Source organism: Passer domesticus, chromosome 10, assembly GCF_036417665.1.
Source record: "Passer domesticus isolate bPasDom1 chromosome 10, bPasDom1.hap1, whole genome shotgun sequence".
NCBI classification, from domain to species: domain Eukaryota; kingdom Metazoa; phylum Chordata; class Aves; order Passeriformes; family Passeridae; genus Passer; species Passer domesticus.
The window spans coordinates 34,577,493-34,632,327 of record NC_087483.1 but is presented as its reverse complement, the minus strand read 5'-3'; the positions used below and the strand labels follow the sequence as shown (position 1 = coordinate 34,632,327).

The window sequence follows — 54,835 nt, the reverse complement described above, 5'->3', positions numbered from 1 at the left end:
CTGAGATCAGGGTTCAGCCCCGTCCTTTCGAGTGTCTCTGATTATTTTCACCCGCACTTAAATACTTGAAGCTGGAAGGGAAATTAATTTTGTAAATGAAAACCTTTCCCTGAGAATTGTATGGATAGTCAGATTAAAGTAACTATGTCTATTTCTTAGCACAATGGAGCTAAATGTTTTAAAAGACAAGATTGTGAGGAAGACGTAAGTCCTTTTCCTCTCCTCTGAATTATGAGTTGCACCCCACAGAGTTATTTTAAGCTCCCACACGTGTCTAAAGCCTTGTAAAATGATTTCTAATAGTTGTTTCTGTTCCAGCTTTAGTATAATTTTCCATATATTAACTGTGCTAAATACAAATAAATTCACAAATAAATTACACTGCTTTGCTGCTCATCCCTACTTAAGCTTCTGTTAATTTCCCTTCTGTTCTGGTATTTGTCACTTGCTCTGTTCTTCCCGTGTATGTGAATCCTTGCTATTCCCCCAGAGCTCTGCAAACCCCCCCTAAAGTGGCTTTTTAATCTCCTGTTTTCCAAAGGCAGCAGCCACACCGTAGCTTTTCTAAACCTTTTCTGAATAATTAAGTTCTTGCATCGTTTGGACTCTGTTGCAACGTCCCAATTTGTTGCAGCTCACTTCTCTAATGAGGTGACCAGTACAGGGAACTATATTCCAAATAGTTCACCAGCCCCTTCTGCAAAGCCAGAATAATTTTATGTGTCGGGATCTGTTATTCCCATAGATCAACAAGGACAGATGAAGAAGAAGAAATATATTCTAACTTTCTGCAGGACAAAATTGGCACTGATCTTAATAAGGAGGGTTGAGCATTTGAACAAGTAGGAAGAAAAGATTACAGAGATATCAGCAGTTAGATTAGGAGTCAAATTCTAGCAATTCTGTTTGGGAAAAATTTAATTACTCCTCTGTGATGTGGTGAGATGGACTGATCACCTAGTTAATCCCTCGTCAGATTGCTTTAAGGTAAACACAATGTGACTTTAATGTATAATTCTAGCAGGATCTATATTCCTGGAGACCTGCAGTTATTGCCTGACTGATGCAATGCGTCTCGTGCCCCAAGACGCAGCACTTGTGATCCTTGAGGCAGCTGGTACCATTGCTGAACCTACACTGGTAATTTGGAATATAGGCACCAAAAGGTACTTGGGAACACTTAGGTTACAGTTTTGGAACAGGCTGCTACTACGCTGCTGGGAGCCTGCTTTCCATGTGCAATGGGATGCACTGCAGCAGTACAAGGAGCAGGGAATTACCAAATCAGCTAATGAGACAGTGTCTGAGCTACTGCCAGCCCTGCAGGGAGGTGCCTTTGTTTAAATGGGGTAACAAGTACCAAGCCCCTCTTGGAGTCAGGCATTTCACCTCTTTCAAAAAGTCAGTGAGGCTGGTGCTGCTGAGGGCTGGCAACACTCAGGTGCCTCTGGTGTGCCCAGAGAGGGATAAGGCACCCACAGGCATCCCTGGTGAAACACAAAGGCTGTCAGACCTCGGCATGACACTGGCTGAGCAGGAGCTCTGGTGATTGCTGCTGTTGGCCAAAGCAATTGTTAAGCCCCCAAAAGCTTGTATGGATCTAACTTGAAACTTCTTTTTCAGACCTTGTAAGAACACAGGAACCTGACTGATCTGGGAAGCACTTGGCAGTTCAGACACAGTTCCCAAATTTGGACAGGCAAAGAACCCAGACACTTTGCATGGAAGCTCCAAAATTCCAGGAGCACAAGAATTTCCATTCCTTAACTTCTGCTTCAAGGGACAGTCACCCACGCACCTTAGGTTGCTAATAACCTTCAGGAGATACTGTGCTCCATCAGATCCACTTTCCACAGTCATCCCAGAGTGTCTGCTGGATTGGTCATCTCACAACTATTGCATACACACATACAAGGCAGTGCTGAGGACACCAGCCTGGGAAGTTGGATGTTTCTTCCAGCATTTCACTATTTGCCAGATTTGGAACATGTTTTTAAAACTCTTTCCTGTCTTCCAGGAGAGTAGTCTCAGACTTCCAGATGCTGGGTGTTCTGAGCTGGATTTTCTCCACTCATTCTCTGGGATCTATTCTGCTGTAAAATGCCCTCTCCCAAGAGACAGAAAGAAAACAACCTGATGACTGAAGGGGCTCAGGGATGAGCGTTCAAAGCATGCCTGTCCCTGGGGCTGAGCCACCTTTCAGGACACGGGCAGTCTGTCCCTCTGGAGGCAAACACAGGACACTCCTCCTGCAGGCTGCAACTGGCCATCTGTATTTCTCTGGGAGCTTGTCAGCAGGGTGACAAGGAGGAGATCTGGGTTCAGCTTGATTTGCTGCCTGAGAAATACCAACCTGTGTTCCCTGGAGAGCTACAAAAATCTTCCAGGGTGCAAGATACCCGGGGAAGATGGGAAGAGCAGAGAGCACTGTATGCCCTTATGCTGAACCTGTTCTTCTTTGCATAAAAAGAATTAAAGATTCATTGGGCTATAAGAGGAAGGTCAAAGGTGAGTATTATTTTTAGTTTAGAGGTGAGAGCACCTACCTGATCTGGAGTTTCAGTCTTCCTCCAGAAGCTGATTGTGAATTCCAGCCAGGAGGACACAACTCCTGTTCCTGAAAGACCAATCCCAGCTGCTGAACTAAACACTCCTCTGCACTTGCTCTCTTTTCTCTCAGGTTTACTTTTCTTTTTTCACCTTCTCCGCTGCACATCCTTAGCACAAACTGAGCTCATGAACTCAAGCATGTGGTTTGTTCCAAGTCCAACAAGAGCGGATCCATCTGTAACCCTGGCAGGATACAGCAGGATTCAGACCCACTGAGGAGGAGAAGGTTCCAGGCACAGGTGCAAGGTGCCTGTTGTACATTTGAAGTTCTTGGAGACTGAAGGTAGGTACCTCCTGAGTTAGGTGCTTCTAGGATTGGACTGGAGCTGATAGAGCCTTTTGATTTCCATGCTGGATTCAAATATTTATATTCTGCTTTAATTCATTCTTTTAGCAACTTTTTGGATTTGGCCATTAACTTGAAAATGTAGTGGCCATACTAGCTCAGATACCCTATTTAGCAAAAATGTCGAGATCAAAGTAAGTCTGTGCTCATAGCTTCCTGGTATTTTCTCTTAATCTCCATCAATCCATGGCTTAAGGACTTCCTGAGCCATGGTAAAATACTTTCAAGAAGCTGAAATCAAGATTACTTTGAGTAAAGGCACAGTACCCTCAGATCAGTACCTCATCCATCCCAGTGTGTAGCATTGTTTTGCTGTCTTTTGTCCTAATTAATGGAAGTTATGGATAATATTACATTTTGATCCTCTGAAGTGCTTCATTCATTGCCTTTATCACATCATGAGACATTTCTCATTTCCAAAATTAGCTATGTGGAACTTGGTGTATTCAACAGCTAATAAAACATAATACATATAGTCCTTATATTAAAATGTTCACATTTCTTGCTAAAAGCACATTCAGATCTGTTAATGTTCAGAATGCATATAATATTATTTTCATTCACAAAATATAAAATGTAATGACACTGATTATTTTTGCTTAATGGAGAGAGAAGTTTAGAAATGGTTAGGTTTATTGCATTAGCAGCCATCATTCCCCACAAATATTGTGTGCTTCTTTACGACCTATGCCAGGTTTTCCAACAGGACTTAAGAGCACAAAGTTCCATTTACTCCTTTACTCCATTTGATGGACCCCGTGGGTACATGAGGTCCTGCACAGCAGCAAAAGCATTTTATTACATAGAACAAGGAGGGGAGCTGGCTCTTTTCTGACTGTCTGTAAGGCAGAGTTGCAGTAGCCCACAGGCACTTGAGCTGCTGTAGCAATGCATAAATTTCTGTCCATACAGCCAGAATCATCCCCCTGTAGCAGCACAGAGATCCTGCTCAAGGAGAAGCTTGCACACCATCCAAACAGACACTGCAGCTGCCTGGGCTTTGTTGGGTGTATTGATCCCTGTGAACTGCTGCTATTTGCATTTTGCCACATCCACTCGCTGTACAGGGAAGCTGGCTCTCCCTCTGTTGGACAAATACCTTTGAGTGTTTACAGGAGAGCAGCTTACAAACCCCAGAGCTGCCTTCAGGGCACAGCTTGGAGAAATGCCAAAAGGTGTGGAGAGGATCACTGAGAGCCAAATGCCTTCCTATTCCCAAAATAGGTACTGTTCACCAAACTCAAAATAAATTAGCCTGTATTTTCTGGAAAAAATAATCAATCTGAGGAACTGAACCTTGCTTCCCACTTCTGCCCCACTGGGACTTTTGCCCTTGCCTTCTCTCACAGCAGGGTCACACCCTGAAGTTAATACATCAAAGATTAGATGAATTCTGTGAGAACAGAGCAGCCTCAGACAATGACTAAAGCTGGTGCTGAAGATGCCTGGTCCCAGCATCCATGGCTGCTCCTGTGCCCAGGAAACTGTTAGGAGCTCTATTGGGAGCAGCAGCTGACACCTGGCCCCAGCAGCCAAAGTGGTAGAAGAAACACCAAAGGAGCTCCAAGCTCTTTGGGAGCTCCCTGCTCCTAGAGCAGGTCTTCAGGTGGATGTAGAGTAGGTTTAGAGAGAAACAAAACTGTCCTGAAGAAAGGGCAGGATATGAGCATCACCACCTGTCAAACATCAGCTTTGAATGATGTCTTGCTTAGAAACAGCAAATTAAAATGAAGCTTGCCCTTAACCAGCTGCATTTGGGTCACAGCAAGAGCAAGTTCAACTCTCCTGTCCTAACTCTCTGCTTCTCAGCATGTGTTTACAAACTGCTTGAGGAGAAACAGGTTGGCCCTAGATTTGTCTTGTTCAATTTGTCTCCTTAGATAACTAATGCTTTTCCAGTGTGACTGCTGCAATAACTCTGCACTGTCTGTACAAATAAACATCTGCTTTTCTAATTGAGCTAGGGTTTTCCACACAAAATACAAATAATTAAATAATAGTTAAGCATATTTTTTTAACTTGAATTGGGAGGTCTACTAGAAGAAAAAGATCCTCCCCTTGCCCTTTGAGTACAAGGTGTGCACTTGGCTAAGATGCTCAACAAAGTGTGTGTGCATAAAACCAAACCCCTGGCAGGTTCTCCAGCTGAAAATCACCCATCTCTGTTCCAAGCTCTCTGAAATTCCCAGCAGAACTCAGCTCTCAAGCCTTCATGACTTCCTTCAGAAGAGTTAAGAGGGAGGCTGGAAAGTAAGAGTACTAAATTCAGTCCATTTCAGCAGACCCTTTGTCTCAAATCAGCAAAATTTCCATACCCAACCATGAGGCTGAATATTTCCATTCCATGAAAGGAAAAATTGCTGCAGGGAATTGATGTGCATGGACAGCTGGTTTCACCAGGATGAAAGACACACATTAAAAATGCTTTTGAAATGCATTTGGGCTTCCCTCAGGGAGTTTGCTAAACCTGCAGTCAGGTACCAGAAAGAATTTGTCCCCTTAAGGTGAAGACAAGATTAAAATTAGTAAGAAATAATAGCCAAAGCCACAGGTGGGACAGATGGCATTGAATGGACATCTGTTGGAATAACATTGAGTTACCATGATAGACTTTTACCCTGCATCCCCCAAAATTAAATGTGCTCCTCTGCTGATCAAGTAGCGCAAAGAGGAAGATGTGTGGATTGAAAACCCAAGGGTAAGGATGGCAGGAATTGGCTTTACACCTCCATCAGCTGTAGGAAGCACACCGTGAGTGGGGTGTAAAAGCTGGGGAGGGCATATGGAGGAGGTGGGGCAGATGGTTTGGCTCTGAGATGCTCTGCTCTGGTTTATGGTGCCCAGGAGAGGAGTCTCTGCTGCTCTGAGGACCTGTGAGGTCTGTGCAGAGAGAAGGTGCTTTGTTACTCTCAGGCAAACAGATGAAGAGGTTTGACTGCCACCTCTGGATAAGGGCAATTTGGGGTGTTGCAGAGGGGAGACAGAGAGCTGGAGACAAAGGTCAAGGAGAAGCAATCCAGTGGCATGGATCAGCCAGAAAACCTCCTGTACCTCTGAGACACCCAGGGAATTAATAACCAGACTAACTGTGACAACTGTTTTTGCAAAAACCCCACCAAGCTGAAAGAGTAACTTGGAGACAAAACCATAAATTTCTATAAAAATGAAGCTTTAAATAAACACCAAACCAAAGCAGGCAAGATGACTTTCTGAGCTTAAAAATGTTTGATTAAAATGTGGTGAAATTGTCTCAAAAATATGTAGCCATCTATGATGTCTTCAATATAAACCCAATTAAAAGCATGACAATGGTTTTTATTTAGAAACGTCCTGACCTTTCTCGTATGACTCTTGTCCTGCCTTCTCGTTACTTGTCATTCTCAGTCACTGTATCTTGCTTAAATGAAAAGTGTAAGCTCTTCAGGGCATGGGGCTGCATCTCTGGGCTTTCTCATCCACTGTGTACAACAATGCATGCAGCAGAGACATCCTTAAAACTGTTAAACAGAACACAAATAAAACATTTCATCTCCAATTTTGCAACGTTACTGAATTTCTTCACAAGAAAACAAAAAAACCCTCCAGTGTGGATATCAGTAAGAAGCTATTTGCTCACATTAGGAATACTTAGGGTAAGTAATGATCACAGAAAAGCAGTGCTCTCCTTGGTAATTATGTTTATTGAATTGCAGAGCAGCTCCTGGGGAAGGGCAGTGGAATCCCATTGCTTGGGATTTTGAGAGGGAAGTTGGGCAAAGCCAGAGACTGCACTGCAGGGCTCGGTGCCCCGCTGGCAGGAAGACGAATGAGAAGCCCTAAGAGTCTTCTCTATTTGTTCTTCTATGATCCTTATAAGAGAGATTGATGCTGACAGCATCCAGGTGGTGTGTCCGTGACTCAGCTGTCACGTCACTGCTTACGGCTGAGAGCCAGTGAGTCAAGGAATGAAAAACAGGTGGAAGGAGGAGGAGAGCCCTCCCGAAGTGCTCACCTCCAGCCATCCCTTCCTGAGCAAGCAGGGCCAAGTGCAGACCACAGGGACACAGGAGAAGGAGAGGCAATGACAGAAGGAGCGGCTGGTCACCTCCCTCCCAGGGCAGCAGGGTTGCAAGCCCTTCTCCACATCTCATGTGGTGTGGAATAAAAGCCTGGTGTGAGCTAATGGACTTCTGCAAGCCAGAAGTGTCCACCCTGTGTGGTAGGTCTGAAGCCCACTGACTCTTGTAACTGTGCTCTGTAGACAAAGCTGTAGATGGAGTAAATATTAAATCCATCTGTTTTGGCTCCTGCTAGACAAAAAAGTTTACATCACAGATGTCTGGCCACATATTGTCATCGACATGAAATTACTGTTATGGATCTGATTCAAGAAACAAGCCACCTTGAAAGAAGACTTCTAGGTTCAGGTAGCTTCTGAGACACTACTGTCTCTCTAGGTAGGTTCACAAAAGCAATCTGCCACATCTGAGATGTAAACCTGAATTTTTTTTTTATTTTTTTTTTTCACTGCCTTGATTGCAAGGTCAGCTTCTTGTAATTCCCAGCAGCAGAAGGTCAATGGCATCTGCAGGAGGTGGGTACTCCACACTTTCTCTGCCTTTGGGTATGATCAATGTTTAACACATGGAAATCTCTCCAGGGATAGAAACATCTAAACCTCCTCAAGAAACCTGTTGCAAGTCTTCATAATCTCTAACATACACAAAAAAATTTCATAAGGATCTGACCTTAATTTCTCTGCTGCAGTTTAATCCTCCAATTCCTTGTCTTATCCACCATGGACAGAGAAGGCAGGTGATTCCTTCCCTTTCTGTATTTCACACACTTGACACAGTTTCCACCTTGCTTCCCTGGTCAGTCCACACTCCAGATGCTCAGTGTGTTCCACATTTCTTCATCACTTCTTGTTCCTAGAGTTCTGTCCATTCCCATTTCTCCCCCTGGACTTTCTCTGATGGTTCACATCTTTTCTGATCTGAATGACATTCTGGTCTACTCATGCAATGCATGATTTGCCACTATTTGGACTTCTCAGCCTCTCCTCCAGCCTGCCAGCTGTCACCATGTGCTTGTAAGTTTAATAAGTGTTCCCTACCCCATCATCAGTGCCTTTACTAGTGGTCTAAGTAGTACCAGACCCAGATGCATGTGCTGGCTGTCACTTATCCCTGTATCACACAAGTGTTGCATGGTTTGGTAGCTGCCAGGATGGTTGTGATGCATGGGCACCCTTTTGTGATAGGCAAAATCAGAAATGAAAGATGGATCCTGTCCCAAGAAACTAACAATCTAATTATTTTATTTTTTCTTACCCCAAAAGGATATGTTAACTCCTTCCTTATCACAATTTGCATCTAGGGAAATGAGACTGTTCATTCTGCACACCTGTTTTATCACAAAATGAGATGACCACTTCTTTCTAGAAGTCCCAAAAAGGTAGTTATTACCAGCATTATCAAAAGCCACATCTAACGCATGGTTTTAACTGCATTAAGCCTTGCTTAAGCCTAAAAGACTTTGTCTGTCTGCATGCCTCTGCTCACTCACTGCCTGCTCCACCTCAGATGCGAGTCAGGCAGCTCCTGGGTTTTCAAACCTGACTGCTCCCAGTCTGAGTGACACATCTTACGGTGACACAACTGCTGCAGGGTCTGCAGGAATTGTCTGAAAGCCAAGAGCTCTGTCCAAAGGAGGGAAAAATGGCAAGGACATAGTTATGGGAAATGAATGAGTAAAATGCATCAACTCCAAGGCTGCAAGGCAAAGTAACTGAGAACGTGGCATTTTGCACCGCTCCTGTTGTGCAGAGTAAACCAACTTTTAGAAGTGCTAAATCACGGCACTGGTTGCAGCAAGCAATGAAACTTCATCTTATTTGATGGAATTTTGATCTGCACAGGCCATTACCAAGGTAAAGTATTCCAGCCAGAAAATCTGACTGTGTGTTTGCAAAGCACCTGTGACAGCAAAAAGGGAACTCTGCTGCTGCTTGTGGAGCTGAGGAGTTAGTAACAACTCCTGTTGTTTGTACGTGCAAAACATTTGGAATTAAGCACAGAGCTATGCTCTATTTAAGTGTACTTTTAATTACTTTTGATTAGGATAAAGAGGAAAATTTTCTTTTACAAATTCTCAGGATATTCAGAACATCTGGAAATTAAAGCAATTCTTTGCATGCCAGGTTATTAGTGTCAACTTCAACAGAGAAGAGAAGAGAAGAGAAGAGAAGAGAAGAGAAGAGAAGAGAAGAGAAGAGAAGAGAAGAGAAGAGAAGAGAAGAGAAGAGAAGAGAATGGGCTTATCCTCTTTATCATGGGATCACAGCAAGGATATCATCTTTTATCATGGAAGAGCCTCCCTACAGCCAGGGATGTAGCCCAGGCTGGTTTTGCAGCCCTGAGGCTCCATACAGCATCTCTTCACCACCACACTGCCCAAGCAAATCCATGCTGATGAAATTGGGAAGCAGGCATGGATGCTAGTGATTTACTGGGAGTGCAGGAGGCTGCTTGTTTTAATATATGGCACATATGGCATGAATGTGTTAATGGAATTTATACTGTAAAAATATTATGTCCACACAAAGTATGGAATTACTTGGGTAGGATTTATGCAACAGGCATAAAATCCAGTGGAAACAGTCTAACCTTTCTGAGGCTTATTAAGTTTCCTTTTTATTTATGGAAATGTCTTAATATATGCAAGGTGAATGCCAGAAAAAAAAATACTATAGATTTAGTCAAAACCCAGCTCTTGTTATTTATAAACTTTCACAGCTCTATTCTGCTCTTGTTTACATCAGGAGTAAAATTATTTTAAGTCACTGGCCCCAATCCCAAATCATCTGCATGACCCTGTTGAATGGGCACCAGCTCTGTGGTGACATAGCTGACCCCAAAGTGAAGCTAAAAATGTAATTAAGGACATTAAAAAATTTGCAATTTTCCTGCTTACCCTTGCTGTATATGTCACATTAAATATACATCAAAGTAACACTCTTCCATCCTTGCCTGCCTGCAAGGAGGAAGATGCAGGGCTCCCTGAGGCCTCCCTGAGCCCCCCAGGACAAGGATGGTTTTTATTCCTTGGTGGTGAGGAGGATATTTATCCAGGTTACTAGAAAAGAGATGACACTTGAGTAACCACACTGAGTCTCCTTCAGTGGGTAAGGCCCATTGCACAGCTTCAACCAAACTGGGACACAATGCCTTTCAAAAATTATGTTCCTACAAGTGTGTGAAAATCAGAGAGGCACAAATCAGTGCTCTGGTGAGAGCAGACAATGTCCCCAAGGGCTGCACCACCTCTGGCAGGACAGGCCAACCAAGGAGGCCACTTTCAGCCCCCAGGAGTGTCACACATGTGTTTGCAGTGGCTGGAGGGAGAAAAATGTGCAAATCCATTGGAAAACAGGCTTCAGTTCTTGATCAGTCTACACATCTTACTCGGTGCATCGAAATCCCGCACAAATTTCATCCTGTACTTTTCCACAGCTGTAGCACTGAAGCATCTTAATTTCTTACACACACTAATGAATGCAACCTCAAAACACCCCCTAAGGTCAGCTGGGGTTACAAACTGGAGGTGACAATAAATGAGCTCCAGCAAACCTTGCTCTGGTGGTTTCCAACACCACCTCAGCCTGCTTCAACTTCTCCCCAAAGTCACTGCTGCATGGCTGGCAGAGAAGAGCTGGGGCTGGCTGAACTGCCCCAAAGCAGTTCCCAGCCTGCATCCCAAAGCCAGGCAAAACAGCACCAACCAAGGCTGGCATCTTGGAGAAGAAACTTGTACATCAGCCCAAATCCCAGCATGTAATGCTAATGCAGGAGGAAATCAAATGGCACCAGGCAGAGAGTCTCTGGCCTTTGGAGACCTTGCCCCTGGAGATGAGTTTGAAGTGAAGCACTGTGTCTTTTCTTCTGATTTTTAAAAGCCAAGGATTTTTAAATCTTCCTGATGAGGAACTGTCCTAGTTCCATGGGTCAGGGAGAGTTCAGGATGAGGGCAGATTGCAGGCAGGGGAATTGGAGTTCCTGAGCCCAGATTTTGCCACTCTGGGTGATGATGAGCTAAATGCAGTGCATCCTGCTGGAGAACCAGCCCTGGAGAAGGCTGGGGCAGGCTTTGTCAGTGCTTCTACCTCACACTGAGGTCTCTGTCTACACCAAATCTAGTCCCCAGCTCTCATTTAACACCTTAAGCACTGCACTCTTCACTGCTCCCTACAACAGCAACCAGCAAGGTCCATCCCTCACCCTGGGAGCATGAAAGGCTCCAGGAGACACTCCCCAGGCTGTGCCCAGCATCCCAGTGGGATGGGCAGGAACAGGGAAAGCCTGGCCAGTGAAGGTGTCTCCCGTCACCCTCAGCACTCAGAGGCTCTGCTGGGTGCTGGCAGAAGCCCTTGGGAAGGGAAACACTGGGCCCTGTCTCTCTGTGATGTTCAAGTGACTGAGATTTTTCAGGTTTATCACTTCACCCAGTCTGGGGTTGTAAATCAGGGTGACACCACCTGGACAGCATCCCTGCTGTCAAACCTGGAGCTTCCCCTCCAAAGCATGGAGTTTCTTCTAGGCAAAACATCCATAATGTGGATCAATTACCTGCATTTCTCTAAAATTATCACCAAGAATAAGTATATTCTCTGAGCTGAAAAATTGCATTGATACCTATAAGCAAATATGAAATTACCAAGTTTGTACCAACTCCAGGCTGAAATTTTCAATGAAAAACTTTCATTGAGAGAGCTAATGTTTAGTAAAGTTATAATCCGGTGAAAACCTTAATCTTATCATGTTTAGACATCTTAACCAGACATCACAGTCTGTATTACTTAGAACAGGGTAAGGTTAATTACTACATCACTCTGTATCACAGAAAAATCTGAAAACAATGTTCACATTTCATTTATTCTTCACTCCACAGAAACTTCCTTTCAAATCAAATCAAATCAATGTTAGCTGAAAATAGTGCTTTGCCACAAAAAAAGCACATTCAGATTTGTTCTGCTTCCACCATTTCAGTTATACTTTTCACAATAATTTTGAGTGACGCCCTGCAAATCCTACCTTGTCCTACAAAACTGCATCAGCTTCTCCCATCTCTCTGAAGTCGTCTGTTCTCCCTTTGCCATTATCCCATCAAACTGTGCAACATGGTCATCTCTGCCTCTTCTATAATGCACACTGACCCAGAATAAACAGAGGGAAAATATTAGCAAATGTGATTCTTTTAACTGGGATCTTACATGTGCTCTCTAAATGGTGTCTGATGCAGTGCATATGCAGATCTGACTTTGAAAGTGTCATTTAGGGGAAATCCCTGGAGGATTCTCATCCTCTGAGTCTGCCAGCACTGACAGAATCTCACTACAAACACATTTAAACAAATGGGAGGGCAGGATGGCTTTTAAAATTCCCTTTCAGAATTTCTGCAAAAGCTGTGTTTGCCTGCTCAACATATACAGAAATGGAAGAGGAGAGGGTGGAAAATGTAATAAGTGATTTGTCTGCCTTACTAAGCAGTTTTAATTGTTTGTGGATTGCAGCTGGCACGGTGGCACAGCCCCACATGGGGATGGAAGGGGCTTTTTGCTGCAGATGCAGCATTGCTGAGCCTGCAGAGCCACCACGAAATCCCACCTCAATTCCTCTCCCCATTAACAGCAAAATATGTAGAACAAAGGTGCTGAAAGGATATAGTGGGCTTTTCTTGTTGATCTGACAGAGCAGTTGTGTAAAACACAGTGCAAAATTGAAGTTCAGCTGTCACAAGGATGTGAGGTCAGGCCCTCACGTCAAATCCATCTTGTCCCTGCTGCTCTGCTCCCGTTCCTGTTTGAAGTCTTGCTCACTTGCCGACACCCTGATGGAGTGTGGAGACCTCTTGGCTGGTTTAATACCATCCTTGGTACTCATCACACAGAGTTTGAGACTTAGGCAGTGTTTGACAGGACACCAAGCCAAAGCAGGCACCTGCCTCAGTTAAGGCAGGGACCATGACACTTCACTGGACACTTTAGTTCCACGAGGTCAGGCTCAGCCCCACAGTCAGGCAGACACAAGACAGAGCTGAGACAAAACTGACAGGAGGAAAGGTCCAAAAGTTTTATGGCCCAAATGTATGGTATTTTTGCCTCCTGGCACATTGGTTGTCAGGGAGGGGACTGAGGGGCATGGAGCACACAAAACACTGCTGCAGGTGGGAGGGAGCTGGGCACAGGTAAACACAACCCACCAGCAGTGCTTGCAAGATGCCACGGAGAGACAGAATCCTGCTGTGGAGCCAGCACTGGAGAAGCTCTCCTGGACTTGAACAGGGTTTTAAGCAAGCAAAACCCCTGTATGGCTGCTCAGGAGAGCGTGACGTGTCCGAAGGCTGGCAGCAGCACCGGCCGCGCGTCACCGCCCGCACACGGAGCCGCTCCAGGCTCCCTTTGAGCGACAGCTCTGCACTGAGAGCTGAGCTGCACAGCCCGTCCTCAACACAGATACACAAACAGAAACAAAGCACTTCAAATTTGTCATTGCCTTTTCTTCATCTCTGCCTTGCGCTTTGCTTTAGCACAGCCATATCCTCCAGGGTCTCCTGTACCACGGCCATTCCCACCCCACGTCCCCACTGCAGGGATCCTGGCCCCAAATCCTCCTCTCCTTCTCCCCAGTGCCCATAAGAGTTGTCAGCCTTAAATCAATGCTGACTTAAATGTTTTAATTACCCTTAGGGAGTTCCTGCTCCTAGTTTTATTAATTCACTGACAATTTGGGACTCTTTGCATATTAGCATCAGCACTGCCTTACGCAGTGGCCATCGGAGGTTGAACTTGTCACAGATGCATCCCAGTGGCATACCAGTAATCCTTTTCCAAGTTAATTGGCCCGGGCATGCTGCACACACCATTGCATAAAGCTCTGGTTTTACCTCTGTGGCAGGGTCAGCCAGAAGCTGGCTTTGCTCCCGGGCTGACATCCCCCTCGGCAGCGTGGAGCCCCCCCGAGCCCATGTCAGACACCCCGTCACACTGCCACCAACCCAGCCAGCACAGCAGGCAGCCTGCAGGGCTGGGTATCAGCATCAGTGCACACAACTAAAAATAGTGCAGAAACAGTGAAACCAGGGCATCCACCTGGATACCAAGGAAGAGACCTTCCTCCTTCCAGGGATCACATGCAACCAGCGTCTCTGCAGAGTGAGAGAGAAAAGGAGCACAATTCAGAGCACCCACAACACTGCTGTGCTCTGGGGGGACATCTTTCTCAGTCATTTGTAGAGAGACTCAGACACCAGGTGCTTAGCATCACACAGCATGAATATTCTTTTTCTGCTGTTTTTTTTTTTCCCTGTGTCCGCTGCTTTGTTATCCAGTAAATAATTTTACTATGTAGCTCATACTAAAGAAAAAAAAGTTTTATACAAAAATAGAGCCAGAACACATCTTTGCACTTCTCAGGCTATACTATATGATAAATTTGGTTGGCTGAGCCTTCACCTCCAGCTACAGAGTTTTGCTGCTGGGTCTCCTGGGGTTTGACCAGAGGAATTGCATCCCATCGGGGGTGGGCTGACAGGGTTGTCACTCCCCAGTGAGACTCCCCTGGTATTAGAAGTACTTTGACATCACACCTCCACTTCCTCAGCATCCCCAAACCCATACAGTGCCAGGCGAGCTGATTTAAGCCTTTAAGTGTCTGAGTGAAATGGTTTCCTCTTCCCTCCCCGGATGAGGCAGCTTTGCTCCCCATATAAAGGCACAAAGTATATTTGAAACACACTAAAGCACATCTATAGGTGAACAGCATATTACCCTATAAACTGGGAATTAAAGATTCTTAAATTCTAACCCAATAGCAAAAAGACAGCAAATCCATGAAGAGATGCATCCTCTTTTCTGTTTCTGAATACATTATGGTAATCAGCCCAGCTGTGCTTCCAGTGGTACCAGCATGTACAGTGCTCAGGCAAACACACAGAGCTGGGCTCCCCAAAGCTCCAGGTGTCTGCAGAAGGACTGACTGACTCCCCTGCCACTTGGCCAAGCAGCAGCATGGCCTGATGAGTCTGCCACAGCCATGAAGGGAAGGAAAGAGCTGCACTACAACCCTGGATAGGGCTGCATTGCATCCCGTCCATTCCAAACCCATGAGCCCTCGAGTGAATCCCCTGGTCCCCGTGGTGCTGAGAGCCAGCACAGGGAGCCAGGAGCTGTTTCAGTCACTCTGTGCTTGTGATGCTCAGCCATGAGGATCCTGAGTGGCACAGGTTAATGGGCTGCCCACATTTCCCAATCCTCATGAGCAAACACTGCCAGGAATGATTACTAGCCCCTGACAAAGGTCATGCTCCATCCAGGCTCTACGCTCACTGCATCGGGATGTGTTTTCTTTACACTTGCATGCAGCTGCTGAAGCTCCATTATTTTCACATATTTTATTTCTGACACAGCTTTTTTTGTTGGTAATACCCAGTGCTTTGTGGAGGAGAGGAGAGGAGAGGAGAGGAGAGGAGAGGAGAGGAGAGGAGAGGAGAGGAGAGGAGAGGAGAGGAGAGGAGAGGAGAGGAGAGGAGAGGAGAGGAGAGGAGAGGAGAGGAGAGGAGAGGAGAGGAGAGGAGAGGAGAGGAGAGGAGAGGAGAGGAGAGGAGAGGAGAGGAGAGGAGAGGAGAGGAGAGGAGAGGAGAGGAGAGGAGAGGAGAGGAGAGGAGAGGAGAGGAGAGGAGAGGAGAGGAGAGGAGAGGAGAGGAGAGGAGAGGAGAGGAGAGGAGAGGAGAGGAGAGGAGAGGAGAGGAGAGGAGAGGAGAGGAGAGGAGAGGAGAGGAGAGGAGCACTGGGAATGGGAATTAGTGTACTGAGTAGTTTCAGTTCTCAACAGGCAAGGCTTAATACAATCAGGAAGAAAAACAATCCTTTAAGAATGGAAAGCAAAGTTGAAGGAATGAGTGCTTTTAAGTTACAGACTGTAAACCCCTATGATAATTTATCCAGGAATCTCCATTTTGTCCCTTATCACCTTCTTCCCAAGTTTCTTCCCTGTCCTTTCATGCTATTTTTCCCTCTCCTGGCTGCAGGATGTGATGTTTTCCCTCTCTGCCTGCTCTCCAGCAGTAGCAGAGCTGTTTGTGTGGAGTGCTGGTGACATATTGTGGCTGGGCTGGTTAATCACACATATTCCCAAGAGCTATCAAAGCTGGTTGGATTGGAGCTCTGAGCTAACACAAAATACTCATACTGCCCCCCAAAATCTACACAAGCCAGGGGGGTTGTGCTTATCCACGTGCTCTGGGCTTAGCCCTTCTGCCTGCTGTGGTTTAGGGTTGAAGTCTGAAGGGTTTTAAACCACTGATGTATAATTACATACATGCATGGAGTATTATTTAACACACAATCTTGACTTCAAAAATATTGTGATTTGAGCTTGAACTTGATGCTATTTGCATATAAATATAGACCCTGGCTTTGTGTTTAAACTGTGTATCACTGAACAGAGTGGTGGAGCCAGGCACTTAGGCACTACAAGTAAGATAATTGTTTAACTGACATCATTACACTGATTTAAGGCAAGAGGAATTCCTGCATGCTAAAGCATATGCAAAAATTGCAAGCTACTTATGTATTAATTGTTATAAATTGTTCAAGTCTGCATTTATAAATTTTAAAACCCAGAGCCTAAATATACCTCATGTCAGCAGGTGGAGGGCAGTGACAGCACCTGCAAGTGCTTCCAGCAGATCATATTCAGGCTAGAGAATAGCTGCACAGGGGTAGCCAGAAAATATTCAAGTCCTTCCTTGTGCCCTCATGCCAAATGACGTTTCAGAACTGAGACACTGAGTAATTTAAATACTGTCAGTTTATGCAGCATCTCAGTTATCCTTTAATAGTATAGTTACTCTTTTCTCAGAAGAGAGTGGTGTCTAATCACGTCAGGATTTTCTTAAGTAATTCTGCCTCAGGGTAAAGAATATTTTTTTGTACAGCAGCAGTGGATCTATATGGCTTTAAGAGGCAGATTCTTCTAACACTCAGGGCCTGGCTTAGAGGAGGCTCCTGAACTGATTCTGTCAAGAAGTGTTTGCATTTTCTTCAGGGCAAGTTAGAAAAGGGAAAAAACCTAAATGCGTTTTGACATTTGTATTTGGAGTGTTATCTGTCAAATATGCCAGGACCAGATGACAAATTTCCTCAAGATTGTCGTGGCTCTCCCACCTATCAACAGCAATCTGGAGCTCACACAGGATGCAGGCAGAAAGGCACCCTGATAGAGTGCAATGACAGGTTTCACATTGGGATGGAGGAGGAACAGGGAGCAGCCAACGGCATCTTAAAAACTGCACATGGGTCTTCTCAGTAAGTGAGGTCTGACAGGGCAGTTTGCAAAAACCAGAGAGGAAACAGAAACCAGAAGGCTGCCCAGGGCCAGGGCTGCACTACCTGGAGCTGATCAGTGGCTGATCACCACACGAGTCCTCATCCCTTCTCATCCCTTTTGTTTCCTGATGCTCTGAGCAAAATTGCTCTGTAGGAAGTCTTGACCTTTCACTTCCTATTTCTATGTTATTTTGGAGCAACTCTTCCAGTCCCCTCTGCTCTGAAAGCAGCTAGGGGCATAGGGACTATGCAGAGAAAGTCAAGCAATGCCACCAGGGCTGAGGGATGCTGAGGAGCAGAGGGGCCCCAGGATGGGCATCCCCACCTCCTTCACAGCCACAGTCCTGGGAATGGCTGCAGCATCAGCCTGGGTACCTGCTCCAGCAGGACAAACAGCACTTATGCAGGACATCCAAGAGCAGCCTTGCATGTGCCTGTTCAAAATCAGTGGCAGCAGAGGACAGAGGCTGCTTAGATTTTACACTGCTTTCCCCTATTTAGTCCTGCAGGTTATATTTGGCAGTGGACTGCATTTTTCCAGGGTTGGAGATGTTGCAATGCAACATTGCAGGAGGCACCACGACCCCCTGTGCCATGTGGCAGAAGCCTTTTGCATCCTCCTGCTCTCAAGGTTTCTGGGGAAGATGCTCTACAAAGCACCAATTCTTAAAAGTAGTTGGTGCTGAGCACCAGCCTTTCCTTTCCTCCCATTTTCATTCCAACCTGGCCCCAGTTGCTCCTGTCCCCACAGCTTCTAACAGCACACAAACACTAAGTTTGTGTAATTCCTCCTCTCCAATGGGCAAATGTATTAATCACAGACACTGTGAACAGGGATCATTGGCCATCACAAGATTGATGGAGTCCACAGAGGCCGGGTGGGACAGCGGGTGGCACGCAGAATGACTCTTAATATAGCTGCCATCTATCTCACAGCATCTGTAGATTATCATATGCTACATACCTGGACAATTTACTAAATTTAAGGGAGTTTTAATACCCATGTTTTAATACCCATGTTTTACCCATATCATTCCACTATCCTATCAAAACCTAATGTCTTTTGAATCCTACATCACTGCTGACATGAACAGCTCCTATTTCTCCATTCAAAAGAGGAAAAAAAAACCTATCAATAATAGCAAATATAAAAGGCAGATTTATTTTTTAGCATGATCAGGATTTCAGAGCCAGGATACAGAAATGGATGCAGGGGTTCTGGCATGGCCCCATCACCTGTGCTGCTGGGGAAGCATCATTGCAGAGAAGAATAGAAACACTTCCTTATTTTATTTATTTTGGAATCAGAGGGGTTTACAGGCACATTAACCCACAGGAACAAAATGTACATGGCAGTAAGGGCAGTTTGGAGGCTCAGCAGGAGCTCTGGAGAGGAGCAGGGACTCTCACTGAAGAAATAAGCCAGGCTGCCCTGGGCAGGAGCAGCTCCAGCTCTGGAACTCAGCCCTGGAGCTAAACTCACACAAAGTCACTCAAATAAACTAAACTGCTCCACCAAGACTCTCAGCTCAGCCAGAAGCCCCCAGCCAGCCCTGCACCTCCTAGGACTGCCCCAACATCAGCCCAGCACTGGCCTCCCAGCTCACCCAAAGAGACCTGGGAGATGTGTGCTGGCCTCCAGGAGACGTGTCAGTGGTGAGGAGTGCACAACAGCCTAAAAGAAAAACCAGGGCCAGGGCTGCACGTTTTAGGACTCCTCACTGTCACTGAACCCAAATATCATCTTCTCCCAGCTGCAGCAACAGCTCCATGCCCAAGATCCCAGGAGCACAACTGATCCTATAATTTCAGGAACTGCTTTCCACAGAGCATCAGCCAGGCTGAAAACGATGCTGACCACCATGAATGCTCCACATGTCCTTCTGTCCACCTGCAAATAAACACAATAAACACAATCCCTTTAAATATGAAATATTGCAAATAAGACAACTCCAGAAAACCTCAGCAAGATCATCCCAGGACACGCCATAGCTACCTCTAGTGCCTTACTAATGGGTCAGGAAAATATTTAAATCATGTGTAATATTTCTCACTGGCTATTTGCAAAGCACCCAGATCAATGGGAAACCTGGGGTCTGCAGCCCATCAGGGAGATACCAAAAAGCCAAAAAGCACAGAGCTTTTTCCTGATAATGAAGAGAAGGAAGAGACACCATAGAGGATGTCACCACTGAGCTGAGCTGGGGACTCACAGGGATACTTCAGCATCTGCTTGAAAATACATTAAAGCCCTTCCTCTTGATGGACACATTTGCAGTATAAATAGTTGTGTCCTCTTTATTTCACTCTGAGGTTTAATTAATATATAAATCAAACACTTATAAAACTCACAAATGCTTGGGAAGATGTAAAATTTAATTAGTTTGCCCACACAACTCCATATGTCAACTGTTAGCTCAATTACTCTTTGCCATGAAATACTGACTGCACTTTCCCATATTACTAATTTCCCTCTATCTCAAGTCATGCTTAATCAACACCCTGAACTCAACGCGCACACACTTGTGCTAAATTAAATATTCAGCACAAGGAGCAAGAGCCCCTCTAATGAAACCACAGCTGGATCTTGCTCGGAAATGAGATCCTCACACAATATTAGGGCAGAGGATATCTGGGGTAATCCCTGGGGTGTGGGGCAGGTTATCACCTGCTCTGGGATGTGCCACCAGACCAGCTTGAAGGACGTGCACTACCCTGCTCGTGGTTTTCCATGGAGTACTGGAGGAAACACATCCCTGTCTGTGTTTCCTTGGGATGGAGCAGATGCTGGTGGGGCAGGGGCTGGAGGAGGTGAGGGAGGCTGGGAATGAGCACCCGGCAGGGATGGATAAGGAGGGGCAGGCATTGGGTGTGATGGGCTCAGGTGTGTGGTGTCAGAGTGCAGGTGTGCAGCAGCTAAAGATGGGGCCAAGAGACCACTGTACCCATTAAATATGCATTAAAAGCACGCTCAGGTCAGCCCCCAGTCTGGCAGTGACAGTCAGTACAAATGAGCACTGACGCTGCATTTATTCCTATTTCAATATCCTCAAGAGACAACAAAATGTCAAAATTACCATCTGGAAAGAGTCCAACAAATTCTCCGTCCTCCTGAAGCCCCTCCCTCTCCCCCATGCCCATGCCCACCCCCAGGATGAGGGCTCTGACAGCCCCTTGGCCGGGCTCTGTGCCACGCTGTGCCACCCACTGTGCCCGCAGCTCTCTCCTGGCCAGCCATGCCACAGGGTGACAGGAAAGTGACCTTTGCTGGCTCATCCACAGTGCCCAGCACGCCCAGCTGCTCCCAGCACAGAGCCAAGCAGTGGCCTCCCATGTGCCATCCCAGAGAGGACGGATCCTGCCTGCCTGTGGGGAGCAGGGGGACACGGCCATAACAGTGTCACCCTGGCCAGTGGGACTGTTCAGTGAGGAGGAGGATGCTGGTGGCTGGAAATGCTGTGGCAGAGGGCTCAGCAGCCAAGTGGAAATTAAAAAAGCTGCAGGGGGATGCACTAAACCATTTTGCTGCTTTGAGGAGAACTCCCTTGGAATAAAGATGCTTATAACTCTACAAAATTACTGTAAATTAAGCTCTTATTTTTCCCATTTGTGCTACTTGCTGGTATATAATTTTCTTGTTTGTGCTGTGAATACAGACTATTCATTTTCCCTAGAACTATTTTCTTGCTGATTTTGCTTCCAGGAGCTGGTGTGGGAGCAGAGCCTGGACATGAGCAATGAGCACAAGCTGCCAGCACTGCCTGCCCCTGGGGCTTCTGCTCAGAACCACTTGCACCAGGCTTTGACAATCCTGGAAATGTTCCTTCCACTGTCTTTCCTGAGGAAAGGGTCCACCTGTCACTGGCCCCTGGTTTGCTCCCAGGGTTTGTGTTTTGTTCCCCTCCCTTTAAGGCAGGAGTTATAAGCCTTGCTACCAGACCTCAGATGATGCTGGGAAGCTCTGTCTGGGATCAAGATTTACCATCCATAGCTCAAATCTCCCCTCAGCCCAGCAAGTAAGAGCCCCATTTCCCTGTGTCCATCTCAAAAAAACCTGTAATTTTGATGGTAAAACCACTTTGAGGGTGGCGTTGGGGATTTTTTAATGAGCTATCCTATATAAGCAGTGCTGAAACCCATTATACTGGAACCCGTATTATACAAAATAATTTTAATCCTCAAACTTTTTTCTTTAGGCAATCAGCTTGTTTCTTTAATTCAAATTAGATCTTCATATTCAAGTCTCATTCTAGTTAATCATATTTTTCAATTAAATTCAATTGTCTGTGATCTCCCTAACTTCCAGTGCTTCCCTGCATCTCTAATACAGGCAAATTTTGCATTTGTTCCTTTTACTTTCCTTTTTTTTTTTCCCAAGCTGGTACCATTTTGCTTAAAAAAACCCAATTTCCAGCAATGGGATCAGAGCAGAGCCATGGTTTGGTCTGATCATGTTTGCATTGCCCATACACAGGTGATGGCTACTAAAACAACACTGCTGGGAGGGAAAACATGATTTTTACAGGCCACCTGCCTCTGCTTGATGTCAGGATGCTCGTGCTCCCCATGGCCAGGAAGGAAACTCAGAGTCACAGGGTGGCAAGCCTGGGACAGGCTCCTGCATCAGCAAGTGGAGGTGGAAAACCTTGTGGTTACAGGTCCAGGAGCATCCCTCTGCTTTTTTAAGTATCCCTTCAAAACACAGCCTTTAGGCATTTACCCCTTCCAAAGGGAGAAAAGGAAGTGTTCCATGGAAAGTATGGTGTTAAACACAGGTTGCAAGTACCTGGGAGAGCTCAGAGCAAGCCAGGCTGCTGATTTCGTGTCTGATATTCAGTGCAGTGCAGCTCAGCACCCCACACACACGAGCACAGCTCACCGCCCTGATACTGGACCCAAACCCACCCCTCCTGCAAGCCACGCACCAGCTCTGAAGTCCCATGAGGATTCTGCAGTCAGACAGTACCTCCTGGACAGGATGGGGAGACCTGGGCACAACCAGGGCCATTCAACAGACAGCTGACAAAAGGAAGGAGAAATTTTAGGACAGTTTCATGCACATCTGTGAAGCACCCAGGGAGCAGAAGAACCACCCTGGGGGTGAAGCTGACACCCATCAAGGAAACTGTTGGCAGTGGGCAGACTTCAGACAACACTTAGTGAAGAGGTCATAGAAGAGAAAATCACAGAATGGTTTGGTTTGGATGGGACTTTAAAGATCATGTTGTTCCAACCCCCCTGCCATGGGCAGGGATACTTTCCATTAAACCAGCTGGCTCAGAGCCCCACACAGCCTGCCTTGAAGTGATGGAGCATCTACAGTTCTCCAGGCAATCTGTTCCAGTGCCTCAACACCCTCACAGAAAAGAATTTCTTCCTAATATCTAATCCAAACCTACCCCATTTCAGGATAAAGACAGGAAAGCAGCAGCAGCCCAAGGATAACCTCTGCACATGGAGGTGATGTGTATTATCAGCTACATCTTTACCTGGCCAACTCTCTGACACAAGAGAGCAAAAGGCACTCCTGTCCTGCCCAGCAGCATGAGACCTGGCATTTGCAGGGAAAATGCTCCTGTGGGATTTACTCAGTTATTGCTTTAGGGGTGTTTTGCTGCTTTTATGCTATAGCAAAGTCTGTCTGTTTCACCATGATGCTTTCAGTGCTTCTGGAAAGGTTACAGGAACCAGAGGACCAGAGATCAGGTGAGAAATTCAGTTTCCACTGCCTTTTTTAAATACTAATAAAATACTAATAAATGCTGGTTATGGTAAAAAAAGACAGAAATAGCCCCCAAGTGTATTTTGAAGACAGAAAGACAGCAGGCAAAGAAAAAAGGTCCCCAGTTTTATTATTTTGTATAATCAGACTATAATTGGAGAGCAGACGCTGTCTGTAATACACTGCCATTGGGGACTCTGGTTTTCTAATAAGAAATCCATGAGGGAATTAGATGCTGTTTCAGTGGTGTTCTGGCTGATTTAAGGGAAGCACCTGGAGCCAGAATTCATGCCTTCAGTTGCTGTACTTCACCAAAAGCAAAAAATGTAGGTGCCACTTGTAAATCCCTGCAAAAATTGGGTCTGCAGTGGCAACAGTGAGAGCCCCTTAATTATAGCAGTGCTTTTGGGAGCCGTGATAATTAGGAGTTTCCGGTGTTCTGGAAATCAAAGTGGTTTCTATTCTCTTCTTTAATTAATCCAGGCTTTTATCTGTGAAAGTGGAGATGAATTAAGGTTCTGCTCCAGGCAAAGGGCAATGATGCTTGTGCAGTCCCTGGCAGGGTGAAGCCACTGGACCCCCAGGACCTGGGTGACAACTGCAGCATCCCTGGCCTCTGGTTCTTGATATTTTGGGGGATGAAGGGGAAAGACCAGAGGGTGACATGCCTCGAGCAGGACTCACACAGCACACACATATCAGGAGAGAGCCGCTGCACGGGGGTGTGCAGCTGTGTATCCATGGCAGGGGACACACAGCCTGCCTGCAGGAATTCAGCAGATAACAGGCACCCAGCATTTATCACCTCCCCGCATGGGAAAGGGGGAGTCAAGCTGCACAAAAATCGCAAGATTGGTACAAAATCATGATGTTGGTTTTTTTTTTCTGTTCAGAGGAAATTATTTTTATAGGCCCCTTTTATTCCACCATGGGAAGTGTTGATTTTAGGAGTTTTTTCCAGGGAAATAACACTGAAAATCCATGTGACTCTTAGAAGATGACAACAGCAGTATGGGATTTGTGGTAAAACCATGAATGCCTCCATGAATGTGAACTGTACATGCATGGATGGCAGAGAGAGGCTTCCAGCTGTAAATAAAGCCTCCAGCTGATGGGATGACCTCAGTGCTCAAAACATGAGCATCTGTCACCCACCAGAGCAGAAGGTAGCATAATCCAATTAACCCATACAGCTAATTAATCAAATCCAGCCCCAAAATGTTATCAAGGAGCTGCCTGGAAATCATTCTATATGTCAAAGTCTATTTTTAGATCAAATAAATCCACGGTCATCCTGGACAAACTGTGCTCCAGTTTGGGGCGTCTCCACACTTCATCATTTCCCTGCAGAGAATTCTGCTGCAAGTACCCAAACCACGGGCTCAGCCCCAGAGCAGCTTTGTGTTGGATTGAACAGTTTTCCCAGAGAGAAACTGAATTTCCACATCCACCTTCCTTGACTTTTGGTCCGTTTTCTCTTTTTCCTACTAGGTGGCGCCTGCATGACAGGCAGAGACGAGCCCCAGCGGGGAGCATCTCTAACAGGTTTCCTGCGTGAAGGGCCGATAAATGACACTTTTCCCCGAAAAGCCAGGCAGTTGAGAAAGCGAGAACCTGCCGGGGGCTGATTAGTAGCAGGAAGCTGTTTTCTGGTAGCACCACGCTAACTGTGCTTCCCCAGGGGCGCTGCCAGACCCCGGGAGGGAGGGGGACAGTGGGGCCACGCAGAAGCTGCATCCAGCGCAGCCCAGGTGTGCACAAGCCCTGTATGGGCTCTTCCAGCCCAGACATCCTGCTGAGCAGCACGGCAAGCACGGCTGTGGCAAGGAGCCACAGCTCACCTCAAAAGCCTAGTCCAAAAAAACAGGCATTGCATTGGCATTTCTGCATCACCAGCTGGAGACATGCAACTGATGGCGTGGCTGGTGTGGTACAGACCAGACTCAGCACCTCACAGCCACCATAGCTCCCACACAGCTCTCAGGTGGGAGAAGGGCTGTGGGGGTCCAGCCCATCCCTGCCTACTCTGGGAGGGACATAGCAGTGCTTTGCCATGCCTGAAAACTGCCGCCAGGCTGCTTCCCTCTGCCTGCTCCCTCCTGGCACTTCCATGAGGATCCAGCCAGAGCTGTCAGGTGTCAGCATCACTCCCAGTCCTTCTGGGCAACCCCAGAGAGGTCGAGTGACAGCGTGAGCCACCACTTCTTCACCCAACAAAGACTCTGTGTGCCCAGCCCTGACTCCACAGAGCCATCACAGCTCCCCACATCCCACCTTCACAGTCCCCAGATCATTCCCCTGCACGAGCTCTCTGTTTCACAACCCTGCCAAACGAACTCGCTGGCAATAATTAACCATGTTATCTCCACACTCCACCTCTGTTGTACATGTACATTACACATGTTCCAGCCTCTCAGCTCCTTTCTGAGCTTGGCATTTTCGGCAGCCCCGGGCCATGTGCCAGTCCAGAGCAGACAGAACCCTGTTGTGCTGATAACCCAATTTCCCAGCCCAAACGGTACCAGCGGGCCCAAGACAGCAGATTCCAGCCCAAACCACAGCTTTGGGACAGCCAGAGGAGGAGCTACGTGCACTGACTGCCCCACCAAATAGGTTTGGTTTTCCAGTGGTAAGTTTGCCATTACTGCCTCTGGATTTCAGGGGGCTGGCTATGACGCTGTGAGAGGCAGGTGAGGCGGTGTCCCCAAACTCTGCTTTTGCAGCCGCTGCTGCCCAGCACTTCTGCATCCCCAGTGGCCCCCGGGTGCACAGCAGCCCTTGGGCTGGCACACGATGAACCCAAGGGACAAGGGGCACAGGGAGGCTCAGGGACCACTGCCTTGTGTCTTAGTGCAGTAAAGCCCAGGCATGCCCTGGGTCACCCCCTTATTAATTGGGTGTGGAGCAGGAGCTGAGCTGGCCTGGTGCACCCCTCCACGCTCACCCTGGATGGCTCCAGCCTCCCCAAAACAGTGAGGGAGGTGGGGACTCGCCGTGGCTGCCTGGCTGGGCAGCCAGGAGCTGTCGAGGTTCATCTGCTCACCGGTGCCATGCTGTGCCAGCACACGGGCACTGGAGGAGCCTGGCAGCCCCAGCCCTGAGCAGATCCAAGGCAACTCCCTGTCCCCACGGAGGGGAAGGACAGAGAGGACGGGGTGCAGGTGGCATCATGGCTAAGGGGACAGCAGGACACAGCCAGCTGGGCACAGGGACACAGATGGTGCTGCCAGAGAGCTGCAGCTCTGACCAGCGAGTGATGGGCCAGGAAAAGAGGATTGCTGGGAGAGCAGTCCAGACGACAGAGAAAAGCCCTTGCTCAGGACCAGCAAGGAAAAAGGGGGAAAAAAACCCAGAAATACACCCAGAAACACTGGCCAAGTTCAGCACAATCCTGGCACATTGGGTCTCTCTGGGTAGAAGAGAAATTAAGCCAACTTGCAAGCCCACATCAGATCTTTCATCAGAAACATGGATCCCAAGGGAATCTTCTGAACAACCAATAAAGCCAGTCAAGGTCTGGGAGCTGAGGAGGCCTTAGCTGCCTGCTGAGATGGCTGCAGAGAAAATGGAGCTGCAGGACTCAAACTGTCTACAAACAGGTGACTTGGATAGGACTAGCCACAGGTTTGAGGGAGAGGAAAACAGGTATAAAACTGGCATTCATTCTTCTCTGTGACAGAAGGTGAAAAAGGTGGAAAAGCAGAGGGTGTTTCAGTGAAAAGTTTGCTAATTTACAAAAAAGGAAGTGCAATCTAAAAAAAGGAGAAGCAGGTTTCAGCGTTTCCAGAGGGTTGGTCATTACCCACAGAACTGATCACACTGCCCTGGCAGCAGCCTTGCCCCATACTGGAAAACAGGAACAGGGAGAGACCCATGCAGTGCAGAGACCTGAGAGAGCAAAGAGAAATCTGTAAGATGAATTGCAATGACCAAGGCAAACAAGGCAATGACTATGGATTCTGTAAATAAATTTAAAGGCGAAATTTGTCCTTTACATAATGTGGGAGAAAAGGTAAAGAGATATAGCAGGTGCAGGAGAGTTCAATGATTTCTGTCCTTCACTCTCCACAAAAAGCTGATCATGGCATATAAATTATCACCATGATAGGCATGAGGAGGCAGGGGCCACTACAGGCAAGAAGGGGCTAAGGAGTAATCTCATTCTACCAGATGCATTTAGTCACAGATGGCCTTCGCAGAGGGGTGATGAAGTACAGCTATCCCAATGATCCTCCTTCTCCTAACCATGTCAATAGGTTTTCACACCTCTCCGGTATTGTCCAATACCCAGGGAACTCACAGCATCTCAAGTTTGCAGCTTCAGCATCCTAAGCCTCTGGAGCTCTCTCTTATCCAGCGTGCAGCCACTGGGAGTCACCAACAGGAACTTTTCCCAGCAATCCCACATCTTTGCAGAAGCCTCCCCATATCTGCAGGTTTCCGTATCTCCCACCCCATGAATGTGAGAGGTGGCAAGTGCCCTTGCGAGCTGGGCCAGCACCGGCTGGCATCTGAGCCCGTGTGCAGGCAGCACAGAGACTGGAGAGGGGGGACATCTGCATGGGACAGCGGTGGGAATGGGCTGAGATAGTTAAAATCAGAGCCTGCCCGGGAGAGAGGAAAAAAAATGGGGCTTGTTTCATCCCAGGAAGACACATTCTGGGATGTTGGCAAGACATATCCATGGCAGTTGGCAAAGATTAGGAAAACCCTCCTGACTGCAGGGCTGGTGAAGCACTTCAGGCTGGGTTCAGAGGGGCTGCACATCCTCTGCCCGGGCTGTAAACACACACTGCAACCGCCTCCCCACGGCTGGGGCGGAACAGACAACCCCTTCAGGTCCCTTCCCCCCTCTCCTCTACTGAGTGAGCAAACCAAGGCTCCAGAGGGATTTGTTCTCAAGTCCTTGTGGGTTTTCCTCAGTGCTTTTTCCTGGAGACTCCCGCTCTGGTGGCAGCTCCGGCAGCTTTGGGAGCGCGCTGTCCCGGTCCGTGGGACCGTGCGGGGCCGTGCGGCAGTGCAGCAGCACAGCCCTTGGCGTGAAGAGCCATTATCTGCCCCGCGCCTCCCGGCACAGCTTTCACGGCGAGTGCGCGGCTCCCGATAGCAGGGGCACGGCGCAACAAGCCGCACCCGCCCATTAAAGTGAGACACCGGCTGGCTCTGAAATGAGTTTATAAATAGAGAATTCAGCTCTGCCTTCGACTCCTGCGTGCAATGGACACCGCGGCCCGGCCCCGGCAGCGATGCCCTCCAGCCCGCGTGTGTTTAACCGGGGCGCGGCAGTGACGGCGAGGACGGGGCTGGGGGTCCCTCACCCAGAGCGGGCGGTGCCGTGCCGAGCCGTGCCGGGCCGGGCCGTGCCGAGCCGAGCGGTGCCCGCGGCCCGGCGGGCACATGGGCAGGAGGGCGGAGCCCGCGGCCTGACATCACGGCTCGGCTCCGCGCTGCCGGACGGCGCCGCTCGCCCTCCCGCCGCCGCGCAGAGGTGAGCAGCGCGAGGGGACGGGCACGGCGGGGCTCGGGCACCGCCAGCACGGCGAGCAGCCGCCAGCGGGGCTCGAACCGCCCGCGCCCGGCGTGCAGCGCGGGGGAGGCTCGGCTCGGCTCGGCTCCGCTCGGCTCGGCGCTGCCGGGGCTGCCCTGCCCGGCGGGAACGTCCCGGGTCAGCGGGGCTCCCCCGCCGCCGAGCGCCGCTGCCGGGCCCCCGTCCCGCCGCGGCCCGGGCCGGGATCCCCGCGGCGGCGCCGGCAGCGGGGCTGCTCCCTGCCCGCGGCCCGCTGCGCCCTGGGCTCGGGCAGGGTCCCGGGGCGCTGGGGACGCCTCGGTGCGAGGGTTGGTGTTGGGCTGGGACCGCGTCCCGGGCGAGGTTTCTGCGGGGGCCGGCGTGTCTCGGTCCGGGCGGTCACTGGCAGAGCTCGGGGCGATGCCGGGCTGCGTGCGGTGCGGCGCGGGCTGCCCGCGGGAAGCGCTTCCCTTCCGTGGCTGCTGGACACATCCCTGCGGCTGCGGGAAACTCCCTGTCCCTGGCACCAGCCGGGCATAAACCCCCGGAACGGGTCGGGTTCCCGGTTCTGAATGAGCGCAGTGATGGATGGATGGATGGATGGATGGATGGATGGATGGATGGATGGATGGATGGATGGACGGACGGATGGACGGATGGATGTTCACTCTGTGCTCCTCAGGGAGCAGCACTTGGCGCTCAGGTTTCACTTTTCATTCTCGGCTCACTAAATGCTTTGAGGAGATGAGTGGCTCTTTGCAGCCACGGAGGAATCAGCACCGAGATATAAAAAAACTTGGGGAAAATCTTGGCCAGGGCCCAGGATCCCTCAGAGGCGAGCAGGGAGCAGCTGTGGGGTTTCTGAACTGATGTAGGGACTTGTAAAAGCTGCAACGGTTGGATGCTTTTTGAGAGGGACTTCAGCATTTGATCCATGCAAGAGTAAAGAGGGATGAAAGCTCTGAAGGAGCTGTAGAGGTGCCTTTGTAGTAGGAACATGCCTCAGGTGATGAAGCTGGGGTGGACTGTCCCTGTCCTGTGGCCCTGTCCAGGGTGTGACATGTGCCCATGACAGATGGACACCAGGGAGCTTGGGGGAGTGTTTGTGCTCATAATGCCTGAGCTGGGCAGAGGGGTATAGAGAACCCCAGATCATCTCAGTCAGAGTAGTCTAAACAAAACTAACACATAGAGAATTGCCTGCTGTGGCAAGAAACCAAACTGAGAGACAGCAGGAGAGGAAGGCTGTCGCCTACAGTATCAATACTCCTGTGGGCTGAGGAGATGCAGGACTAACAAGATTTAAATACTGCATCAAGCTTTCGTTTTCCTCTAAAATCACATTTGCTATGAAACAAATGTACAGTAATATAAGATGCCGCAGTCACTGCACATATTTGATTTCCTCTGTGATTGTAAAGGAGAAAATGTTGATGACTCAACAAGTCTGTGTTTAACCAAACCACATCAAACCCCAGGAAAACATGCTCTTTGACAGCATAATAATTTTTTGTTGTTTATTTTGCTTTTTATTTTTGTTTTGGGGTTGTTTTGCTTTTTATTGTTAAGAACTATGCTTTGACTATGACCTTGTAACATCACGCCCATAAATAGAAGCAGGTTTAGATTCAAGGGAAACACATTTTTTCCGATGATGGAAGAAGTAGGCCAGCCATGCCAGCTCTCCTGAGAGGTGGGAAAGGCAATGGCAGCTCTGATAAGAAGTGTCACACACCAGGAATTAAAACACACCAGTTTGTTATCTATAAGTTTACCATCACTGATTAGAGTTAGCTTTTTGTCAACATGATGATGGAAGAAAATGCTATTTTCAAATTTGAATTTACTGCTTCTTCATAGGTTTTCCTGTAGAGTAGTCCTACAGTGGATTAAGCAGCTTCCCATCTTCATCTAAGTTTAAGTGAACTGTCACTTAACTGAAGGTAAAAAGCTTCTGAAAGTATGTCAGTGACGTGGGAGCTTCCAACACATTTCCAAAGGCCTTTACTTACTCTGGGGCCTAAACATTTTGATAATTTTCCTGGTGTTTAAGGTACGGAGGCAGAAGTTCCACCATTTTTCCAGGTTCTCAGATTTTCAGTGAGTCTCTCTAAAGTCTTGGTTTTGGCAACATGTGCATTTCCTTTAGTATGAATACACCACTGTAGCCTTTGGAAAAAAATGTCCTAAGAGGTCCCCACGGGATGTAGGCTTCAAGAACCAGGGTCTGTCGATAACATGTCCACCAGTGAAGGAGCCTGATCATGTGCAAGCACTAATAGCTCATATTGCTACACAGTGGTTTGGGTTGGAAGAGACCTTAAAGATCATCTCATTCCAGCTCCTACCATGGTCAGGGGCACCTTCCACTAGACCACATTGCTCTAAACTTGATCCAGTCTGATCCTGAACACTTCCAGGGATGGGTCATTCACAGCTTCTCTGGACATTCTGTGCCAGTGCCTCACCACCCTCATAGTGAAGAATTTCTTCCTTATATCTGATATAAACCTGCCCTCCATCACTGTAAGGACATTCCCCATTGTCCTACCGCTACAGCCCTTGTAAAAAGTCCCTCTCCAGCTCTCTTCAGGTACTGGAAGTTGCTCTGAGGTCTTCCCAGTGCCTTCTCTTCTCCAGGCTGAACAACCCCAACTCTCTCAGCCTGTCTTAATAAGAGAGGAGCTCCAGCCTTCTGAGCATCTCTGTGACCCTTCTTTGGACTCACTCCAGCAGGTCCACATCCTCATGTTGGGGTTAGATACAGGACAGAACCTGTGCCAGTGCAGCTTGGCACCGTGCTGAAATACGTGATGTTTGTGCTTGTCCAGCACGCGTGGGTCTCACTAAGGATTTGGATCCTGAGAGGAGGCATGTTGATCACACTGCAAGTGTTTATGGTCTGTCTAGGCTCACCTGCCAGTGCATGGGGAAGGTGAAGCAAGCTGGATCTGCTGTGCAGGATGCTGGACTGAAGGCAGTGTGAGAGGAAGGGAAGGCAGGGCAGTGAGTTGACTTCCAGCAGAGAGCATCTCTCTCCCACCCATCTGTGTCTCCAAAGATCACCTGGTCAGTCACTTGTGTTTGCCTCTCTCCCAGGAGCTGTTGGGAAAATCAGAAGAGGCAGTACATGGCCCTACATGGATTGCCTTTCCTGTTTTCACCACTGTGCTTGTTCAGGGCTGGCTCAGAGCTACCTCTGTACGGAGTGTCATGCCTGTGCTCCGTGAAAGGGGAAAAACATCAGCAGGAGATGGGCTGGCCCTCTGCCATAGGCTGTGTCTTCCTTCCACCCCACACTGCCTCCCAGGCATCTTCTCGCCCTGTGGTCCTGTGCATCTTCTGAGTGACTGGGTGAAGCAAATCCAGAAAGGCAAGAGAGTGCTGATCTTGGAGACCCTTCTAACAGGCGCGGCGGCACGGAAACAGCCAATACAAATATTTCTGTGCATGCTCAGCACAATTCCTCCATGCCTTTCCTGGAAAGAAACAAAGAGATTTTAAAGAGAGAGCTGGAGCCTGCCAGCTCCCTGTGGTGACTGCTGAAGTCAGGTCCTGCCTGACCTCTGTAGGCCCGAAGAAGGGTGGAAGCCTCAGCTCGTTTCAGGCAGGAACACCTCCACCCATCGTGTCTGGCTGCAGGGAATTACTAGATCTACCTGAGAAGCTTCCACCTTTGGGTTGCTTTCTTGCTCTTTCAGCACTTGTGAGATGCTAAGCCAACAAAATAACCTTCTCATTCAGGGTCACATCAGCCAGATAAGCTCCCGTGTGCTGTGTCAGCATCAGCGCTGCTCTAGCAAACTCTTGCTTCAGGTCTGTGCTTCCCATGCTCTTACAGTGACACCTCAGGAATTCCCAGACTTTCAGATTCCCATTTCAGGATGTTTTGTTACAGGGTAGTTCTTTCTCAGGCTTCTCATTACTCTGTTAACACAGTGGGCACAGGCAGCAAGGTGTTTTGCAGAAGAGCAGAGGAAGTTCTTCAGACAAGGACTTTGCTGCAGAGAAGTGGCACTGCAAATGGAGGCAAATTTGGGGGAGAAAAGTTTGAAGAAATCTATGGCAGAACATGTTGGTAACTGCTTTAAAATACATTGTTTTGATGAAAACAGGCCAAAGGTTGGTTTTCCAGTTGTAATAGGTAATTTTCCTGCTCAGCATTTAAATGGAGGGTTTATCCTTGGAGAGAGAAACTCTCTCCTGCAAAGTGATCACAAGCTGGTGTAGTTCTACAGGAGAACTGTAGCCAAAATGTCTGAGCTTGTGTGAGAAAAGGAGAATATTTTGTCCCTGTGGGAAATTCTGGTAGCCCTTTCTCCTCTACTTTCCCCTGTTCTGAAAGCTATTTTTGAATTTTGGTCCTGGTGAAGAATATCTTGTGGTCAGGGACATGGATATGCCTTAGGCTTCACTGCTGGCTTCCAAAAACAATCTTCTCAATATTTTTCAGTGTATGAACCAGAGGCTGTGTGAAGTTGGGAGGGTCAGTGCCTGTCAGTCCGTGTTTTCATTAGTGTGTGATGGACTAGGGAGGCAGATACTGAATTTGTAGGTGACACTGAGCTAGGGGGGACTGGAAACATTTTAGAGAAGAGACTAAGAATTGAAGATCGTGACAAGCTGGAGAGCTGGTTTAAAAAAAAAAAACAGGGCACTTGTTCTATCCTGTGTGGTAGGACTGACTGACCGCCTGGACACCAGGTGAGTGACCAGCCAGCCAGTGGTCACAGGAGCCAGAGGACAGGGACACTGTGCCCCGTGAGTTAACAGGGGCACACAGTTGTGCAAAAGCAAACAGTCTTCTTGGGATGGATAAAGAGAAGTGGTGCACTGGGGAAGCAGCGTCTCTGCTCCAGGTGGTGCCTTTTAGAAGCTCAGTTGGAAAATGTAGTTCTGGGCATCCTCCGAGAAAAATGACAGCAAGGAACAGAGGCTGAATTGTTGGACATTCGGTAAATAACAGCTCTGATGAAAGAGTTGGGTTTCACTTGTGCAGGAAAAACCGAAGGGAGATATGAAACCTGTTCTCCAAATACAGAATGTGTCTGTCTGCAGAGGAGAAGGCAAATCATTTGCCAGTCCTTTGGGGGTAAAAGAGGAAGGGATAAGGTTAACTGGATTGAGAGATAAAGAGGAGAGAAAGCGGGGCTCAGCAGGAGCTTCTGGAAGTGGTTTTAGCAGATAAATACCTGATAATGAGGTAATCAGATAAAGAGCTGCCCTGGGGCAGGAGGAGGGATGAGGACCTGTGAATGCAGAGTGCATCAGGGTGGAGAACAATTGCAGGGGGACGTGTGGCAGCTCCTGGAGCTGCATAGCAGGGGTCACAGCAGTCCTGGAGCCCACAGCAGGCGAGGTGTCACAGCAGGCCTGGGGTCACAGCAGTCCTGGAGCCCACAGCAGGTCTGGGGTCACAGCAGGCCTGGGGTCACAGCAGTCCTGGAGCCCACAGCAGGTCTGGGGTCACAGCAGGCCTGGGGTCACAGCAAGTCTGGAGCCCACAGCAGGCGAGGGGTCACAGCAGTCCTTAGAGGTCATAGCAGGCCTGGACCCCACAGCAGTCCTGGAGCCCACAGCAGTCCTGGAGCCCACAGCATGTCTGGGGTCACAGCAGTCCCCGGAGCCCACAGCAGTCTCTGGAGCCCATAGCAGTCCTGGAGCCCACAGCAGTCCTGGGGTCACAACAGTCCCCAGAGCCCACACCAGGCCTGGGGTCACAGCAGGTCTGGGATCACAGCAGTCCCCGGAGCCCACACCAGGCCTGGGGTCACAGCAGGTCTGGGGTCATGGCAGTCTCTGGAGCCCACAGCAGGTCTGGAGCCCACAGCAGGTCTGGGGTCACAGCAGTCCCCGGAGCCCACAGCAGGTCTGGGGTCACGGCAGTCCCTGGAGCCCACAGCAGGTCTGGGGTCATGGCAGTCCCCGGAGCCCACAGCAGTCCTGGGGTCACAGCAGTCCCCGGAGCCCACAGCAGTCCTGGGGTCACAGCAGTCCCCGGAGCCCACAGCAGGCCTGGAGCCCACAGCAGGTCTGGGGTCACAGCAGTCCCCGGAGCCCACAGCAGGTCTGGGGTCACGGCAGTCCCTGGAGCCCACAGCAGGTCTGGGGTCACGGCAGTCCCCGGAGCCCACAGCAGGCCTGTCCCGTGTCCCCGCAGTGCCATGCTCAGCACGCAGTGATGCCAGCTCAGGGCAGCCCCAGCTCCCTGCCGCAGGTCCCTGTCCCACCTCCCCACCCAGCAGCAGGGCATGGGGAGCACAGCCCCCCGATGATCCCTGTCCCGTGTGCCTGTGGAATGCAGGACAGCAGCAGGGACAGCCCAGCTCCCAGCATTTCCTCATTGTCATGTCCTGGCTGGCAGCCCAGCTGGGTTTGCAATATGGCTTTTCTGGAAAGGTGAATTACATCCTTGGCCAGTTCCTGGTTTGCACTATTCAGGACATAGCTCTGCTTTGGAAGGAGAAAGAAGAAAAGGGGCAAGCAGAAAGGCAGCAGGCTTGGTTTCCCTGACTTTCTCTTGAGGGCAGAGCTATGGAAGTCATTTCCAGTCAGCCTGGGCAGGACTGCAAGCTCTCCAGAAATGTGCACCAGAGCTGAGATTAAAGCAGCTTTGGATAAGCTCTTTTATTACTTAAATCTGTTCCAGTTCCAACAGGTTCAGGTTCAGAGCACTTACTGTGTTTCTGTGAGGGATGCTGTGTATGGGGGAAAAAGACTTAAACATTTGATATTCCCTGGAAATAAAATGGTAGTAGGAAAAAAAAAAAAAGAAAAAAAAAAGAGTATTTCTGCTCAGAGCGAGACCTGAGTGGAATGCTTCAGGTGCTGAACGCTCCTCTCCAGCTGGGGCTTTTGGAGGGTTAACACAGCGAGAGATGCTCTGCAAACAGAGGCTGGAGGGCTTTAGCTTCATGGTTCAAAGGTCTCTCCATGCAGACTGGAAGTCCCCTGGGGGCAGAGATCACCCCTGTCCCTGGAGTGTGTGTTTGTGGGACCGAGCTGGTGCCAGCCATGGCTGGCAGGGCCCAAAGGGAGCTTCCCAGTGCAGAAATCATAGCACTCCTCTGCAGTGACCTGACCAAAGGCTCTGCTGCATCGTTTGATTCCTCATGAGCCCTGCTGGTCTTTCAGCCCATGTGCTCGTTCAGGAATGTGTGTAATAATCATGTGCTTTATCTCGAGTAGCACCCGAGCAGAAGCTGAAGCACAGAGCAGGCTCTTTGAATCCACGGGATGAATCCACAGCTTATGGAGACTCAGTTGTGGTCAGTCTAAACAAACACTGACTTTGGGGGAAGACACAAAAGCTGTTGTTTTAGCCAAGGTGGTGCAGACTGAGTATGTGAGTTTCTGTGCAAACAGGAACCAGTTTGCTTTCATTGGACAGGACATTTTTTGGAGCTCTGTATGCAATTGCTGCCATATTCTTCAGCACAGTTTGACATGTTTAAAACACTGCCTTTTTATTAGAGTTATGGTAAAACTAACTTGTCTTTTATCTGATAAATCTGAATACCAGGCCATTGAAATAAATCTTGGTTTTTTTTCTTTGTCCAGAACTGAAGCAAAGCCTTGCTACCACAGGTCTATCCTTCTTCAGGGTGTACAACTCAAACATCTCTGGAGTGCAAATTACAGGAACCAGCTAGGCTATCCTCCTGCACCAGAGGATGTGAAAGGGGCCCCAAAAGATGGTCTCATTGTTAAAGTCGTGGTGAAAGATATCTGGGTCATCCCAGACAAACTTGCTGGAGTCCATCATTGTTAGTATCTCCTTCCCCCACGCCTGTTGAAAGAGGATAACAAGTGTGCCTATTCCCCAGTAGCTGCGGGGGATGATCTGCTCAGCAGATTGACTCTGCTGTGAGCCCAGGGACACCTGAGTGGGCTCCTGCAGCCCAGCTCCCTCCAGAACGGCTGTCCTGCAGCAAAACCTGAGTGAGGCTTCTCAGTGTGGGCAGAGAGGCAGAAAAACCTTGTTTGCCTGGCACCGAGCCTAAGCTAACAGCCTCTGCCAAGCCTCAGGTGCAAAATATGTAGAACTATCCCTGTCTTTCTTCTGTGAGGAGAACCCCTCCCTCCCTCTGCCTGGGCAACAGAGACTTGACTGCTTCATTTCATGCAGCTGCTGTCTGTCTGATCCCACTTCTTGGGGCAGAAGTTGCCTTCTGGACAGTTTTTGTAGAGTGCCCAGCAGAGGGGAGCTCCCCATCTTGCTCACTGCCCACCACTGCTATTGCCCTGCAATAAACAGCAGCAGTGGCAGTGCAGTCATTGAACTGCACATGGGACTAGTGTGCTGCAGTGGACACAGCAGCGATGTAAGGGTGTCATTAGCAGCTGAGCTGGAGGGCAGCTGTACATTGCATTCAGTATTTTAGTTAGGGAACTGCTGCCCAGTTAGAACTGGAGCTTGTCTATTCCCACTGGGCTGTGCTTTAAATCATCTTGTAGCTTCCTTGGTAAGAAGCTGATCTCCTTGAATTGTACGTGCTATAACTCAGCAGGGATGCAGTGTGCTTGACAAGGAAGATCAATAAATGGGGTTTATCTAAGTCTGGAGATGCTAAAGATGTCTAAGCACCATGATATTCACTCGTGACCTCCTCTGCAGTGTCCTGGCCAAGGTGCTTTGCACCCACTCTGGATGGGCTGGCCTTGCTGTGGTGAATTAGCTTTGGGAGGGAGTTTCAAGCAGGTGACATGTCCATAGGTGCAGAAAAAGCAGCGTGGACATGGTAAGTGAGGGGTGGTGGCAGGAGGGGGGGGTCTGCGTGCTCCCCAGAGATACAGAAGTGAAGAAAAGCTGTTGCCTAATCAGACAGTCCATTGCCAGGCATCTGTTAGGCAGAGACCACAGTGTCTGTCTCGGTGAAATGTGTTTATGGTGAAAGAGGGATGTTCCCCTCCTTTTTCAGGAGGATTTCAGTGCATGGCAATGACAGCAATGCAACCCACAGGCAGCAGCCAGCGCCAGGGACCATCCCACCATGGGCTGGCAGCAGGGATGAGTTCTGCTCCAAAGCCCCACCAGTCAGAGCATGACTGAAATAATCACACCAAAACTCACAGAAAAGATTTTGAGTCTTCTTACTTTGTAACTATCCTGCTGACTTCAAAGGCTGTTTAATTCTGTCATCCCTTTTAATCAAAATAACTGGAGACAGCAAAGATGTTTATCTCCAAACATTGCCGACATCTCTCTGCATGTTCAGTGGCAGCTGCAGGACAGAGGAAACACACTACAAGAAAAATTGCTTGCAGCAACATTTACATCCCAGTGGGACCACAGAGAGAACTTTTGAGGTGCCTTACATTGATTATGAAATGAGTCTGTGGGTAACAATCACTTTGTCACCCTGAATGCTGATTTCTCCCCCCATGGCTGAGAGCCAGAGATGTGTTTCTTTATTCTGGGGTAATATTTTGTGTGCACAGGTGGTGGAAAAGGGGAGGGGGGTATGGGAGAGCAGGCTATGATTCTGAACAATAGCTTTGGCCCTAGAACAAATAGTTCTGGACATGAGTACATTTAGGTGAAGCAAGGTTTCTAAAAAGTAAAACAGTGAGTGTGTGATAAAACTTCTGATAAGAAGGGACCAGGGGAAAAAAGCCCCAATATCTTTGCAGACAGAGATCTGAAAGTCATCCCTCTCACTTTTTCCCTGTGGCCCCTTTCTGTGTTTATTCCTCCTTTTTTTTTTTTTTTTCAGTGGAATAAGCAGAACTGCAGTATGCTGTTTGATCTCTGTATTTATACAGTGGACATGTGTTTTGAAGGGGAAGGAGTCACCATGCGCTTCTTTGGCACTTGTTTGCCCTGCTAGCACTTCTTCCATGAGCACAGGTTTTGGTCTCTGGGATAAGGTGGTGCTTGGTGAGAGGCAAGGAGAGCAGACAGACCTCTGCCATAGAAACAGTATTGTCACTGAAACCATGATGGGTTTGTACCCAGGACAGTGAATTACAGTTTCAAAGTCCATCTGCTGAAGGTGTTTTGCAGGTTTTCAGTGAGGAGCAGGATTGAGATCCTGGCTGCTGTGTGAGAGATCTCCTCCAGTAACTCGAGGCTGTGCTTGATGTTTGTCTGCCAGGAACCACCAAGTTGGTCTTTTCATAGTAATGTGACCCTTTGATCATTTTTCTGAGTGGTTTTAACAAATTTACAGTCTTTAAAGTGTATATATGGTATAGGGAGTTTATGCCTGCAGGCAACTCTTGCCATGTCTCTCTAGTGTCTGTAGTGAATTTTGGTGCTCAGGCACTTCAAATAGGGAGATCCTTTTGCAGAGTCTTCACAAGAAAGATTGACTGTCCTAAATGATTTTGAGTGCATATTAGGAAGAAATTCTTTAGTATAAGGGTGGTGAGGCATGGGAGCAGGTTGCAAAGAGAGCCTGTGCCCATCTCTGGAGGTGTTTGGGACCAGGTTGGATGGGGCTTTGAGCAGCCTGGTCTAGTAGGAGGTGTCCCTGCCCATGGCAAGGGGTTGGAAGTAGATGATCTTTAAGTCCCTTCCAGCCTGAACCATCTGTGATTCTGTGATCACTACACACAAGTTCCATCTTGTCAATATTCACTCCCTTTCGCAGATCACTTATGAGCATGTCAAACAGCATAAATCCTCAGGGAAATCCCTTGGCAACCTATTCCCATTATGAAAATAATTTATTCCTTCTCACCCTTTGTTTCCCATTGGTAACTATTCATGCAGAAGTGCCCTTCCCCTTTGCACCACTGCTGTGCCAATCCCAGAAGAGCCTTAGGTGAAGGATATTTCCAAAAGCCTATGAAAAACACACCTGTGCCAGGGACTAGGTCACCCCATCCAAATGGTCACCTTCACTTTGAAAGAACTTGACCAGGTACAAGGCAAGACTGCACTCCACCAAAACCAATTTTCTCCATCCCCAGTATATCACAAGTCTGTTAATTACAGTCTTTAATATAATCTTTAGCAGTGTGCCAGTACAAAAGCCAGGTGTCCTGGTGTGGAAGTTCCATGGGGTGCCTTCTGAGCCCCCTTAAAATGTCACCCTCAGGAATTTGCCATTCCTTTAGGGTAAATTTGCTGTTCCTTAAGTTGGGAGGCACATTTGAGCCACTGACACAACCCATGAGCAGTCTGGCAGTTCCCTGCCCAAGCTTCTTCTGACCCCCAGGTTCAGCTGCTGTGCTGCCTGTGAATTCATTGATGTGCTTAAAACCTCTCCATGCCCTCAATATCTAATCTGTTACAGGGCAAAATTCATTAACGTTTGTAAGCTCATCAAGATCTTTCATGAGCAAATCCCATCATGTTTTAATATATTTTTGAAATGTCACGGGTGAGTTCTCATTATTCATTAAAGAGCTGAAGCAAACAGTGCTTGCCAGACCCAAATATTGGGATAGGCAAGGGCTGAAACTCTCTTCATTTACCACTTTTAGGACACTTTCATTTCAATTTGACTTTCTGCCTTGATTCTGCTCCAGCAAATCAGAAACACCCCTCCAGCTTTTCCAGATGTAGTCTCAGGGATCTTCATGGACCACTTCTTTAGGAGATATCTGGTAGCTCCATGGGAATCTCAGAGTTTCTGGTCCTGATTGCTGTTAGTGTTAGGCTGGCTTTGTAGTGAGATGCCTGAAATAGGGATCTCATCTAGCCAGGTATCATAAGCTCTTGGAGGTTTATTTCATGCCCAAGATAGTTCAGCTACCTTAGAAGGCATAAAATCAGCAGGAGGCTTCTGTGGTAGCGTTGGAAACAAAAAAGTTTTAATAAAAGGCAAAATAACAGAAAAAAAACAAGCCAGGTGCAAAAGGTTGTTGCTCCTGGTAAAACACCTCACAAAAGCGATTAGTTTCTTTGTTCTCTTCTTTTTCTAGTAAATTGCTCAGGCGGAACTTTTTGGTTCGTGTCCTATTAGCTATCCTTAAGTTTGAAGTCCCCCAAGTCCTATGAGATGTCTTTTCACCTAATTAAGGAGAGAAACTTCTGGGCTCTTTTCCTTTTTGAGGAGACAAAGGATAGTTTTGTCACTTGGTCAACAAGGAGCACATTCCTGTAGATGCCAGCACGAAGGACACCAGAGGATGGATGAGTGCATCCACCAGGTGTTGGATCACACAACCCTGGGAAACCTCTATAAAAGTCTTCAGCTTCCAACCCAGCATGGTGTTTTGTGCCCCTCCAGTGGTGCCTGTACATTACTGCACATTTCCTGCTGGGTTTGGCAAACAGGTCCTGGGCCACTGAGACCAAAACCAAAACCACTGGGACCAAATTCACGTGGCCTTAGTGGCATTTTTCCCCATGACCCCAGATATGGTCTGGATCTCTGCGAGACCTCCACCGTGAATTTGCATTTCTCCCTTGTTTTTCCTGCCAGGATGTCCAGAGGAGACATGGCCAAACCTCTGCTGGGCCATGGTGGCGCGGAGGGTGAGTGCAGCCCCCCGCCGCCGGCCGGCCGCACCGTGGGCGTGCTGGGCAGCGGGGACTTCGCGCGCTCCCTGGCCGTGCGCCTGGTGTGCTCCGGCTTCAGGGTGGTGGTGGGCAGCCGCAACCCCAAGCGCAAAGCCAGCCTCTTCCCCGCTGCAGCAGAGGTCACCTTCCAGGCCGAGGCCGTGAAGAAGGCGGACGTCATCTTCGTGGCGATCTTCAGGGAGCATTACTCCACCCTCTGTGACCTGGCTGACGTGCTGGTGGGCAAGATCCTGGTGGATGTCAGCAACAACACGGAGGTCAACCATCACAAGGAATCCAACGCGGAGTACTTGGCCTCCCTGTTCCCAGACTGCACCGTGGTAAAGGCGTTTAATGTGGTTTCTGCCTGGACGCTGCAGTCGGGTGCCAGGGATGGAAATAAGCAGGTATTGTTTTCTTCCACCAAGGGCTAAATCCCAGCTGTTTCAGCAGCATCAGCAAATGGCCTTAGGCTCCAGGAGAAGGAGTCCTGAGTGCTGGCTGTGGCATCCAGAGACCACCCCTTAGCTTCTGCATTTCTTTGTCCAGAAATTAAGTACCTTCACTCAGCTCACACTTTGTAGTCTTTGGAGCATCTGCCTAAGTGAAAAGTATTATTCAGTTGTCTGTTTATATGAACAAAGCCAGTGAAAGAAACTGGCAGTACATTCATGAAAGGAAACCTGTCCAGGAGAGAGGTCTTTGGCAGCCATGGTAAATCCCTGTCAAAAAGCCTGCCAGGAATCGTGATGCTCAGTGGAATAACGTAGGCTCCCTGTGACACAGAATCCCTCTGGATGCACTCAATCCCAGCAGCCTGATTTCTTTGCCCTGTGTGTGTATTTCTGTTTGTTGCAGGTTCTGATCTGCTCAAATAACCAAGAAGCCAAGCGCACCATAGCAGAAATTGCTCAAGTCATGGGATTCACCCCTGTGGACATGGGCTGCATGTCATCAGCCTGCGAGATTGAGAACATTCCCCTGCGCCTCTTGCCTGCCTGGAAAATCCCCATCTTTTTGGCTCTGGGGCTTTTTCTTTGCTTCTTCACCTACAACCTGATCCGGCAGGTCATCCACCCTTACATCAGGGAGCAGAAGAACAAGCTGTACAAGATCCCCATCGAGGTGGTCAACACCACGCTGCCGTGCGTGTCCTACGTCATGCTGTCCCTGGTCTACCTGCCCGGGGTGCTGGCAGCCTGCTCCCAGCTCTACTACGGCACCAAGTACAGGCGTTTCCCAGACTGGCTGGACCAGTGGCTGCAGCACCGGAAGCAGATTGGTCTCCTCAGCTTCTTCTGTGCAGCCCTGCACGCCGTGTACAGCCTGTGCCTGCCCATGCGCCGCTCCCACCGCTACCTGTTAATCGAGACGGCCGTCAAGCAGGTAAGGGGTGCTCCTCAGGTCAGCACCTGCAGCAGTCTGCTGAACTCGTGCACATCCTGGGTGGTGGGCCTAATATAAAAAATTGGATTTTTCATTCATTTTCCAAAGCAGGTGTGAGACAGTGGGAAAAAGCTCTCTAGGAGCACTTCCCACACAGGTCAGCCGCACGGCGCAGACTGAGCACTCACCTGTCTGTGCTGAGGGGCTGCCATCTCCCTGGATACACAGCTCCCTCTGCACTGACAGCCAGGGCTAGGATCAACCCTCCCATGCCACTGCTCCCCAGAAACACTTTGAAACCAGCCTTGCCTGGCACTGGTATGTCTGAGACTAGGTCAGAGGCAGGAAAAATGCTAGGCAAGGGGAAATCCAATGGTAGGATGAGTAGAGTTCCCTTCAGCTCCCAAGATCTTCGGAGATCCCTGTTTGTTCACACTGATGTTCATAATTGTGCCTGCTGGGATAACCAAGTCATAACTCAGAGGGGGCTGTGTGTCATCATCACCCTGTGCCTGTAGGAGTTTAACAAAATGGTGGCGAAGAACCAGTTACATAAGAACAAGGAAATGGAAAAGGACTTTATTGCTTTAGGGACACTCTCAGCAGTGTTTATCCAGTGTGAGATTGCTGCCTTCAGGCAGTTCAGCCAGCTCTGTGGTACCATGGGAGGATGGGATTTGCTCTTTCCTACCTCTGGCTTCTCACTGCTCCTCACTGTTCCCTCCTGGGATGGCACAGGCTTTGTGCAGCTGAGGGGGGAATGTGATCAAGGAATTACCCCACAACCCCTCTGCTTTCTGTGCTGGGTTATTTGGCTGAGTGATTCCAAATATTTGTCCCCAAAAGGAGGGAAGAGGCTGTGGGAGCAGAGGGGAGCAGGATGGTTGGTTTTGGCAGCAGTGCCTGTTCAGAGCATCCATCAAACACCATTCCCAGCCTCTCAGCTCCAGCCTTGAGCAGGTTCTTCTCAAGTGCTACAGTTGCACATTAATCTCAGACAAGCATCCTGTGTTCATTTCCCCTCTACCTCCTGTTTTCTAGCAACATCTTTGTTTAGTAAATTAAACCCATTTAATGGGCTAAAGAGGACAGTTCTAAATGTTCCTCTTTGCCATGCAGTATAAAACCCATCTTCCCTTCCATTAGCATGAACAATTTCCCCCCTAAATGCACTTAAAACAAAGGTTATTAGGAGACTACTGCATATTCAAGCATCTGTATTTGTTTTCATGGCTTGAAACTGAGTTCTCATTGTAATTATCTTTCCAAATGTGACTTTGGGGCTTGCTGCTGTGGTTACAGGCATGGGAGCTGAGAGCAGTTCTTCCCAGCAGGCTTCAAATCAGGTCTAGCTTTGGCCAAATGGCTTTGGGATAAGAGAGCATTTCCACATCTCTCAAACAGTGGATGAGGTGTGAATAGGACCCAGTGCTCATCCAGGAAACCTGCTTCCAAAACCAAAACAGATAAAACTCAGTTCCTCTGTCCCTAAGTGCCCCATTTTAACAAACCTTCATTGTCATGCCAGGCTATGGAGAAGAAGATGACAGTCTGGGTAGAGGAGGAAGTCTGGAGGATGGAGATTTATATCTCTGTTGGAATAATTGCCCTGGGCTTGCTGTCGTTACTTGCCATCACTTCACTTCCATCCATCGCAAACTCTCTCAACTGGAGGGAATTCAGTTTCATTCAGGTAAAGTTGATATTTGCTGATGCCAGAGAATGATTCTGCAGAATCAGAGTCAGGCCCTCACACAGACAGGGCAGGGCTTGACCTGCTTTCCTAGCACATCCTGCTGTGGCAGGGCAGCTGTGCATTGGTGTCAGCAGCAAAACCTCCCCCTGCACCCCAGAGCCACAGACCCTCATCCAGGAGGTGAGACCCAGAGGCAGAGAGGGGCAAAGTGGTGTGTCCTGGGGCTGTGCTGCTCTCACGCAGGGCTTGTCCTGTCTAAGGAAGGTGCTTTTCTCAGGAGAAGGAAAAATACAAGACAAAATACAGCACCAGGCTGTGGGGGCAGGCTGGGAACTCGCTGTGGACACAGCTGGCTACAGGACACAGATCTGCCCTTGCTGTTCAGGGAGAGTGAGCTGCTGAAAAGGAGAGAGCCTGGGAGGACAGTGCAGGGGAAAGAGGTTTGGCAGAGCTTGCATGCACCCAAGTGTTCAATAAACAAGTTCAAAAAGGCTTAGAGTGGTCTGCAACCTGCCAGAGCCCACACAGCACAGAGAACTGGGTATGATTTCAATGAAAAGGCCATATCTGATTCTAAAAAGTGCAGAAAACTTCAGTTTTTCCCCAGTGGTTTAGGATCCTTCCTCCCACTTGCAGTGATGGCCAAGCTCCCAAGGGCCAAATTCCCTTGGTGACCTGAGCCTACCCCCTGGGATTTTCACAGACACTGTATTCAGTGGCTGCAGGTTTTTCAGGGATGCATTTGGAGCCAGCTTAGGGCTCATTAATGGAGATAGCAGAGAATGAACCTTTCAAGTATCCCCTGCACATTAAAGCTGATTTTGAGGGCAGATTTGTCTCGCTGTGCCACAGTCATATCCCACAGCCCTAAAACTCCTTTTCACTAGTGCCTCCTACAGCAGGGCTGCTTAGCATGCACCAAGCTTTGTAACCCTGTGGCACCCAAGGTGTGTGAGCCCCCCCAGACCCCGTTCCCCTGCAGCTCCCCTGTGGAGCCTCCCTTTGCACCACGCTGGCACACACCTAACCCTTCCAAAGGGGAGGGCAGGGCTCAGGGATGCAGAGGTGAATATCTATCATCCAGCCTCTGTTAACCTCTGCTGAAGCTCTTCAGTGGTATATAAATAATTCAATATTCATTAGAGCAGGAGTTTGAAGTCTGCTCCCCTGCTTCTCCCACGAGTGCCCCGATCACCAAACGAGCAATCCAGTTTGTCTTCTTTCCCCTCTTGCTGTGGGCTAGCCAGTAATTATTTACACTGAGTAAAGAAGAGCTGCACCAGGAGAGCTTGACCCCAAGAGATCATCCCTTGAGGAGAAGGGAGACTGGCTTTAAACCTCTCTTTGAGACTGGACAATGGGAGCATATTAATTCTCACCACCATGTCTCAGGGGAGGGCTGCAGCTGCTGGGACACCGGATAAATCAGTCCTATCACATCTCATACCAGGAATCCCAAACGAAGGGAAGTATCTCCTTGCAGCCTGGAAGGAGGCTTTGAAACCCCCCTGCATTTCCCTTTGGCTCCCCAGGCAGCCTGGCAGCTGTCCTGGAGGGTGCTGGCATTGTGTCATGTAACACAAACATCGTCGTGGCAATTCATGCGTGTAACACAACTGTCCCATCTGCCCTTTGGGATCCCTTCCCGAGCCTTTCCAAGGGTATGTCAGCACTGGGACTAGACAAATTCGTGATGCTCGGTTCCAAAATAGCTCTTGGCTGCCCCACAAGGGAACTGGCTGGCTTAGTTCATGGAAAGATACTCACACCTATTTCTGTCTGCATGGAATAAAGCGTGACAGTGTGACACGAGCTCCCAGCTGATCACAAACAGGAGAGGCACGGCTGGTATTGTGCCTCTTTGTGGAAGTACCATGTAAAAAGAGCAGGTTACAGATCTCTGAGCATGTTAGTTTCCATATTACTTTTTTTTTGTAAATGAGGGATCTTTTAAATTATTTACTCCTCAATAAGTTGTTGGTGCCTTTCTTGAGGAAATTAAAAGAGCAGCTACAGCTACTGCTTCCAGGCTCCAAAGGCTGCATTCACATGGCTCAGAGTGAGCCTCCCTGAATTAATGCACAGTGGCACAGTGTAAATACAAGGGGTGAAGCATGAGGCTGCTTTCTCAAATATTTGGGATTTCTAGCACTTCTGCAGCATAAAAGAGGTGAAATGCAGAGTGCAGACACCCCAGCCAGATGCCTTCCAGAAAATGCAGCAATTTGTTCCCATCTCAGTTGTTGTTGAGAGATGCTGTACCAAAAGCCACATGTGAGGCAAATTCAGGAGTCGCTTTAGTCCCCTCCTTACCCAGAGCTTCCCAAGTCTGACATTTTCCAACAGCCAGTGTGTGCACCTGTATTAGTGCCATATACTGCCACAGTATTAAAATACACATCTGTTGCCTGACAGGTTGAAAATCCCATTTGTATTGTTGCCAAAGTTATAGGAAGAAAGGTTATTTTTCACAGTAGCTCCTGCACATACTCAAATTTCAATTAAATATGGTTAAATTGGATACACAGTTCCCCTGTGTGTCCAGTTTTAACAGAAAATGTACAGGATTGAAACACTGGCTAACAGGAATGATTTGTATGTAATTCAACTTACAGGAGACATTTTTAATGTTCCCCAGTGATTTACAAATCAACTCTAATTGCCTGAGAAGTAAAAATGTGTATGATTGCCTTTACCTTCCTATCCTGAGAAACCCTCCTGGAATTTGAAGGTTGAATTGACCTGGTTTCTTTCATAGTTCATGTAGCATGAGATGTAAAGAACCTGGAATCAGACCTTTTCTAACCCTCCTGTCGAGGCAGGGCGAGGGGCCAGAGCTGCTTCCATTGAGCTAATAATTTCATAGTACTGGTGGCTGCACAAGTCAGAAACTTATCTGGGTCAGGAAGGAGCTCTGCTTTCAGTGCTGCCCAAGCATTTCTAAATGAGCCACAGGTGACTGGATCACCTTTGCTGGGGTGTTACAGGGAGCCTGCAGGCACCAAGGAAATGGGGGAGGTAGAAGAGTTAATGCAGAATGGAAAATACATGCAAAACCTGCATCAGGAAAATACTGTCTTCATACAGCATCTTTCAGAGGGCTTTAACACCCTACAGGGCTGCTGGCCCCACACTCCCCATGTTGTGACAGTACAAAAAAACCCTCTGCCACTGTTTAAAACAAACCCAGAAAGATTTAATAGCCAGGAACTGCATAGAGAGGATCAATGAGAGCATAAGAGTGGTATCAGGGCTGAGCACTTCTGCAAATTGGCCCCCTGGGTTGCTCAGCAGGCTCTGCCTTGTGCTGCACTGAGTGTACATTGAGCTGTAAACACTGAGCCAGGCTGCAATCAGCAAAACTTGGGTTCTGTGCACTTACAGACCTGCTGTATCCAGCTGTCTGGAGGGTGCAGGCATGGCTCCTTCAGCCAGCATCAGCACTGGGAGCCCCTCTGCCCCCCCAGTCAGCTCCTCGTTTGTGCTCAGAGAGGAGCTGCCAGCCCTGGCTCCAGCCACCAGCAGCTTAGCCATGTGTTTGTTGCCATGTGTTTGTTGCCAAATAACCTTTTTGTGTCATCCCCGCCATCCACACACAAAGGTGGGTCAGTCACAGATACCTGTGATGGTTTGTTACCTTTTGTCCTCTTAATTTCTCCCCTGCTCTCCCCCAGTACCAGCAGCTGTTTAAAGAGAAACTGTAGAGGCACAGGGTAATTATCTCCAGCTCTGACATCTCTGCCCTGCACAGAGCCCTGCTTGGATGACTGAATGCACCCCCTGCCCAGGCAGAAAGCTTCTGCTCTTGGGTTCACTCTGTCCCCTTTTCCCTGCTCTGCTTTGCAGATGAGTCCTAATCTAGTACTTCAAGCCTTTTGTCACCCTGGCTTTTTTTTTTTGCCTGTTGGAGAGAATCCTAACCTATAAATGATGGATGATCATCATCAGCTGTGGGTCAGCTCCTGCTGTAGGTTCAGCTGTGACCACGGCAGATTTCAGCAAACTCCTCCTTAATTTTCCAAATGCAGCTAGTCTTGAGCCTGTTGGGTTTGCTGCCTGTTACCACTTTGGTTTAGGACACGGACACAGCTTCTGGTAAGAGGGACATGAAAGAAAGGATAAGTGTGGGCTTGCCCACAGGACTAAGCTCTGTTCCCACTTCCTGGCATGACCTTGAGTAATGCTCAGCTGTAACACAGAGGAGAGTTCTGCCCTGCCTTGGCAGGACTCAGTGACACCCACATGACTGCCTGATAGATACTGTAAAAGTGAAGTACCTAGATCTGGTAGCAGATTTATAGCTCTCCTTCCCTCCCTTGCCCAGTCCCCTCAACTGCTTAAAAGATTAGCCCTGAAGTTTAGAGGAGTCCTGGTCTGTTTTTTTTTTTTTTTTTTTTTTTTGTAATAATGTGGTTTATTTTTAAAAGTTGTCTGGGTTTTTTAATTGTTTCTCAGCAATCAAAAATAGAGGGAGAATCTATGAATTGAGTAGTTCTTTGGATGAAACTGTTTTTGCAAAAGACAATGAGTCCTTCTTCCCATCTTGCCCTGGTTCCTGATTTCCCTGCCATGGCCTCTTTCCTGGACATATCTTCAGGAAGATGGTGTTTCTTGCTGATCTCTGCACCAAGACAGATATTTTGGCTTTGAAAGGATTTCTCCCCTAAGTTACAGACATAAGCAGCAAAATTTTCCCTGTGTAGGCATCTTGAAATTTGGTTGTTATGTCAGGCTTAGACCACGCATTCAAAGTAGGGCAGCAGAGCAAGATGCTCCACTTGCATTGTTCTGTGAAAATACAGCAGCAAAGGCCTGCACAGAGGAAAACACAGCGAGTGCCCAGTGCTGCTGAGTGCCAGCAGGCAGTGGGAGCTGGCAGGCTCAGGAGCCACCACCTCTGATGCTGGCAGGAAGCCCTCAGTGAGGGAACAAGTTTAAAACCTGTCTTTGAGAGCAGCCCTCAGAGGAGCTGGAAATACTCAGGAGGAGATGTCTCTGTGGGTGCTTGGGAGCATGATCTCAGCTGAAAATGGGGGAAGTTCTTGCCTGTAGAACAGGAGCTGCATTCTTGCTGCCTCCCTGAGTGGATAAAGGGTTCTTCACAGCCTTTGAACCAACAGAGGTCTCTAAGACAGAGGAGGAAACCCTTGAGGGCTGGTGCTCACCTCAGAACAGAGCACTTCTGCCTGCACCATCTCATTTTCCTGTAGATGACACCAGTCACCTGAAGATGTCTTTGCTCTCTGTGGAGCTGTGGCTTCACCCACTTGCAGCAGTGCCAGCTGTGGTCCAGAGCCACATCACTGATGCTTCATCCTGCTGGTCAGAAGCCTCATCCAGCCAGGGACTGGCAGGGCAGAGCTGGCAGAGCAGAGCTGGGGGCTGCTGCTTCACAGGATGCAGGAGCCCTCCTCTCTGCTGAGCTGGCAGCACCTTCTGGGAAATTCCTGCTGAGCTTCTAATGTCACACTTAACCTCTGATGAGACAAAGAAAAGCACAGTCTGGCACACTCCCCAGGAAAGGTTTCCAGCCATGTTTTATTGTGTTGAGGAAACTCAGGAATACCCATTCTTTCCTCTGTGTCATGTACACTTAGAAACTCATGTCAAAACTACAGGAAGACAGCCAGGCACAAGGTGCTCTGCTAACTGGTGTGTGTTTCTTTTCCTTGCAGTCCTCCCTTGGGTTTGTTGCCTTGGTGATCAGCACTCTGCACACGCTCACGTACGGCTGGTCGAGGGCCTTCGATGAGAACCAGTACAAATTCTACCTGCCCCCAACCTACACCCTCACACTGCTCGTGCCATGCACTGTCATCATAGCCAAAGTCATCTTCAGTTTGCCCTGCATCCAGCACAGACTTCTGAGAATCAGGAGGGGCTGGGAGAAGGGCAGATACGTCAAATTTGTTCTGCCCAGTGCAACGGGGGAATTCTCGAGTGGGGAGACCTCCAGTAATGTCTAACAGCCCCAGCTCTGAGGATTTCGAAGCACTATCAACATTTCTATAAAGGTGTTTCTTTTTCTTAAATATATGTATGTTTTGGTATAATGGTATTGTTGATAAAATAATAAAATTTGGTGACTTTAGAAAAAGGATGACCATCAAACTAGGTTAGACAGTAGCAGTTGAATTATATTGCTGATTTGCTAGGACAATTATTGCCTTAAAAGTGACTGTGAGAGCCAAGCTAGCAGCAGTAATATACCTGGAAACTGATGGACTCTGTTAGTCAGATCAGTCACTTGAGGTGCTGGCTGGCAGCTCCCCAAACCAGTACTTCTCAGTTGCTTTCCTAGCTGTTCTCATAAATTTCAATGCCTTTATTTTTTAATACGAGGTTGCATAGATTTTCTGGGGTTTATGACAGCAAAGATACCCTGCCTTTTGAGTGTATGGATCAATCAAGGCAGTGAGGTTTAGAAAGATCAATTGCCTCTGGTTTTGTTCTCCTCAATGAACTCTGTGGACAAGTACAGCTATATTCATGGTACTGTGACAGCAGGTTTTACTAAAATCATCAAATCTGACAGCAAGCCCAGTATCCCTGTTCTCTCAAATACAGGCAGCACTTCTGGTCCTGGAAGCAGTGCCTGAGATGCATGTTTATAAGCTGAGGAAATAAAGCGCCTTTTCCAGGAGTATAAAAGCATTTGAGAGAGAGACATCCCCAGTAGCAGACATCTGGTCTGCACTGCTGGCTCTGAGATGACAGCTACTGCTGCATGTTCTCTGTTACACTGAGCCAAAGTTTCAAGCAGTATTTGATTGAAATAGAGCGAGGATAATTATTGGAAAGGCCTGCTGCTTCACAAAATTACATGGAGAAAACCAAGGCCTTCCAGCTGGCCTTACATCAAATAATGGGGTGAAGCGTTTAGAAATGGCTGTCACCTGAACATTCCCATTTAAGCAAACAAAACAGCAGTTCTAAACCCACTGGTTTCACTAGCAATAATGAGATCTTTGAATAGTCCTGCAAAGGGATCATCAAGTCTTGACCACAACATGAAAACATGTTGTACATTTTTGGGCACAGTCCTTCATTGCCTTACACCTTAAAAAGTCCCTTGCTAGATCACAAAGCAGGTATGAACTGCTCTTCTGAGAGCCCACTGTGGACAAGGCACAGGGCAACGATTTCTGTCCTAATTTCATGTTTCACCTATTGCTTTCTATGAAGTTCTTACTCGTTAAATAGAATAATTCTTTAGGTTTTGGACATCCAAATCACCAAACAGTGAATGGACAGCCATTCACTAAAGCTCATGTAAAAGCAAGCAATTGGGATGACACAAGAAGACTACCTCAGTAAGGTCAGGTACATTGACATGCCTGGAATAGCCTCATTTTCCTACAGTTAAGGAAAAGACACTCAGTGTTCAGTATTGCTTTGAGAAACACCAAACGAGGTGCAGCCTGTGGGACAAGGGAGTACTTGTGTACCAGACCAGTTAATGTAAAGGGAAGGGGGAATTATCAGCTTTGGGGCACACAAACCCTTCTACAAGCCAACATTGCTCCCATAACCTGGAAGAGTTCTACACAGACAGACTCATAAGAATTCCCTGTTTAGCCTCCAGTAACTACAGTGAGTAATATTCTCCAAATATTGCTCATGTGGCCAGTGATGGTACTGACTGTTCTTGCCTAACACTTACAGTAAAGTCTCCAAATGTTGCTTCTTCAGGGGAAAGCCTAGATTTCATAATAAGGTGATTTTTTTGTTGTTTTCATGAGGTTTGGACAGCATGGTGAAAGTACCACTCTTTATCACTGTCCCCCTCAGCAAGCTGAGCTTATTAGGTTTCCCCTTCCACCTCCAGAACTTAGCCCAGATTGGCACCTGACCAAATCACTCTCCAAGCAGACTGTTGACGCAACACTATTTATTTCTGCTTAGGTGATAGGTTAAGTTTCCCCATGGATTTGAGACAGTTTCACCTGAATATAATTCCAGCCACTCCAGTTTAATTCATCCTTGAGGAAGACTGGATTCAGCAAGCCTGGTTTTTAAGTCATATTTTCCATTTCATCATCAGTTTACACACTTTATGGTGTATTTCAATGCCTTTTTATCCCATCTAGGTTTCATTTCACATCTTTAGGTCAGGCAAGACTACTGTCTGCTGGCCAAAAAAGATTAGGAGGCAGAGAAAGAGCATTACACAGGCTTTGTCTTCAAGGGGAAAAGAATGGTTTATTTTGAGTCACTGCAAGGTTAAAGACTCACCTTTCTGCCCAGCAGAAGGTTTGCACCCTGGCTTTGTTTACAGGACTCCCATGCCTACAAACCCTTTCCCATGGCAAAGGGACAGTTGCCATGAGCAGAGGGGCAGTCAGTGAGTCAGCACGGTGCTTTTCAGATGGACACAAGCCCAAAGGACAGACAAGCCAGCTCAAAATCCCCACAGCTGCTGCAGCTCTACAGCATCTAAAAAACAAAGCTGGTCCTGTGTCTCCAGGTAATGCCTGTGCCAACAGACTGGCCAGCCAGCCACCATCCCTTTTGAAAACCAAAACCAATCCTTATAAATGTAGAACAGCATTTCACATGATGCCCTCTATATGCATCTGGTCCTGAAAACATGGGACACAACTGTTTGAGTCATTTATTTGATTCTGGAATGCTGCAAATGAAAGTAAGGAATTTTTCAGTTACCTTTTCCCTAAGCATTTTTGATATGCATGGGACATTCAGTGAGATTGGCTTAAAATTTACCATTTAACTGGTTTTGTACTTGAAGTTTTTCTCTCTGTATATGTGTACACACACACACATAAATATATGTATCTTATTGCAGAATATATAGCTTGAATGTAAAAATCTTTGTATTTTTATTTTCTGTACTGCCTACTATGTGCCTCTGGGATATGTAAGAACCAAATGAAAAGCTGTAAGAGTAAGGCCAGTTTTAATCTCTGGCCTCTGTAGTTATATAAAATATTCTGAACAGATCTACATAATTATATCAGAACTTGTGTCTTTTTTCCTGCCTCCCCCCAAACAAAACCATTACTTTAATGGCAGTAGTAGAGTAGTGTGATTATCTAGAATTTAACCACAAAGAAATAAAACTCACTACAGCCAGCAGCTTGTAGAATGTCATTATCAAGGTAATGAAATGATCATTGCTGTGACCTGTGGTGCCAGGGCTCAATTACAGAGTTCCTATGTGTGTGAGAGGGCACAAGTGTGTGCAGACACATATTTCATTACAGGGGGCTACTGATACTACACAGCTCTTGTAGCACAGGATCAGACAAGCTTAATTCACTAAATAGAAAGTGCTGTTGATACAGAGTTCAAGGAAGAAGGAGTTCCAGATAGGGGACTGCAAAGAAAGATGGAGTTTTAATACTATAAACTTGTTCTCTGCTTCTTAAGTCACTTTTTCATACAAGTGGCATGCCAGATCAACCAACTTCTGGATCTGCAGCATTGCATTTTAATGAGCTAATTTGTAAGTTGATTTTAATGAGTTCATTTAAATTCCTGAGCTGAAGATTAACCTCTGCAGGTACAGTTCTCTCACTCCTTCAGTTTTATAATACAAAGCTTTAAACGGTGCAATTGATTTCTTGCTCTTAAGGGATTTACTCACAAAGTGATGTATCAAACTATAGTTAAATCTTGAGGGGGATGCACCTGCTCTAGCACCTCTGTGCCATGTATTTCCTCCAGTCTCTCCAAGACGGCCAGCACAGGTACAATCAGCAACAAAATCTGGTGGTGTTCTTGAGCTCTGAATTTCACACACTGAGCTAGCAGGATTTGCAGACTGTGCCTTGGGTTTGAGGAATGAGATTTGTTACACTTGTTACACAGGGACAGTTTTCTTTTATCTATTTATTGTGCCTTAATAAGCAGCATCAGTTGTGCAGAATTTCTGCACAAGTTTTTTACTGTGTTTGTGAGAACCACACACATTTTAAAGCTGAGCACAGAATACACAGATACCATCTATGATTAGGGACAGTTCTTGTTAGCAGAGCACATACAGGACGTTCATAATCAAAGACTAAAAATAAGCATTGTCTGGGGCCAGACAGAAGGATCACATATCTCAAGCCATAGTATTACTGAAACCTTTCAAAGACTTAAAGTGGCACGAGTGCATCCTCCTAGAAAGGTAATCTGCTTTAGATGTAGAAATCTCAGCCCTGGAGGATGCACTACAGCTGCTGTTCAGCTGGTTAGTTACTCCTGTTACCTGTTTCCTATCTCTGATCTGCAGTTAGCCACCTTCAGCTGCTGCATGCCAGCCTGCTGCCTTGAAGAGCTGTCTGCAGCCAGATGTCTGCTTTCAAGTAGCTGTCTTGTTCAGCATTCTAGAAAACAAAGTTGCTGTGCAAGATTCAAGTCTGTGTTCTGCAAAACCAGTTGTATTTGATTTGGGAGGGCTGGGCCAGGGGAATAAGTTGTGAAGAAATGGCCAGGATGGTAACTGCTGGGATATAAAGCTGTCATGGCTAGATTGTTCTTTGACTCCAAAGCCAGCTGATGCCCTCCAATTGGATGGACATGATCACAGAAGCACAGAAAAACACCTTTAAGGTCATCAAGTTATCCCTGCACTGCCAAGCCCATCACTCAACCCAAGTGCCACACCTACAAGTCTTGTAAATCCCTCCAGAGTTGGTGGCTCCATTTCCCAGGACAGCCTGTTCCAGTGCTTCACAACCCTTTTGGTGAATAAATATTTCCAAATATCCAATGTAAACCTCCTCTGGCACAATGTGAGGAC

General features: G+C 47.8%; 1 protein-coding gene across 4 annotated transcripts; it reads left to right on the top strand.

The window, feature by feature from the left end:
* The first annotated feature begins 25,495 nt into the window (after positions 1-25,495).
* STEAP3 (STEAP3 metalloreductase) lies at positions 25,496-53,110 on the top strand. 4 transcript variants are annotated; one of them, XM_064435133.1, is made up of 5 exons: positions 25,496-25,672; positions 40,927-41,410; positions 41,862-42,389; positions 43,918-44,082; positions 49,761-53,109. In XM_064435133.1, exons 2-5 carry the CDS (start codon positions 40,928-40,930, stop codon positions 50,049-50,051), a joined length of 1,467 nt encoding a protein of 488 aa, XP_064291203.1. In that variant the 5' UTR covers positions 25,496-25,672; position 40,927; the 3' UTR covers positions 50,052-53,109. The 4 variants fall into 4 exon arrangements, with proteins under 4 accessions (XP_064291203.1, XP_064291201.1, XP_064291202.1 ...); XM_064435131.1 differs by lacking the exon at positions 25,496-25,672 and adding an exon at positions 28,144-28,531 and having other exon boundaries at positions 49,761-53,110; XM_064435130.1 differs by lacking the exon at positions 25,496-25,672 and having other exon boundaries at positions 35,809-41,410.
* Positions 53,111-54,835: the final 1,725 nt, after the last annotated feature.

Bases quoted from the DNA above. Each gene is read 5' to 3' on its own strand.
- STEAP3 (XM_064435130.1), top strand. From the start codon at position 40,631: ATGGATGAGTGCATCCACCAGGTGTTGGATCACACAACCCTGGGAAAC. The intron at 41,411-41,861 runs GTATTGTTTTCT...TGTTTGTTGCAG, and splicing joins CCAGGGATGGAAATAAGCAG to GTTCTGATCTGCTCAAATAA. The intron at 44,083-49,760 runs GTAAAGTTGATA...TTTTCCTTGCAG, and splicing joins GGGAATTCAGTTTCATTCAG to TCCTCCCTTGGGTTTGTTGC.